The 72,089-nt window shown below is 32.8% G+C and overlaps 3 protein-coding genes across 4 annotated transcripts; 1 reads left to right on the top strand and 2 right to left on the bottom strand.

Moving 5' to 3' along the window:
* Positions 1–23,066: 23,066 nt before the first annotated feature.
* LOC136208519 (uncharacterized) lies at positions 23,067–29,356 on the top strand. 2 transcript variants are annotated; one of them, XM_065999446.1, is made up of 5 exons: positions 23,067–23,502; positions 24,644–25,606; positions 27,209–27,250; positions 27,795–27,842; positions 27,920–29,356. In XM_065999446.1, exons 1-5 carry the CDS (start codon positions 23,284–23,286, stop codon positions 28,343–28,345), a joined length of 1,698 nt encoding a protein of 565 aa, XP_065855518.1. In that variant the 5' UTR covers positions 23,067–23,283; the 3' UTR covers positions 28,346–29,356. The 2 variants fall into 2 exon arrangements, with proteins under 2 accessions (XP_065855518.1, XP_065855520.1); XM_065999448.1 differs by lacking the exon at positions 27,209–27,250 and having other exon boundaries at positions 23,068–23,502.
* Positions 29,357–40,122: 10,766 nt separating this feature from the next.
* On the bottom strand, positions 40,123–45,576 carry LOC136209610 (sulfite exporter TauE/SafE family protein 4). The gene is made up of 12 exons (XM_066001130.1): positions 45,216–45,576; positions 44,955–45,114; positions 44,533–44,733; positions 44,227–44,288; positions 44,092–44,140; positions 43,933–43,988; positions 43,140–43,226; positions 42,993–43,043; positions 41,914–42,153; positions 41,725–41,818; positions 41,485–41,625; positions 40,123–40,384 (listed from the first exon to the last, which is right to left on the bottom strand). Exons 1-12 carry the CDS (start codon positions 45,369–45,371, stop codon positions 40,302–40,304), a joined length of 1,380 nt encoding a protein of 459 aa, XP_065857202.1. The 5' UTR covers positions 45,372–45,576; the 3' UTR covers positions 40,123–40,301.
* A 14,333-nt stretch (positions 45,577–59,909) lies between these two features.
* LOC136209017 (late embryogenesis abundant protein ECP63-like) lies at positions 59,910–64,413 on the bottom strand. Its single transcript, XM_066000359.1, has 3 exons — positions 63,402–64,413; positions 63,235–63,326; positions 59,910–60,336 (listed from the first exon to the last, which is right to left on the bottom strand). The coding sequence occupies exons 1-3, from the start codon at positions 64,314–64,316 to the stop codon at positions 60,075–60,077; spliced, it is 1,269 nt and encodes a 422-aa protein (XP_065856431.1). The 5' UTR covers positions 64,317–64,413; the 3' UTR covers positions 59,910–60,074.
* Positions 64,414–72,089: the final 7,676 nt, after the last annotated feature.

The raw sequence follows: 72,089 nt of genomic DNA, 5'->3' as shown, positions 1-72,089 counted from the left end.
AAAGGAAATTCCTAACACTTCTATTGAGCTTATTAAATAATCCCATTAGCCACTTATAGATAAAGAATGAGTGAACCAGAGATCTAGTAATAGCAGACTTAATTAGAGTTAAACGCCCTACAAAGGAGAGAGAGAGCTACATTTCCACTTGCTAAATTGAGAGAGAAATTTGTCTGCAAGGCTGCTGAGATGACGAGCCCTTGGAGCTCCTTTAAATAGAGGGACTCCTAAGTAACTGAAAGAAAGAGACTCCAAACGGATGCCAAGACAGTGAGCAACACAAACCCTCCTTAGAGGACTCACCTGAGAACCAAAAAAGACAGCAGATTTGTCCCAACCAACCTACTGACCGGAGATCTGTCCGTAGAGCAGGAAGAAATCCTTAAGTGCATACAAGTTGCTCAAGGATGCCACTCCAAAAATGAGCATGTCATCAGCAAAAAGAAGATGAGAGGGAAAAGAATTTCCTCCAGAATAATACATAAGAGAATAAGTACCCTCCCTCACCATCTTAGTAAGTCAACGAGAGAAAAAATCCTCAACAATGTCAAACAAAAGAGGAGAGAGGGGGTCCCCTTATCTAACCCCTCTAGAACAAGAAAAGTAACCCTTTAGAGAACCATTAATCATCATAGAAATACGAACAGATGCCAGAATGTTTAGGATCCAATCCCTGAAAGTTTGAGAAAAACCAAAGGAATCCAACACAGCCAAAAGGAAGTTTCAGTCTAAAGTATCAAAAGCCTTACGAATATCAATTTTTAAGGTCATGTGTCCACCAAAATATTTTCTCTCAAGCATATTAACTCCCTCAGAAGCTAAAGCAATGCACTGATGAATGCTCCTACCTTTAAGGAAACCATACTGGTTGGGAGAGACGATCCTTGCTGCAATAACTGCAAGAATTTTTGAGATGATTTTGAAACCAAAGTTACTCATCACAATTGGACCAAAATTCTCTATTTTGTCAGCTTCAGCAACTTTAGGAATTATAACCATAATACTAGAGTTTAAACCAGGCAGGATGCAACCCTGATCAAAGAAAGCCTAAACCATATTGCAAACATCCTTCCCTACAATATCCCAAAAGAAACGATAAAAAAGTTCCCCCAAAACCATCAGGGAAAGGGGCACTGTCAGGATCCATGGAAAAGACTGTGTCTTTAATAGCTTCAATGGAAGGTTTAGAAATTAATTCCTCACTTTCCAAAGAAGTTACTAAGTTGAGAATTACCTCATTAATTGGAGAAAGATCAATATGCTCCCTAGAACTACAAAAGAGATTAGAGAAATACTCAATTACATGATCAGATAATCTTACAATGTCAGAAGTGGGACCCTCCATCGCCGATCCTCAAATGATGAATGTCGGCCCATGTCTTTCTAACTCTAGCAGACCTTTGGAAAAAACTAGTGTTCCTATCCCCCTCTATAAGCCACTTAACACGGCTTTGCTCTCTGTACATCATCTCCTGCCGAAGAAGTTATAAGTCAAGGTTGGAGCAGGCGGCAGAAGCAGCACTACTCAACTCTGGAGAATCTCCTTGCTCTGAAATTTGCTTTTGAATATCTCCAAGATGAACTTCTGCCAGGTGGATATTAGAATCAATTCTGCCAAACATGTTTTTATTCGAATACCTGAGAATAGGCCTAAGAGTGCGAAGTTTATGACATAATAGTTGTGCAGGAGGATGAGAGATGTGAGATGTTGTCTAATGATTAGAAATTATCGCCTTTAAAGAATCATTAGTGGTCCACATGGCATGGAATCTGAACCTAGCTATCCTTGGTTCCCCAATTCTGCATTGAAGGAGCATCGGGCAATGATCAGAACTATACCTTGCCAAAGTCATGCATGAGATGGAGTCCCAAGAATCTAAAAATCCCTTTGACACCAAAGCTCTATCCAGGTGACATTCAACATGAGTCGCCCCATGCCAACCATTGGACCAAGTAAACCTCTTACCCAAAGTATCAATATCAATAAGATCACAATCATCAATAAAGTTCCTAAATTCCCTGCAGGATCCAGCAGCATGAGGGGAACCAAGCTTTTCACGAGAGCCCGTAATAGCATTGAAATCCCCAAACACCAACCAATTATTATGTGGAAAGGCACAACTATAAAAAGAAGACCACAACTCCCTTTTTCTGAAGCCAGGTTACTACAATAGACAAAAGAAAGCAGAAAAGACTTACCACCCAACTGGTGTTGAACAATAACATGCTGGACATGAGAAGAATGAAGAGAAAGAGAAGAAGCATCCCTAGAAAGAAGCCAAAGAGTCGGCGAATCCTTATCATTCCAGGTAAAGAGAGAGAGACCCAGAGATCTCCAAAATCAATCGGAAGTGTCACTAAAACAAACAAGAGGTTCTGCAAGTCACAAAAAACCAGGATAATGTTGCTGGCACAAAAGCTTCAGGGCTTGTTGAGTGCGATCATTACCGATGCCCCTACAATTCCAAAATAATGCAATCATTGAAATCGCACAGGCGGCTTGCTATGCCGTTTACCACTGACCTGAAGGGGAATGTTGTTATCTTTGTGCTTCTTTCTTTTCTAGACTTTAAACCAAATCTTTTCCTTTGGATCATTAACCACTTGTAAACTGTCACTGTTTTCTCAATGCTCAATGATTTGCAATTTAGGAAATTCAGAAACCTGAGGATTGGGGTGAGAGGTTTGCCAACCCAAGATTCCCAGCTCTTTATCAAGTTGATAATATGGAAAGCCAAGAGAAGGAGAGGTTGGGGCTGTGCCAGAATCAGAATCAAGAACTGACTCACTAATCTTGACTGAACTATGAAGTACCATCTACAAGTCACAGTTATTAGGTTTGTCAGACTCTCCTTTGGCAGGAGCCCCTTTAGAGGATTCACCAGTATCAATATGAACTCTTGCCTTCTGTTTCCAAATCCGAGTAACAGACCTACCTTGGGGCTCGAGAGATCCCATCTTTTGCTTCCCATTTCATTGCTTTATGTCAATATGTTCTTCACGACGAAGGTTCCTCCTACAAGCTCCAGCAGAATGGCTAATGGAATGACAAATGGAGCATAAGTCAGGAAGCCTTTCATATTCAAGGGAAATCCAATGCATTAAGGTGTCAGTATCCACCCTTAGTTTGTATTGAATTTCCTTAGAAAGCTCCACATCAATCAAGATACGAGCATAATGACTCATTTCACCCTCCACAGTATTCTTGTCAAAACGAAGGGGCATCCCAATCGCCCTTGCAATGCTTGCCATGATCCGCATATCTCAGAATTCCCAAGGAAGATTGTAGAATCAGACTCATACTTAAGCAGATGTGGATTTATGAGAGTCTGGATTAAATCCCGAGCTCCAAAGAATGAAACGCATAATCCCAGGCCTAAGAGCAATGACACCACGACTCCAAACAGATTGGAGAGCCTCTGCGGATGAAAGAATGATGAGGTAAAAACCTCTACCCAGAGAAATCAATTTCCAATTAGGAGAACAACCCCAAATAGATGAAAGTTTGGCTTTTAAGTCCGGCTGCTTCTAAGGAGATTCCCCTTTAGCAAGAGTGATACGCCCGATAATAGAATGCTTACAAAGATTGAGCCTTTCATTATAAATATCCTGCTGAATTTTGACGGTTTTAAAGCCGCCTTCTTCAGATATAAGAGATCGATCCATGGGGGGAGGTGATACGAGTGAAATGAGCAAGTTTTAGAGGCTGAACAGTCATGGAAAAGAGCTTCAAAGTTATAGTTTTCAACCAGAAATGGGAGAAACAGGCAGAAATAACAGTTCAAGAAGGAATCCTCACGAACAGGCTACCAGAAGAACAGGATAGCATAAACAACGGCATTAATGGGTCAACTTGGAAGAAATGGATAAACGCGCGGGTCGAGCAAGCTAAATGAGAGAGAAAGAGAGCAAAAACGTGGAAAGCAAGATAGCTTCCATCTTGTGCCAAGTGTAGGAAGATTGTTCATTCGCCCTTTTCTTTGTATTTACCTTTAGTACTTTTTACCCTTGTGTTTTAGGGTTTGTTTTTGGAACATATAAATACGGTAATAGTCAGGGGCGGAACCAGGGGGGTGGCCGGGGCTCCATCCCCGGCCGGCCGCCCGAGAATTGAGATTTTTTTTTTTAGTAATGGTGTCTCGTAATATTTTGGAGAGAATTATATTGACTTTATATAGTATTATATCAATGTTTAAAGCTAGATGAGATGGTTAAGAATCCTTGCTTTTATTTGAGAGGTCCTATGTTCGATTCCCTTCAACCTCATTTTATTTTTAAATGAACTCTTTATTTTTATTTTCATAACACTTTTGGATTCATTTTTAATATATCTTTACCATTAAAAAAAATAAACATATTTAATATTCAATTAGTTCAATGCTAGTTTCTAAAAAAAATGATAACATTTTTACAGTTTTAATGCGTTGGAGGCTAAAAAAATTTTGCCCAGCCCTAACGGGCTGGACTTTGAAAATTTACCGTCAACCGCACAGTTAATTCCGATTTTTTTTAACGTTTTGAATTTTTTTTTATTGATGTGTCTTGAGCCCCGGGTCATTCGAGCTCCTGGTTCCGCCACTGGTAATAGTCTTATGTAGTAGGGCGCCTCGTTTTTCACCACCGTCATCTTTATTTTCTCTGTTTTTATGCTTATTGTCGGATGAATGATTTTGGGAAGAACAAGCTATTCGCTCATGTTAATGGGTGAGTAATTCCTTTTGCAGGCCTAACCAGCCATTAAACGGCGACGGTAAGTAACTCTTTTTTATTAAAGAATAAATTAGGATCCAATCTATATTCTAGTTACCGAAGATGGCATGACGGTGCTCCGACGTAATAGAAATAGCTACTTGTCATATATCGTAGTGGACAGACACGAAAACAACCATATATTGGGGTTTTATTTATAAATGCTTCTTGGTTCTGTTGGGGTTTAGTGTCCTATAGACAATTGTTGCAGGATACAAACTTATTGTAAATGAATTGTTCTTTATATCATTTGTTTTAATAAGATATATGTTTTATAACTATATAAAGGCAATCCCTTTTAAAGCACTAAATAAAGTCTAATAAAAGGAAATCCGTAAGTTTGTTTAAAGTGATTATAAAGTGTTCATACAAGCATGAAGTGAGACAAAACTTTATAATAAACTAATAAACTTAAAACCGCCCCAAGTCAAGTGATATGTTTAGGATTGATATATCACTGTTGAGACTTGTATGTAACAATGTCTTCTGTCCGACAGAAAGCTGATCTCACAAGCTTCATATATATAGATATCTGGACAGTTACATAGATCCAATGAAACGTCGTTCATTAGGATTGGGGATCCGATTTGAGATAACAGGATGGGTAGATTCGTCCTTGTCACCTGTTCATCTCATTGGTATTAATAGGTATAAATAATCCTCAGACTCAAAGGAATGTTAATTGGTCATCCTGAATTACTGAATGTGAGACTTTGATCGCGTGGTCCCACGATCCTTAACAGAGATGACTCTGGGGTGTGAACTGCAAAGGTTGGGTGTCACAGGAGGTAATGTCAGGGTAGTTATACATTGGATTGAGCATTTATCACTCCCGACGAATGGGAGATACGTCCAAGGATCGCTTGTGGAAGACTCGACTCTAAATCCTTGCAAGGTGATAGCTTAAGAGTAGAAATACAGATTTCACTTAACCTATCTATTTGAGTTGACTCGGCCTGTACAAGTAAAACGAACGTCTCGCTATATGTGACTTGACATCATCCATAGTCATAAGATTCAGTTCAAGGATGTAGTTGATAAAGGATCGAATTATACTGTAACTAATACAGAAGGGTTAACGGCAGAATCAACCTGTCTTCTTAACGGACTCTGGGGGAATGATTACGGACATGCCGATAACATGCTCTGTTCATCATTCCGTTATGCAAGGATTAAATATAATTCTTGAAGAAATTAATTTAATAGTTGCATACGGCCAGAAGTAGTAAGAACCTAATGGATCACACATAAGACTTGGAAACAAAAGAGAGATGGATATGATTAATAGATGGAAGCCCAATTGAGCCCAATAAGGCCCACATATAGGAGGGGGTCGAAATTTATGTATATTAGGGGAAGGAATTAATTTATTCCACTCTTCCTAATTTGATTAGGATTGTGAAATTAAATTAATTAAGAGATAATCAAGTTAGGAGTTTTAATTAGATTAATATACTCCTATTATTATCTAACTAGGTTATTTATTATTATCCTAATTATATTGGATATATAGTAAGATAATAATTAGAAATCCTATTCCGAATTGGATTCCTATTAAGTAACCTATTCCTATCTAACTAGGGTTTAGAGACAAGCTAATATATATACCCCATTCCCTTTGGAATTTCGACACACACAAACCCTCCCCCTACATGTGATTTTCGAAATTGCTTCTAGAGAGAGAAAGAAAGAATTCCATCCCCAAGTTCGTGGACAAGAATTCATACGGCTTTCGTCAATCGATTAATCTCTTCCATCTCTTTTCTCTTTGATCTTGTGTTGGTTTGTTAAAGGCAATCTATTTTGGTTGCATCTCATAAGGGTTGATTCTAACTTAATCTCACCGTGTTCACGAAAGAAGGAAAAACAAATAAAAGGGAGAATTCGTTTTTTCTTCGCCTACATCAGGTCAGTTCACTATTTCGATGATTCCCGAAGATCGAACCGTCGGATCGTCGCGATTTTTGGACAGTAGCTTCTAGACACATTCTTCCACGTTTCCACCGAAGGGATTGCCGTTCGGAGGTCTGGAAGGTCTGTTTCGAATAGGGGCAGATTGGTAAACAGTTTACATCTCCTTTGAAGTTGTGGGCACTTCGTTTGCAACGGTAGATTGATCATCGAAAGGTATTTCTTCTTATCCCTCTTTATATAAAATAACGATTAACGGATCCTATGGTTAAAAGGAAGTAGGCTAAAATTTTTATATTTCCGCTGCTATACCTTAGCCCTATTTCCAATAGGTTCTTAATGCTTGTTTGTATATTAACGCAATGACACTTGGTTGATTTTACTTACTTAGAATCTTTGGAAATGGGACACCAGACCTTAGTGATAAAAGAGGAAGATACCCAAATCAGGAATATGGTTTTACTTCATTAAGAGGGAATAGTCTAAATACAGTTGTTTGTAGGCGTAAGGCTAGGTCTGTGCCTGTTCATCTTGGTTTAGTAATTTTATCATTGCATTTATTTTTGTCTGTTTATGTTATTGTTAATCAAACCAAACCAACCAACCTTTTGAATTCTAACACTTAAGGTAACCATTCAACCAACTAGTTTCAATCCCTATGGAATACGACATTTGGCATTGCTAACACTACATCTACCCTAGTATACTTGCTATAGTCCATATCTAACATACCAGGACGAACATCAGGAGAAAGAGTCACAGAAGGAGCAGCACCAACAAGAGTAGCTGCACATAGGACCTAGGCCCAACAAAGGGTCCGGGTCTTGAAGGAGGACAAATCGCATCATCACGAGATCCAGGCAAGGCATGCTTTAAGAAAGAGGATTTAGAAAAAAGATGAGCAATTGAGCAATCCATCTCCATCAGATCTGCAAGAGAGAAGACAGATATGAGAGAGAGAAGACAGATCCGAGAAAGATAAAACAGATCTGAGATCGAATGAAGACAGATCTGAGATCTAATGAAGACAGATATGAGAGAGAGAAGATAGATTTGAGAGAGATAAGACAAATCTGAGAGAGAGAAGACAAATCTAATAGAGATAAAACAGATTCAAGATTGAATGAAGACAGATCTGAGAGAGAGAAGACAGATCTGAGATCGAATGAAGATAGATCTGAGAGAGAGAAGACATATCTGAGAGAGAAGACAGGTCTGAGAGAGAGAATAGATCCGAGATAGACAGATCTGAGAGAGAGAAGACAGATCTGAGAGAGAGAAAACAAACCTCAAAATAACCGAACCACAAGTCGTAGCTCCCACGAGAAGGAGAAAACCATAGCTCCCACGAGAAGGAGAAAACCATAGCTCCCACGAGAAGGAGAAAACTTCTCTAGGTATTTTTGCTCCTTACCACTTTAACTAATATGTATATAAGTGAACAAATATATATATATATATATTGGTAAATTCCAAAAAAAACCCCGTGGTTTGATGTTCTTCCAAAAAAACCCTTGTGGTTTGTTATTACAAAAAAAAGGACTGTGGTTTGCGTCGTTAACCAAAAAACGGAAAATGGCTTAACGGTGTTAAAATGCTGACGTGGCACAGGGGTAAGGTTGGAAATTCGAATTTTTTTTTATTTTTTTCCCTCTCTCTCTCCTCATTCTTCTTCCTTCTTCATCTTCCTCTTCCTTCTTCCCCATCTTCTTCTTCTTCTTCCTTCTTCTTCTTCTTCTTATAACTTGTGTTAGTGGATTTCTGGGAAAAATCCAGAAATCTGGAAATTTTCCAGATTTCTGGAAAATTTCTGGAAATCTGGAAATTTCCAGATTTTCGGAAACTAAAAAAAAAGAAAAAAAAAGAAGGAAAAATAAGGAGGAAGAAGAAGAAAAAGGAAAAAGAAAAAGAAGAAGAAGAAGAAGAAGGAGAATGAAGAAGAAGAAGGAGGAGAAGGAAGAAGAAGAAGAAGAAGAAGAAGGAGAAGAAGGAAGAGGAAGATGAAGAAGGAAGAAGAAGAAGGAGGAGAGAGAGAGAGGGAAAAAAATAAAAAAATAAAAAAAAATTCGAATTTCCAACCTTACCCCTGTGCCACGTCAGCATTTTAACACCGTTAAGCCATTTTCCGTTTTTTGGTTAACGACGCAAACCACAGTCCTCTTTTTTTGTAATAACAAACCACAAGAGTTTTTTTGGAAGAACATCAAATCACAGAGTTTTTTTTTTGGAATTTACCCTATATATATATATATATATATATATATATATATTATTAAGTTACTAACAAATTTAGGGTAAATTACAGCCATGGCCACTGAACTTTACCCATTTTAACATTGTGGCCACTGAATTTCAATTTTAACAGTATAGCCACTAAACTTTATACTTGTTAACACTGGTGGCCACTGTGGCTATTGACCAATATTTTTTACCATTGACTCTCCCTTTCCACCGGTTGTCTCTCTCCTCCTCTCTTTCTAAAACCTAGAATACCCATTTTACACTTCTATTTCACTATGTGACGCAACAGGAGTAAACAAACTTTGTTCTGAATCGTTGAATCGCGCACAAGATTCGATTGAAACCTTCAAAATTCAATAAAAACTGTGGGAATGTGAAAACTAACAATTTTATTAATCAAAATCTACTCATTCTTATAATTAAAATAAGCCTTTAAATATGCAAAAACTCAACACTCTAAAAGAACATTAAATTACAATTAATACTAAATGAACTATAATTAATATTAAATTAATTGTAATGTTTTCGTTGCAATTAATGCTAAATCTAGTCTAAAATATTCATAATTAATTGTAAACTTCAATTGCAATTAATACAATATTAATTGCAATTAATTGTAAGTTTCTGAATTTGACCGTAACATCTAAATTGATTGCATTGAAAACAAGCCTTTAAACAGGCAAAAACTTAAATATAGTAAATTACAATTAATACTAAATTAATTCCAATTAATTGTAAATTTGAATTGCAATTACTAAATTAATTCTGAATTGATTACAATTAATTGTAAATTCAATTGCAATTTAATACTAACTTAATTGAAATTAATATTAAGTTAATTATAATTAATACTAAATACTTGTTAGTAATATTTACTTTCCTATAGGAGTGTGTGCATTCTTCTTTTATATAAACCAAATCAATAGCTCCAAAAGACAGTGAATTACTCAATACATCAGCAAAGTAAATGGGAAGAAGAAAAACAAAGCGTGTTGTTAGGACGAATAAGAAGGGAATAAGAATGGACAAGCTAGATACCTGTTTCAGTTGTCCTTTTTGTGACCATACAAAGTCAGTTGAGTGTGTGTTCAATAAGAAATCTAGAACCGCACAAGTTTTTTGGTTCGTCTGTAAAGAAAGCTACACCACTTTCTGCAACTTTCTAACCGAGCCCATCGACATTTACAGTGAATGGATTGACGAGTGCCAACGAGCCAATCAAAAGACTATTAGTTGATTTCTCCATTTTCATCTTCTTCCTTCTCATTTAAGGTTTTTTTCTTTATTATTTTTAATTTGTATTGCTGATACGAGCAAAGGAGGTATGCTTTTCATGTAATAACAACTGTTTAATACCTAATGCAACACTCAAGTATTAGGTTCGAAACAGTTCTTAATTCTATCTTCTTATCTTTCTTTCTTATTTAGTAAGGTTGAAAAGAAAAATAAATATTTTGATGGACATGGATTATCCTAAAAAAACAAAGATTGCTTAGTTCTTGATTATTTAATTCTTCTTACTATATACTTAAATGTGTTTTGTAATTCTAAAATAACAGAAGACATTTCTTATTTACATGTTTCTAAAAAGTGAAAACACATAATTCAAAGAAGGGAACGTTTGGTTTATGGAACAAAAGAGCAATAGAATAACTATTCCTGAAAAATTCGTATTCCATCAATTGATTAATTTTTTTCATGGATTAACCATTGCATGGAATTTGTATTCCACAATTGGTGGAATATGGATCCCTTAATTGAAGCTAGGGATTGCTATTCCATTATTAATATTTTCTTTGATTATAAAATTACCCATCACATATATACTGATCATTTGTTACACATTTCATGTGAAAACGGTAAAAGTGTGAAAAACAAAACCTGAAAAACATGGAAATTGGGAAAACGAAAAAAATGCTTAGGACGGTCAAAATAGAAAAGTGCCAGAAACGTTAAAATGGTAAAAAGGTAAAAAACATAAAAAATGTTGAAACATAAAAAACACAAAAATGGTAAAAACTTGAAAAACAGTAAAAATACAAAAAAGGTAAATATAAACAATTGTTGGTAATAATTAAAATTCACATTTCGTGTTTTCACATTTGTAATTGTTTTTTGTATTTAATTATTTTTAGTGTTTTCGCATTTTAATTCTTTTCACATTTTTCTGAAATAATATTTATATTAAATATTTAAAAAATTGATTGTAATAATTAAACTTTTTTTAGGTAAATGATCTATTAATTAACTTAAATTCCTATGTATTGTAATATAATACAAGAATAACTTTCCTATGCAATGAACTACTTAATATGTATATATCATATATAATAGAGAAAAGTAGAAAAATAAACCTCATGGTTGCACTCGTTTTCAATCATAAACAATATGGTTTAAAATTTGCAAACATGTACCATGTGTTACCTTCCGTTATCAAACACAGTCTAAACTGACAGTCAGGCTATTATTCATATTGCTTCCAATCTAGTTTTTCACAAACACACCAAACACTTGGATATCGTCTGTCATATTGTTCGTGATCATATCCTCTCCGGGTTTCTTTCCACTCCTCATATTTCTACTAAACTTCAATTTATTGATATGCTCACCAAACCTTTATTAGCGGCTGCACTTCACTTTTTTCTTCCTAAATTGGGTCTTGTTTCCTCACAGCCTCCAGTTTGAGGAAGGGGTATTAGTATATTAAGTATTAATGTATTATAGAAATATGGAAGATATTCTGATTTGACATTTGTGTCTCATTCCTCAATTATCACAAACAAACCTCAAAACAAAAACAAAAAATCAAACTTGCCATCTCTCACCATTTGTTATCTCTCTCCTTAATTCTTCTTCGATTTCTATTTATCACGTTATCTCTCAACAAACAGTTAGACTTGGCTTTTTGGTGTAGAAAATCACCGCTTTCAAGTCCAAATCCTTATCACACTAAAAAAACACTTTCATAGAAGAAAAAATCATCCCCAATAACATAAAAAATTGTACCCTTCAAACCTCAAACCAATCTCTGCAATCTCTTCACAATGCATAGAGTTAGTAGAAGAATCCACAAATGGAAATACTGTTACTCTAGCAAACCATCCGAACCCAAAAATCACAAGCTTCTATCAAAAGGGTTTATTGCAGATCACAAAAAAAGCCATTGGAAAGGCATCACATGCTCTTTGTATTAAAACACAACTATTTTGTTCTTTATTCTGCACCAATTGCATAACCGTTGTTTAAAAAAAAAAGATTTCATATTTTTTTTGTGATTTTATAATAAAATTGGAGATCAATATTTTTAAATTCGGTGAAATATTTGAATTCTTTTTGTCCAACTCGTACAAAATACAATATCTTTTTTTATTTTTTTCACATCTAATCATATGTTTATAATAATTCACTAACTAGTGATAAAAAAAATGACAGGTATATGAGTGTAGATATCAAGATTCATAATCGCATACACAGTTTGGTGAATTATTTTTCAAATTAACCTAACTTATCAACGTTAGGGGTAAAATTGCTCTTGGCTGCCAACCGTAGGAATAAAATTACACGATTTTAGACATTAAAGGTAAAATTTCTCATTGATGTAAACATTAAGGGTATTTTTGCTCCTTATCACTTTAACTAATATATACATGAACAAGTAGGGGTGCCAACGAGCCGAACCGATACCGAACCTGACTTGGCTCGGCTCGGCTCGACTCGAGAATGAAAAAGGTTCGGTTCGGCTCGAGCTCAAAGCTCGTTGGGCTTGGATTTTCTAAGCTCGGCTCGAGCTCGTGATTCGGCTCGAGTTTATAGTTCAAATTTAGTATTATTATTATCCAACTTAACAAATAATTTTCAGAATAAAGAAAAAATAAAAAAAGTCATTCGATAAACAAAATAAAATGTCAAAACAATTCAAATTTAACACAGTCAACTTATAACATTTGAAATATGTTTATATATCTATATAATTAAGAATTGGTAAAATATATATTAAAAAATAACCGAGCTTGCTCGCGAGCTTTCGAGTCAAACCTAAGAAAGCTCGTGTTTTGACCCGTTAATCCTCGAGCCGAGCCTAATCAGGCCGAGCTTTGGTCGAACCGAACTCGAACTGTTTGCGAACTATATAGGCTCGTTGGCACCCCTATGAACAAGAATATATATATATATATATATATATATATATATATATAATCATAAGTTATAAGAAATATATATATATATATTATTTTTAGTTATTAAAAAATTTAGGGTAAATTACACTCATTCCCACTGAACTTTACCCGTTTAAACATTGTGGCCACTGAATTTTAGCCATTTGAACATTGTGGCTACTGAATTTCAATTTTAACGGTATAGCCACTAATCTTTATACTTTTTAACACTGGTGACCACTGTGGCTGTTGACCAGTATTTTTTACCATTGACTCTCCTTTCCACCGGTTGTCTCTCTCCTTCCCTCTTTCTAAAACCTAGAATACCTATTTTACCATTCCATTTCACTATGTGATGCAACAGGATTAAACAGACTTTGTTCTGAATCGCTAAATCGCGCACAATCTTCGATTGAAACCTTCAAAATTCAATAAAAAAACTTTGGGAATGTGAAAACTAACAATTTTATTAATCAAAATCTACTCATTCTTACAATTATAATAAGCCTTTAAATTTGCAAAAACTCAAAACTCTAAAAGAACATTAAATTACAATTAATACTATATGAATTATAATTAATATTAAATTAATTATAAATTAATATTAAATTAATTGTAAGCTCCAGCATCGATAAATGGGTCGAATCTTGAAGAGGAAGCCATGGTTGAGGTTTTCGTTGCAATTAATGCTAAATCTAGTCTAAAATATTTATAACTAATTGTAAACTTCAATTGCAATTAATACAAAATTAATTGCAATTAATTGTAAGTTTCTGAATTTGACCGTAACATCTGAATTGATTGCATTGAAAACAAGCCTTTAAATAGGCAAAAACTTAAATATAATAAATTACAATTAATACTAGATTAATTGCAATTAATTGTAAATTTTAATTGTAATTACTAGATTAATTCTGAATTGATTACAATTAAATGTAAATTCAATTGCGATTTAATACTAAATTAACTACAATTTAATAGGAGTTTGTGCATCCTTCTTTTATATAAACCAAATCAATAGCTCTAAAAGACAGTGAATTACTCAATTCATCAGCAAAGTAAATGGGAAGAAGAAAAACAAAGCGTGTTCTTAGGACGAAGAAGAAGGGAATTAGAATGGACAAGTTGGATACATGTTTCAGTTGTCCTTTTTATGACCATACAAAGTTAGTTGAGTGTGTGTTTAATAAGAAATCTAGAACCGTACAAGTTTTTTGTTGTGTCTGCAAAGAAAGCTACACCACTTCCTACAACTTTCTAACCGAACCTATCGATGTTTACAGTGAATGGATTGACGAGTGCCAACGAGCCAATCAAAAGGCTATTAGTTGATTTCTCCCTTTTCATCTTCTTCCTTCTCAGTTAAAGTTTTTTTCTTGATTATTTTTAATTTGTATTGCTGATATGAGCAAAGGAGCTATTCTTTTCATGTAATAACAACGGTTTATACGTAATGCAACACTCAAGTTTTAGGTTCGAAACAATTCTTAATCCTATCTTCTTATCTTTCTTTCTTATTTAGTAAGGTTGAAAAGAAAAATAAATATTTTGATGGACATGGATTATCCTAAAAAAACAAAGATTGCTTAGTTCTTGATTATTTAATTCTTCTTACTATATACTTAAATGTGTTTTGTAATTCTAAAATAACAGAAGACATTTCTTATTTACATGCTTCTAAAAAGTGAAAACACATAATTCAAAGAAGGGAACGTTTGGTTTATGGAACAAGAGAGCAATAGAATAACTAGAATAACTATTCCTGTAAATTTCTTATTCCATCGATTGATTCTTTTTTTTTCATGGATTAACCATTGCATGGAATTTGTATTCCACAATTAGTGGAATATAGATCCCATAATTTAAGTCAGGAATTGCTATTCCATTATTAATATTTTCTTTGATTATAAAATTACTCATCACATATCTACTGATCATTTGTTACACATTTCACGTGAAAACGGTAAAAGTGCAAAAAACAAAACGTAAAAAACACGGAAATTGGGAAAACGGAAAAATGCTTAAGACGGTCAAAATAGAAAAGTCCCATGAACGTTAAAACTGTTAAAAAGTGAAAAACATAAAATGTTCAAACATAAAAACACGAAAATGGTAAAAACTCTAAAAACAATAAAAATGCAAAAAGATAAACGTAAACAATTGTTGGTTCGTGTTTTCACATTTGTAATTTTTTTTGTATTTAAGTGTTTTCGCATTTTAATTGTTTTCGCATTTTTTTCATGTTCTTTCCGTTTTCACATTTTTCTTAAATAATATATATTAAATATTTGAATAATTGATTGTAATAATTAATCTTTTTTTTAGGTAAATGATCTATTAATTAACTTAATTCCCATGTATTGTAATACAATACAAGAATAACTTTCCTATGCAATGAACTACTGAATATGTATATATAATATATCATATATAATACGGAAAAGTACAAAAATAAACCCAATGGTTTCACTCGTTTTTAATTATAAACAATATGATTTAAAATTTGCAAACAGGCACCATGTGTTACCTTCCGTTAGCAAACACCGTCCAAATTGACAGTCAGGCTACTATTCATATTGCTTCCAATCTAGTTTTTCACGAACACACCAAACACTTGGATATCGACTGTCATATTGTTCGTGATCATATCCTCTCCGGGTTTCTTTCCATTCCTCATATTTCTACTAAACTTCAACTGGCTGATATGCTCACCAAACCTTTATCAGCAGCTGCACTTCACTTCTTTCTTCCTAAATTGGGTCTTGTTTCCTCACATCCTCCGGTTTGAGGAAGGGGTATTAGTATATTAAATATTAATATATTAATATAGAAATATGGAGGGTATTCTAATTTGACATTTGTGTCTCATTCCTCAATTATCACAAACAAACCCCAAAATAAAAACAAAAAATCAAACTCACCATCTCTCACCATTTGCTATCTCTCTCCTTTTCTTCTTCGATTTCTATTTATCACGTTATCTCTCAACAAACAATTAACTTGGCCTTTTGGTGTAGAAAATCACACTTTCAACTCCAAATCCTTATCACACTACAAAAAAAAAACACTTTTATGAAAGAAAAACATCGTCCCCAACAACATAAAAATTTGTCCCTTCAAACCTCAAACCAATCTCTGCAATCTCTTCACAATGCATAGAATTAGTAGAAGAATCCACAAATGGAGATACTGTTACTCTGGCAAACCACCCGAACCCAAAAATCTCATTCTTCTATCAAAAGGGTTTCTGGCAGATCACCAAAGAAGCCACTGTAAAAGCATTACATGCTCTTTGCATTAAAACACAACTATTCTGTTCTTTATTTTACACCAGTTGTATAACCGTTGTTTCTAAAAAAATCATATTTTTTTTGTGATTTTATAATAAAATTAGAGATCAATATTTTTAAATTTGGTGAAATATTTGAATTCGTTTTGTCCAACTCGTACAAAATACAATATCTTTTTTAATTTTCTTTCACGTCTAATCATATGTTTATGATATGTTACTAACTAGTGATAAAAAAAATGACAGATATAGGAAGTGTATATATCAAGATTGATGACCGCTAACACAGTTTAGTGAATTATTTTTCAAATTGATCAAACTTATCGAGGTTAGAGGTAAAATTGCTCGTGACTGCCAACCGCAAGAATAAAATTGCATCATTTTAGACGTTAAGGGTAAAATTTCTCATTGATATACATGAACAAAAATATATATTTAATCATAAATTGTAAGATATGTATATTATTTTATAGTAAATTACACCAATGACCACTGAACTTTACCCATTTAAACATTGTGGCCACTGAACTTTACCCATTTTAATATTGTGGCAACTGAATTTCAATTCTTAACGGTATAACCACTAAACTTTATACTTTTTAACACTAGTGACCACTGTTCATTTAGGAATTCAATTTGAGGATATATATATATATATATATATAATCACCATAATATTCTAAGATTTCATTAGCTTTTAATTTCAATCAAAATGGAATTTTATCGATGAAAGTCCTATTTTCATTCTCAGGGATTCTAAGAATATCAAATCTGATATTCTTTCCAGTAGAATATACTCTGAGGGTACTTAGGTTGAGGGTACTTAGGTAATCATCATAATCTTTTGAGATTTTCATAAGAAGTTATGATAATTCGTCAGTAATGGTCTCATCTACTATATCATTCCCATAACGAAGTAACAAACTTACAAGGTTCCAAAATATTCCTTGGAATCCGTGGGTAATTATCGCATATACTACGTTTTCCAGAACTATTTTCCAAAACTACTTCTTAAACACTTTTTGTAAATATTTTACAAATGGTTAAGAATATCATTTATTACATCCTCAAAGGAAAATTTTACACATTTTCCTCATTGTTCAAACTTTGAATATATTTCATTCATCGTACATTTTTCAAATCAATGTTATTCGTTCATGTATTGTTCCGTCATGATTGTGTAACTATGTGAACAAACCTAAGAATCGGAAAATCCCGATTTTCTCAAAATAAATAAAAATTATTCATTTACTGCATTAGCATTATAGTAATTATTTTGGGTAAATTTCACCTATGGTGTACAACCTTTGTCTTATTTCACACTTTGGTGTACAACCTTCATTTTGTCTCACTAATATGTACGAACTTAGGGTGACCTCCTACTGTGGTGTACAACCGGTTAAAATGACCGGTCAACGCCCGGTCAACTCGCCAGCTCACCAATTTCCATTCTATTCATTAATAAAAAAGAACCCACATAATGTAATTACTAAAATACCTTTAATTTGTCCTTTTCTAATTAAAAAAGATATACACTCTCTCATTATATTCTTTCTCTCTTCCATTTTTTCTTTCACCATATCTAATGGCTAAAGCTGAAAGTAGTTAAGTTCCAGATCTAATGGAAAAACAAAAATGGTTGGAGATGAAATTATAAGTATAAGAACAAAAGTGAAGTTTTATTTCCTCCTCCACCATTTCCTCCCGCTTCCTCTTCTCCATCAATTCACAACAGTAGGTTTCTAGAATGATGTTTTACCGCTTCTCCGTGTGCATCGTTTCGAGAGATAATCGAAGGCTATTTTTATGTATTTTTGTTTGATAATTACTTTTCAGAAGTCGATTCAGTTCAATTGATTGATAAGGTCGAGATCTTCAAGATCCACGGCAAAGACAAGCATGGCCGCACCATTCTTCGTATTACCGGAAAATATTTCCATGCTTGCTTGCTGAGTTTGGATGTGCTTAAGAGATATTTACAGGCCAGACTCTTTTTTGCCACCTTCAGACGTTTACTGTTCACCGGCGGACTGTTCCAGAATTTGTATACGATCACGATGAAGACATGGAGTACCGTCCGATGATGGATTGTGGATTGGAAAGTGATCATCCAAGGGTGTACTATTATTATATTAAATATAAATATAGTAGTTAAAAAATAATCAGTAGTATAAATATGAATAAAATACCCTTACCTAAATTTTACTACATCAACATAAATATAAATAAATAAGAAAAGTGTTTTTTTATTACTATTATTATTATTTCATTTATTTATATCTGATGAGGGAATGTTTGCAGTTTTATTATTGTAATATATATTTCCGTAAAAAAAAAATGAACCAATTGTTTGAAAGAAAAAAAATTAAAAATACTTATCACTGCAAGAATGGACACACTTGGATTTATTCATTTTATCTCCAATTGAAAAGCTGTGGTGGATTTATTCATTTTATCTCCAATTGAAATACTTATTTGAATTTTATCAGTTTGAATTTTAGAGAGAGAAAGGGACAGTTGGAGAGAGAGGTTGCAACTAGTTTTAGAGAGAGAAAAATGGCTACTGAATTGGAAAGAGTTAGAGAGAGAAAGGAGATAGAGAGGGAGAAGAGTTAGAGAGAGAAAGGAGTCATGGGAAATAGAGAGTTGAACCAAGGAGAGAGTGTATTTTTATTTATTTTTTTATAAAGGGTATTTTGGTAATTGCATATGGAGTGTGTTTAATTAAAGTTGAAAAATGCTGAGCTGGCGAGTTGACCGGGCGTTGACCGGTCATTTTAACCGGCTGTACACCACAGTAGGAGGTCACCCCTAAGTTCGTACATATTAGTGAGACAAATTGAAGGTTGTACACCAAAGTGTGAAATATGACAAAAGTTGTAGACCATAGGTGAAATTTACCCTAATTATTTTGGGTTGAAAGTGAAGTAGAATTCATGAAATGAAGTGATTAAGTGATATTTAAGATATTCTGAATTGCGGTAAAGTAGATAGAAAGTCCATATACCCTTTCTCTAAAGGGTATGGTAGTCCTATTGCGACGTTTGCTACACCAATTATTTCTCGATATATAATGGAAAAACTGAGTGGCGACTCTCATTACTCTTCAGGAACGGACGTTCATTCCATTCATAACGAAAACTTAAATTGCACGGTGTCGTAAGATCTCGTTCTTAAAAAATCACGAAGATCCTTTTCTAAACCACAAAGTAGGCAAAAGATTGAAGGTGACCATAAGAATAAAACAATGATGATAAAGTCAAAATCAAATCGAGTAAATAAAAATTCTCACGCGTGAATACTTGGGTATGTAGAAAGGTGTTGAAATCGTAAAAACCCTTTGGTTCATCTTGTTTCAGGTTCAAGGAGCTTTAACTATGGGTTTGGAGGACGGGAATCACCAAATAAGTATCATTAAAGCTCTAGAGACACGCTAAACTGTAACCAATAAAGATCTTGTGTACAAGGTTGAGTTTGGTTGATTATTCTTGATTTTTGTGTTTTTCAGAAACTAGGGCCGATCAACCTTGTTAGGACCAAGAACAAGGTCGATTGCCCTTATTTCGCGAGGAAGAAGGAGAGGATGTGTAAGCTAAGGTAGACTGCCCTTAGGCCTCGCTCCACTTAGAGGCCGTCAGCCCTAGTTTGCACACTTTTGTCCGTAATCTTATTTTTTTTTGTCATTTATATGGATAAAATAAAGCCAATATTCTAGAATCTTTGATCTAAGAGTAGATTAGTTTTATTTTTTCCCTTTGTTTTGAATCTCGTTGTTTCACATTAGATTTCCCTTTAAATGTGTTTTCTCTTGAATCCGTCGTTTAAAATAATTAGTTATATATAAATAGTCAATAGTGTTTGTTTTTACTCTCTTTTATATACGTATAACATTATGGGAGGTCCAGGTGTCAGGATCCTTAAGTCTCATATTTGTATTTTGCGAAAAGTGTAAGAAATGTCTAAAAAGAGTCGTGTCGAATCATTCGGTGGAAAAGGTTGTTACTTTTTCATCAAAAGAGTTGATACATATGTGAAAATTAAGTTTTGTCATGGAGCTTAGTATGAGAAATGACTTTCGAGGAAAGATCATATGAAGATTCGAGTTTTCATTGTTGGCTAAAAACCATGGCTAACCACCCTTATCGGGATATCTCCCAAGGGCGATCGACCATCATTTCCAAAAAAAAAGCAATTTTTAGCTTTTAATTGTGTTTTGGGGTTTTAATCTATCTTTAAATAATTTTTTTTTTGACAAAAAATCACTGAATTTTATTAATGAATAGCCATTACATCTTTTGACAAAAAGGGTCGAATAAACTCGGGTTCCTATTGCCAAAAACCAGGTGTGACCAAAGACAATGCTTCACTTGCTAGCAAGTGAGCAACTTGGTTGGTAGACCTTTTGGAAAAAATAATAGACACCTCTTGTAGGACAGATAAAAGCATCCTACAATAGCTAACTACCACCCCAAATTCTGACCTATCACCCGTCCTCTTATGAACAGCCGAAACCACCTCTTCCGCATCCATTTCGATCACCACCCGAGCCCGGCCCTCGTCTTTTATCTGTTCCAGCGCCTTTCTTAGGCCCAGAACTTCCGCAAGCCTGGGAGAGAAAAAACCAGCAAACGGGAGAGAGTAGCAGCCGATAAAGCCCCCCGAATGATCCCTAAGAACTCCGCCTAACCCGATTTTATTCCATCCCGGTCCGACGGCCGCATCAATATTCAATTTAACAAACCCAGGCAGTGGACACATCCAGTGATCGACTCGGGTTCGCATATTTGGCACGAGCATCTCTTTTGACGCCAAAGAATACTGATGTAGGAAGTCCTTACATAGGCGAGCCGCAACAGACGGTGTGACAAAATCCCCTCCCATAAGCATGAATTCCGCTGACACCACAGCTCCCATAACCCCATACATAACTCCTGGCATTCATGAAGGTTCCTGGTTTGAATGAAACTGTCAAACTATTATAGAAAATAATCAGTACCTTGTATTAGTAATTATATATGTATATTATTTAGGTGTGTATGTGTAGTTAGGTGAATAAAAATATAAAATCTATTAGAATAAGCTAGATTTTCCTATCAAAATACCAAAAAAAAAAATGTTTGTCCGTAAATAAAAGGAACCAATAGATTTTAATCGTTTAATGAATGCCTTGATGAAATGGTATTAAGTGGTATTATTTAATTGAGTGTTTACTTGTTTGTTGCTACAAAAAAAAAAAAAAAAAAAAAAAAAAAGGGTTAATAACGTTTGGATTCGTTATTTTAATCATCATTTGTTAAACAAGATTAATGATGTATCGTTGTGGATTTAAACTTTTCACGAAAAACATTTTATCTTTTAATGTTATTTCGATTTTTATAATACAATTACATAAAGAATAAAGTTATTACCCGTGTTATTCTCAATCAATTCTTCCAGACTTTTCTACGGGATTGACAGAAGGAGCTTTCACCCAAATGAGTTATAGCTCCTTTGAATCGTGTCATTCTTCTCGAAGTATGGCACAACACTCTGTAAAAAACACAAGGCGAGAGTGATGTCGAAGCATGAATTGACTTAGCGACGTGAAAGCTTGCTGCTGGTAATAAGGCAAGGCCTTTCCATATCACGACCGCTTCCTTTCTTCGACATTCATTCGTTTCAAAAAAAGAGTTAGCGAACCACATCAATTCAATTCCAATCCTCTTAGACAGAGCAGGATATCCGCCATCAAGCTGCCCTCTTTGTTGTGTTGTGAAAGTGTATTATTGTTTGTTTTTGCGAATTGGTTAAATAAATTAGTGTTTTTAATTTAATTATTTAGAGTATTTTTTAGGCAAAAAGCATATTTAAGCCTCTGAACTTTACATGTTTTAAGGATCAACCCCTTGATCAATTATTTTTCCACATTGAGCTCCTGATCATTAATTTTGTTATGGATTTGGCCCTTATTTAACTTTTCTGTCCAGTTTGGACTGGATACATCGTTAGGGCGATTCGGCTTGTTGACATGGACAAATAAAAAAAAGAATTCATTGACTAGGAGAGATAAAAATTAAAAATTAAAATGAAATTATAGTAATTAATTTTCAGTATATTCTTTCCAAACTCGATTTTCTTCTCTCATTTAGTGATTTTCAACATGAAAATCGCCAAATAGATTTTCTTATCTCCTACACTCGACAAAAAAGTGAAATAAGGGCCAAAACCATAACAAAATCAATATTCAGGGGCTCAATGTGGAAAAATAATTGATCAGGGGCTTGATCTTTAAAACAGGTAAAGTTCAGGGGCTTAAATATGCTTTTTGCCTATTTTTTAACTTTTGTATTATATTTTTTACATTTATAATTTATTTATTAACTTAAAACCCGCTCGTATTAAACATTTACATTTTAAGAACACGTTTCAGCACAATTTTATTAAACACTAATCTAATTAAAAATAAACAGATAATAACAATAATAAAAATTTATTATTTTACAAATTTGTAGAAACAATTTAAAATTTATTATTTTATTTTTATAAAAGTATGAGAAGCAATTAAATTAAAGAAAAAAAAGGCGCTGATTGATTATAATTTTTCAGATCAATAATTGATGACACCTTACTTCATCTGAAACTTCTTAAAAGTAAATTCAGACAACCCGAATCCGAAACCCGAACCCATGACCCGATTAAAAAACGGGCATAGGAAAGAAAGAAGAAAAAGCGAAAGCGAAAAAAAGGAGCTTAAAGCCCAAAAACCCACCGCGAAGAATTTTCTCATCTTTCCCGGTACAAATTTCAGTCCCAAAAGACTAACAAGATCCAATATCACAGTTCTTTTTCGTTTCTGTTAACCCTAATTTATTCTACTATCTGAATCCCCCGTCTCAAAATTGGCCGGAGAGGTGGAGACTGGGGGAAAATTAGTCGAGAAGAAGTGTTGAGCGTGCAATGGGGGATAAACATCAAGTGGTGGAAGAAGAGGATCGAAGCAGCGATAGTGGAGGAGAGTATACATCGGAGGACGAAGGGACCGAGGATTATCGCCGTGGAGGTTACCATGCGGTGCGAATCGGCGACGCTTTTAAGAACGGCCGTTATGTCGTCCAGAGTAAGCTTGGTTGGGGACATTTTTCCACCGTCTGGCTCGCTTGGGACACTCATAAGACTGTAAGCTTGTTTCTCTTAAGCTCACTACTGTTTTCTGTGTATATCTATCGATATCTCCCCGATTTTTGTTATTTCTGCAATTTGGTACTTTATTCTGAGTTAGTGGCTACGATTTTTTTTTTTGTTTTTTGTTTTTTGACAATTAGAAGCACAGGATTGAGATGATTTGATTATGTAATATTAGTGTAGTGTAGTGCAGTTCAAAATTCATTTTTATTATAGTAATTTTGTTAGTGTTATATGGTTGTTAGAAGCATATTAGATTGCATTGCAAATGAGTAAAGTAGATGCTCCTGTGTTCTGCCGATTAATTTTAGCCTAGACAGTGCTGATTGACAGTTGCTATTTTGCAGTAGAGACATGGTGGTGTTTTTCGTTTTAGTTCATGACTTGAGTTAGATAAGTTAGAAGCATATTAGATTGCATTGCAAATGACTAAAGTAGATGCTCCTGTGTTCTGTTGATTAATTTTAGCCTAGACAGTGCTGATTGACAGTTGCTATTTTGCAGTAGAGACATGGTGATGTTTTTCGTTTTAGTAGTTAGATAAGTTAGAAGCATATTAGATTGCATTGCAAATGACTAAAATAGATGCTCCTGTGTTCTGTTGATTAATTTTAACCTAGACAGTGTTGATTGACAGTTGCTATTTTGCAGTAGAAACATGGTGGTGTTTTTCGTTTTAGTTCATGACTTGAGTTCTACAATCATGTTTTCTTGACATTTTTGGTATTAGTTAGATTGTTTCATGGTTCATTCCTTCTTATTTTCATCAACCTGTGTAAAAAAAACCTTTACTTATAGTGTTTACCTTGGAAACTTGCTGCTGTTTGAGAGCTGTGGAATCTCCCTCAGGTTTCTACACATTTCTTTCTAGTGCGATTGTTGACCTTCAGGTTTTTAAATCTCTTAGAAGCACCTGAAGGAAGTGATGAAATATTGAAAATATATCTTTATCTCTGGATTATGAGCTTTCTCCAGCAATTGTATACGATTGAGTGCTTCACGTATCATATATAGTTCATTTAATTTTTTTTTTTTAAATACAGATGGTCCTTTTGCGTGGTCAGTCAGGCAATATCAAATAAGATGAGCTTTTCTAATATGAAATATGATTTTTATTTTCTTGATAAAAATGCAGCGTTATGTAGCTCTGAAGGTGCAAAAAAGTGCTCAACACTATACTGAAGCTGCCATGGATGAGATAACTATCTTGCAACAAATTGCAGAAGGAGACCTTGATGATAAAAAATGTGTGGTAAAGCTTTTGGATCATTTTAAACATTCAGGTCCAAATGGTCAGCATGTTTGTATGGTTTTTGAGTACTTAGGGGATAATCTCTTGACACTCATAAAGTATAGTGATTACCGTGGAATGCCCATTCATAAGGTCAAAGAAATCTGTTTCCACATTTTAGTGGGCTTGGATTATTTGCACAGACAACTTTCTATTATACACACTGATCTGAAGCCGGAGAATATATTGCTCTTATCAATGATAGACGCATCAAAAGATGCAAGAAAATCTGGCAGTCCTCTTGTCCTTCCAACTACTAAGGAAAAAACTGTTGTGGAATCTGCTATTGCAAAACTGAATGGAGATTTGACAAAGAATCAGAAGAAAAAGATAAGAAAAAAGGCTAAAAGAGCAGCTCAGGGGTGTGCAGAAAAGGAAGTTACTGCCGATGCTGATACAGATCATGAAACATCAGCTGCAGAGGAGTCATCTACTAATTCTAAAACAAATGTTGGTTCTGCTGAAGATCAGCCTACAAATTCTGACATAACTAGTGCACCATCTAATGTTGATGGAACAAAATGCGAAAATCAGGGTAGTAAGAGGGGAAGCCGCTCCACAAGGCAGAAATTATTGGCTTCAGCTGACTTGAAGTGCAAATTGGTGGACTTTGGAAATGCATGTTGGACATACAAACAGTTCACAAATGATATTCAGACAAGACAGTACCGGTGTCCAGAAGTCATCCTCGGATCCAAGTATTCTACATCAGCTGATCTTTGGTCCTTTGCTTGCATTTGTTTTGAGCTTGCAACTGGCGATGTGCTCTTTGATCCCCACAGTGGAGACAACTTTGACAGGGATGAGGTAAGATACTGTGTAGAACTGTTATGGCTTACTATTATTGCTTCATTTCTTGCTTTTAAATGCATGGTATAATTGGTTCTCATCTCTCCACACAAATACATGTATCCCATTTTAAGCCCGTCAACATATGATCTTAGATATATGACCAAGTGGGGACTATATTTCATATGTTATTTTCTGAAACATAAATACTTCAGAAAGAGTAAATGAGCAGTGCGTACAATAGTTGATTGCTTGCTCTCTACAAATTGTGTTTTTAGGGCCATACAAATGCATAATTCTTTGGGCTTGGTATTCTTGAGTTCATTTATGTTCTCATTCTACTTGTGAACCTTTAAATAGAATTGCTGAAAGCATTTCCTTTTAACTAAACGGTAATACCACATGGATTTGATGCTTGCTAAATGTTAATTTTTAATAAAAATACTTCATCACATCAACTTGTGATTGATCTTTTGACAAATAAAAGAAGGCAAATAAATCGAAATGGTGTCTTACTCAAGAGAAGGTAAAATAATTTGCAACATGTTGCTAACTGCAAAATAAAAAAATCAACTAATGCTGATCATATTTGTACATTTGAACTGAATTTAGCAATTTATCTCACCTGGACATCATTTTATGTTTATTCCATATTGTCCTAGTAGTTGAGGAAAATGTTCGCTGATTAAGGATGATTTTTGCACTTTTCATGCACATGTATGAATATACTACCGGTTCTTGCATAGATGTCCATCTTCTGAAGAAATGAATTGATTCTTGAACTTGTGAATGTATTTGAGATTTCTTCTCTCTTCGTCATTTTCTTCATGCTACCTCCTGTCATGCGTATGAGCAAAAACATATTGTAACATAATTCAAGTGATTTGTTGATTTCCTCCCATGAATGGAGGAAAGGTTGGTCTGCGTTCTTCTATTTTTGACATGTGCTAGCATCAATTATCTGCAGTTGATTGCATATTTGGGAGAACTTTTTCAGGTATAGGACCTTTCACTTGAAGGGAGATTTATTCTTGTGTTGTTGATCATATACGTAAAAGAGTATAATGTACTGGAAATTGCAGTACAAGTAGACATGTAGGTGCTTTAGTGTTTTTGTCCCTTCTTGATTCTGTAACTAGATCTCTCTCATTTTGATTAAATTAAAACACACACATTATTATTGTTGACTTGTTTCTCATGAGTTCCTCATTGCTGGCTCTGAGAAAGTTACTGCTTAGAGGATAGTTTTTCTTTGCACATGTGACCGTTGCTTACAAACCTTGTTCTTGATTCTATACCACATTTGGACATGGGGAATGGGAGGATGGGAACTTCACAATTTAATATGTAGAATTCACAAAGGCAGTTAACTTTTCTGGAGTAGGTTTGAGATTAGATCCCCTACTGAGATTGCATTCTTTATGTGCTCCATGATTTGATTTTAATTATAGACAAACTAATGAAGTGTGATTTTTATGTCCTTCATTGGTAAATTTCATGAAAAAAAAGGAAGGATAATGCCAATTTCATGTTCCATTTGATTGATTGGAGGAAAGAGAGCTTTTTGGGCATTAGTTTTTCTTGCATCGGGATTAATTAGTTCCTTTGTTGGCATTGAAGGACATGTCAGAAGGGTGGAGTCATGATGAAGCTACTAAAAAGGTGGTGAAATATTATGGGGATTTTTTCATTTGGTTTTTAGATTGTATGGAGGAATATATAATGTCAGGAACACCTTAAAGAGAGATCATTAAAGGTCATGAACACGGGAAGAGTATTTTAGAGTATCTAGGGGAAGATGATATGGATAGACTTGTTTGATGTGGCCGGGCATCAAATTTCACTTCGAATTACGGGATGGTACTCTGGAGTTTATTCATGAAGGTTGATCTTATTGCTATTAAATCTGTCTCTATCCTTCGGGTTTTTTTTCTCCTTATAGCTATATGCAATTGGAGAAGAGTAAATATTTGATTATTCTTTTTGTATTCCATTTTAGGTTTTCTTTGTTGTGCTTCATGGTTGGAATTTTCTTTTGGTGCCATAAACATGAGAGAGCTTGTGAGCCCTGAATTCTATGGAGGGGAGAGATGTTTTGAGAAGATTTTTTCCACCTGAAAAAAAGTTACTTTTTTTTTAGTTCTTCTCGAACATACGAACATATTGGATTATTTGAAGATTCTATTCTCTATTCTCTTTGTTTCAGGACCACCTAGCATTAATGATGGAGCTTCTTGGAATGATGCCTCGCAAGGTGAGATACAGTTCATTTCCAATGTCTGATAACTTCTCGCCACCTACATCTAACTTCAAATATTGGTAATTTCTCAGATTGCTTTGGGTGGCCGCTATTCACGGGATTTCTTTAACAGATATGGTGACTTGAGGCACATAAGGAGATTGCGATTCTGGCCCTTGAATAAGGTTCTCATGGAGAAGTATGAATTCAGTGAGAAGGATGCAAATGACATGACGGATTTCTTGGTACCTATACTTGATTTTGTTCCAGAGAAGCGGCCAACTGCAGCTCAGTGTCTTCTTCATCCATGGATCAGTTCGGGTCCTCTTACTTTACAGCCATCTTGCCAAAATGAAATCCTGGGAAGTCTAAACTCTGAAAAAAAGGAGAAGGATGAGAGGGAAGCAATGGAAAAAGGAATGGGGAATATTGCAATCAATGCAGATTCGAAAACCGTCAAAGATTCCCCATCTAGTAGTAAATTATCCAAGGCAGTCTCTACTAGCTCCTCTAAGTAGGATCCCGGCATATGTGACTAGCAATTTGTCCCTTCATATATTCCCTATGCAGTCTTCTGCAACAAAAGCTGGCAGTCTTGCAAGGCATGAGTACTTAGGGCTATGGCTTGATTTCCATATTTCTTTTTGACTCGGTGTGGAATGCAACAGATGTCATATTGCTCGAAAATGCCAGCACGGGTTTGGGTCGAGCATTAGCTTAAATGCAAAATGGATGCCATGAGATGATTCTTATTTTAAGCACAATTGTTGGATGATACAGATTCATCTGTGGACAATTGGTCGAAAATGCAACCTTTGTTACGGGCTATGTTTGTGAAGATTGATCATATTTATGTGGTTCATAACAACATCTTCGAACTCTAACTATAGAGAATTAGAGACGTTACTTAAAATACACATTTTTTTCTTTGAGCAAAGCTGGTGTTCTGTTCCTTTGATATTTGGTATCAAGAGTTGCCTGTAATTTGTATGTGTCTAAAGATCTTTTATGTAATCATGTGATGTTTTTTGCTCTTATCCCAGATGCTCTGGAGGCTGATAGATGAGCATTGTCCCTGTTTGATAAGAATCTGAGGATAAGAAGTTTGTCCGATGCGGCCGTTTTCACAAGGTTTGGTAGATTCGAGATGTCTCGTTTCGTTTGTGTTGTTAATGTCAATGTCTGTACTCTAGCAATCTTTTAGAGTTTTTATACATGTCCATTGTGGTATCTCTTGCTTGGAAGCATAAAGCATGCTATTGAATCCAGGCTGATTTTCTTTGATCAACTGTAATAACGGTTTGATTCCGCTTCTGCTTCGAGGCTGTGTTTGTTTTGGATGAAGGAAATGAAGTTGCAGTTGGTGTTAGTATAGACTACAGATATGAATACCTCCTACTCTGTAATTAGTCATGTTTGTTGAGAAATTTTAAATTGCTCTCTTTCAGTATCTGAAACAAACATAGCCTTAAAATTGAATCATATTTGTCGTCACTTGAGATTTTAACAAATATCATGCTTTGTGACAATTTTTATAGGTGTATTATGGTAGCTTTTTATGTGCTTCACTAATTGTTATTTAATGATGCGTGGAATTAATTGGAATTAGTCCTTTAATTTCTTGTAAATGGAACTTTGCACTATGTTTGGTAAGAAGGAAAATTGGAAGGATGGAAGAAGAAATTTTCCATTGTTTGGTTGGAAGCAAAAGATGAGAAAAAGGAAAACTTTTCTCATAGATTTACAAATGTTTTGCTTATTATACCAAAAGAAAAAAACCCTTAATATTATAGTTCTTAATATAACTAAGGGGTAAATTACACCCATGGCCATTGAACTTTATCCATTTTAACATTGTGGCCACTGAATTTCAATTCTTAACGGTATGATCACCGAACTTTACACGTTTTAACACCAATGGTTACTCAGCGACTCAAAACCACCGTTGATGGTCTGAAAATAAAAAATTCAAAGAGTTAATGATATTCTAAGGAATTTAATTTTTGAAAATTTCCGTTTTGAGGTCATTTAAATGTTGTTTAGTTAGGAGAGAAAGTGAATTTTTAGAGAGAGGAAGCTTTAAAAAAAAGGGATTTTAGAAAATAACCTTTATCTAACCGATTTGAATCGAGTCATCCCACAGAACGAATTTTTCAATTTTAGTAGGCTAATAAAGGTTGCCATCCGCCGCTCAGCGCACTTCTGATTAGAAAGTTTTGAGTTACCTGATCCAGAGATACGAGAAAAAGCAACGGATACAGTAACGATCGTAGCAATCTCCTTTGGTACCTACTGGTACGTCAGGATCCAATTGGTCGTCCCTTCATTTCCCCGCATCAGGCTTTCGGTTCCGTGCTTCGGAGAATGAGCTAGCGCTTCCCTTTTGTTTGCCTTTTTGCTCTGTAGCAAAGAAAGTAACTTCATAGAAGTCAAAATATGAACAAAAAAATATGCCCCAATGTTTCCAAATTAGTCCAACTTCGTACCTTTCCGGCATTTCGTGGTAAATGTTTTTCTAAACAACTTTAATTCTTGAATATTTTCATTTTGAGGTTGTTAACAAGAATTAGTTAAAGTTGAGTTACTACCGATATTAAAAAGTGTAAACTTCAGAAGTTATACTTTTACAAATCGAAGTTCAGTGGCCACAGTGTTAAAATAGGTAAAGTTCAGTGGCGATGAGTGTAATTTACCCTATAAAGCGATACGTGTAAATGAATTGTTTATGCAGTGTCCATTATCAAAATTAGTGTTCAATAATCAATCCTAATCCATGTTTATGTAGTGTCCATTATCAAATTAGTGTTCAATAGTCAATCCTAAGTGTTATTGTCAATCCGGTTTCAAAAAAAAAAAAGTGTTATTGCCAATCCAAATGTAATTCAAAGTCTTTATTAATAATCAAATTTAATCCTAATGTTTTCGTAAAGTGCAGATTTAATCTTAATGTATGAAATTGTTCACATTGAATCATAATGTTTTCAAGAAAGATTAATTTTAACCTCTTATTACTAAAAATTTGAAAAAGACCGATTTGATTATTACATCAGATCTTTTAAATACTAATTATATTTAAGATATTTAATTTTTCACTAACATGTTTATAAAAAAGCCTACTAAAATGCTAACATGTAAATATGTTATATACAAGTTAATAACTAATAAAAAATGTACGAAATTGTTTCGGTTTATCAACAAACTTTTTTGAAATGTCTGATGTAACAGTAAATAATAATCAAATCATATTTTTCAAATTTTTGATAACTTAGACGAAAATTGTCTTTACATCATTTTATATATTAACGCTAAATTTGCATTTCTTTAGTATCAAATTTTATCCTCACCTACTAAACTTCTAATTTCTTCTTGGCGTAGGTATCTTATTTGTAAGTCGGGTAAATTACACCAATGAGTATTGAACTTTGTTTGTTTTTTTTGACAGTATGACCATTAAATTGAAAAGGCATAATATCCATTTGGATTTCCAAACTAAAGTTTCAAAATCAATTAGGACCTTAAACTATCAAAATCATCAATTAGGTCCATGAATTAAGTAAAAATCATCAATTGAGTCATAAAAATCACCCGGTTGAATAATTTCAGATTCTATTCCACAAATCCATTTTGAGCCAACACATAAATGGTTACAGTCCATATCAAATAGTCACATTTTTTTTATTTTAGAATAGAATAAAGACTCAATTGATGATTTTTTCATAGTTCAGAGATTTAATTAATGATTTTGATAGTTTAAAATTCTAATTGACTTTGAAGCTTTAATTTAGAGGTCAAAATTAGTGTTATGCCGATTGAAAATGTAACAAAAAAAAAAAAAATCTTACTGGGCTATAAACAAGGGTGAAAGTAACATATTCTTTATGAGCAACAATTTGCAAATCACATCCACAAATTGGGATATTGTCTACTTGATCCAAATTTAATACTTTTAGCATTACGATTTTAAAATGTGTCAGTATGCGTTGGATTTACACCTTACTTACTAATAAATTTTAGTTACTTTCTCTCCATTTTCAATATTGGATTTAGTTTATTTCAATCTTTATTGTCATCCCTTTAGAACCGCTTTTTACTCAGACTTTCTATCCCGGTACCATCCACTTTAGACTGGATCGTTATATAACTGGTTTTATCACTATTGATAAACCATCAACAAATACATCACAATCTTTATCTAATGCAAAGAGAGAAACTGAGTTAATTTCAGAAATTGTTAAGAGTTTTAATTTTTTTAATGCACGTAAGTAACCGGTTAGTTCATAAATAAATTTTATAATTTCTTGTGATTCCAAAATAGGTTTAGAATGAAATATTTTACGCTCTGTAAAATATTTAGGTGCCGTTTGGTAAAATGTAATGACCTTCGTAATGGAATGACCATTACATTGAAGGCTCATTACCATGTTTGGTTGCATGTTACAATTTCATTGTAATGGAATGAGAAAACCTTAGTTAAATTTTATTGAAGAAATCTTGTAATCCCCATTACATAGAAAAATGACTTGAATTCTCATTACATTGTCATCTCACCTCTCATTCCTGTCAAAAACGCAAAAAGTAGAAAAACATCAAAACTGAAAACGAGAAAAATGAAAGAAAAAACGAAAAACCAAAAAAATGTGAAAAATGAAAAGTCGGAAAAGGGAGAAACTAGAAAAACGGTGAAAAATGTTGCAAAATGGAAATTAAAAAAAAAGTTGAAAAATGTTGAAAATGGAAATTTAAAGAAACGAGAAAAATGTAAAAAATTATGAAAAAACGAAAAACTATATACTAATTTATTGATTTCAGTTAATCTAATTTTGTATTTGATTTCGATTCGATTTTTCACATTTTTCATGCTTTTCACGTTTTTCATGTTTTTGGTTGATTTTAATTATGTAAATAAAATTGTATGATTGCATTTAATTAGGAAAAATATAAGTATTGCAATGGTTATTACATTTCATCATAATTGTCAATCAAACATGGTAATGGAATTACTATTCCATTCCATTACATTACAACTTTGATTACATTACGACCTTGATTACATTGCATTGCATTACGGCATACCAAACGGACCTTTAGTTTTTTTTTTTTAATTTAAGTGAAATAACTATTTGTAAATAATAATAAAAAAAAGGATTAATGATGTCTGAAGTTATTTTAGTTTAGTGACTTTAGATCTTTCTACCAAAAAAAGAAAGTGACTTTAGATCTTTAACTGTACTACTAATCATCTTTTAATTTTAAAAATTAAGTGAATTGAACTGCTAACGAAATGATTTATTAAAAACTTTAAAAATAGTAATAATTAAAATAATAATAATAGTTTTAATAATAATATTAAATAATTATAATTATGAATTACTGAATCGAACTGAAAATTACCGAATGCTACTGAAATTATTAATATTGAAATTAAGTGATAAAGAACAAAGTCTTAGAGTGAATGCATTATAGACCTCTGAACTTATAACGTGACTTGTTAGTGCAGTGAATTTATTTAAATTGATCTATTGATCACCTGAATTTGTTTAAAGTAATTTATTAGCTCATAAATTTACTTATATTGATTTATCAATCCACTAAACTTGCTTAAAGTGATATATATTTCACTTTGTAAGCAAATTCAAAGACTAACGAGACACTGTGAGCTAGACACTGTAAGCTCAGGAGTAATCGATCTTTGGATCAAGTTAGACCTGAAAATTATCATGTTCAAGTCGTGTTCGCGTCGTATCATTTTCGGGTTCGTGTTAAACCCAAACCCAAACCTAAAATTTTTCGTGTCACAATCGTGCTAACCTATTTGGATTAGTGTTGATTTCGTGTCATGTTTTCAGGTTATATGTAATTTTGTTATGTATATATATTAATGGTAACTTTTAAAAATATAAGAAGATACGATATTATTTTTAAATAGTTTATATTAATATCAAAAAGTTGTTAATACCATGTTAAATGATCATGTAATGTGATAACAATTTAGAAGGTTCAATTATATTCGTAAGTAATAATTATAATTTTATTATCTTTATTAATAAAATGATATATAAAAACACAAGAGAATATAACAATAATTATAAATAACATATTACCTATTAGACTAAATTCAAATACTAAAATTACATATCGATTTCATATCATATAGCCGAATTGTGTGCTTAAAACTCTAGATCAAGTTAGAGGGCTTCCATGCATATATTACGCCTAGCATTTATTACGTTGACTAATTTGTATATTATTATCTCAAATGGAAATAATGACCCTATTAGTGTAAATTTTTGGCTTAATATACACTCCTTAAACTTAGTACGTTTTGGTACTGTTTGGGAATTAGCTGTTAACTGTTAGCTGTTAGCTGATTACATTAGCTGTTAGCTGATTACATTAGCTGATTTGACTAGCTGATTTGACTAACTGTTTGTGTAGACCTGTTTGGTAAAAATTAGCTGATTGATAATAGCGGTTTGTACAAAAAGACGAATAAGTGCATTAATTTTGGCGCAGGAGAAGAGGGAGTCTATCTATTAGGGTTAAAGAAGTCTATTAATTTTAATATTGCAAAACGCTAATTGAAAAAGCTCCTTTTAAGAGCTTTTTTTTAAATTAGCGTTTTCATCCCAAAACTCTCTCCCAAACCTCTCTCCACCAAACACTCCAATTAGCGATTTCAGTGGTCAAACCTCTAAAGTTGGTCAAAACCGCTCTTTTTATCCCAAAACGCTCTTTACCAAACAGAGCCTTTGTCTATTAACATTTCGAACTTTTAAAATAAGCTATCACGCATCTATAGTTGGTTTTAAAAATCTATCACATACCTATAGTTGGTTCATTCGGATCTCATGCACACAAAATCATTAATCTGTCATCTTTGATAGTTGAGATGGTATGCGTGCTATAAGAAAAAAGAAAAGCGTGTGAGTTCGTTCCGTATATCGCTTCATTTGTCAAAAATGACAGATCAACGATTTTGTGTGCACGAGATCCGAATGAAACAATTACAGATGCGCGATAGGTTTTCAAAGCCAACTATAAGATTCTGATAGGTTATTTTAAAAGTTGAAGATGACAATAGATAAAAGGGTAAATAATTTATTAGTCCCATAGTTTTTACCTAACACACTGTTTAGTCCCCTTATTTTGAAAAACACATTTTAAGGTCCATATGTTTTACCAATATTAATCCTATGGTCCTTTTATCTTTTTTTTTTTTATATATTTTTAACTGAACATATCTTAGCTTTTAGGACAACCACAATATAATACAAGTTGACCATGTTACTCTGTTATTTTATATATGTCTATTTATATTAAAATATAACGGTTACAAGTCTAAAAAAACTAGACAAAATCACCAAAGGGTTAATATTGGCAAAAGCTAGGGATATTGTAATGTATTTTTTAAAATAGGAAAACTAAACAGTGTATTAAGTAAAAACTAGGGGACTAATAAATTATTTACCCTAGATAAAATATGTTAAATTTGAGGATGTAAACCTAAATTTTGAGTTGTTCATTTATAGCATTTAAAGCTTTTATTTATTACAGAAATATGGAGCTTCCGTTTTGACAAAGGAAAAACATTTAGATAAACATCACCCCCTCCTCCATATCACAAATATTTAATTTATTTTTCCGAAAAAGAATAATGGTCCAACCATATGCTTTAAATGCATGCTCTATCATCAAATAAATATAAATAAATAAATAAATACAAAGGAATATGTCAGCACCCAGGAATTTTCATATGCACTTTAATGAACAAGTGAATTTGCTCCTTCACCGTTAGATATAGGTTTATTAAATCTAAGTCTCAGGATGCTTTGAATCTCCACCTTAGAATTCTAATAAGCCTAAATCTAACAGTGAATGAGCAAATTCTACATACTCATTAAGGTGCATATGATCAAGACTGTTCCTGCACCTTTACAAATCAAATCATTACAATTTTCCAAATTCAATATCTACTGAATCCAAATTAGACATGAATTAAATTCACCAATATCAACAACTCAATTTTATATTATTAGGCAAAAAGTATCCGATCTTTCTTTATTTTTAATGCATTCGGTGATTTTTTTTCTGAATAAATTAAGCCCATAACTTTTTATATTTCATCGCATAAAACACTTTATCTTTAAACATAAAATTCGGTTAATAGAGTGTTATTCATTTCATATGTGTTCGAAATTTTTATTTTTAACGGTCCAAAACGGTTTTTAATATGTTTAATGTAGGTATCGAGTAATTGTAAAATTTTTATTTCGAGCTATAAAAAATATAATTTCAAACACATATAATATAAATAACGTCTTTTTAACTGAATTAGATATTCTCAACTAAAATTATAATATATATATATATATATATATATATATATATATATATATATATATTCTCAACTAACTAATTTGACAAGCAATGACTTAATAATGTTACAAAAGATAAATAATAATGGGTTTAATATGTGCAAATAAAAGATCAATAGCTTAATGCACTAAAAAGTGAAAGATCAAAGGTCTCGGGATGTTTTTCTTTTTTACTTTATATTATATGTCAATTGTTTTGTGTTGGTATAAAATGTTTAGGACGAAGGGTAAGTCCAGTGCACGGACGTAGAAGAGAAAACTTCAAAGTCACAAAAAGATTTACGGGAGAACTTACATATCGTTATATTTATAAAGATTTCAACTTATTTACTTTATCATATAATTCAGTTTTAATATTTATTTTTAATCATTATTATATTCAATCTAAAACATGATTTTTATGCATTTTATTTGATTAATATTATTTCAGTTTACCATCCTTTGATTTTAATAGTTATAATAAACGATTCCTATAATTATATGTGATTTATTTATTAATGAAGAATACGGATAGTTATAAAAATTATTGTTATCTAAAATTGTAATTGATTATCTTCTTTGAACCAAACAGTTAAAAAGGATTTAAAGTATATCATTTATTTATAGAACCAAAATAAACAGATATGAAAATTCAGGATCATTCCGTTCCTTTTTTATTATTTTCTTTTCTAGATTCATTTTCGTTACCTAAACGCGAATATCAAACACCACCAAAGGTTTTTTTGTAATGAATTAATTTCAAATATATACATCAATTCAATTTCAATTATTTTCATGGATCATTTTATGCCAAATAAAATAAAAATTAATTAATAAATCCGATATGAGGTAGAAAGCATCACACACCATTCTATATTATCTACAAAAAGAAATTATTCAGCAGTTTTAAAATAAAAAATTGGTCCTTTCAATTTAGTGAAAATTCCAAAATTTAATGATGACAATGTGTTGTTTTATTGATGTATGACAAAACAGAAAGAGGAAGTAATTAATGGAATTGGAATTTCTCTTGAAAAATAAATAAATTGGAATTGGGAATTCAATCCCATTTTCCTCACCATGTGCCCTCTGCAAGTAAAGATCAATAAAATGCAGCTTGGACTGAAAAAGGCAAAAGCATCATTAGTTCCGTGACCTTTATTTTTTTTGATTCATTAAACCTTTATCTTTTATTTGGACACATTAAACTTCTGATTATTTATTTTTATCTCATTAAACCTTTGATAATTAAAAAATTAATTTTAAATATAAAATTCAGTTAATAGACGGTTGTTCATTGCATCTGCGTTAAAATTTATATTTTTTCACTGTTTAAAAGCAGTTTTGGATGTGTAATATTACTATAAGAAAACTGTAAAAACCTTAATTCCAAACTGTAATTTTTTTTTAATAATTTCAAATATAGATAAAGTTAATAACGTATTTTTAAAGAATTAAATATTCATAACTTACTAATTTGGTCATAAATGGTTTAACGAGACAAAAAATAAATGACCAGAGGCATAATGTATCCAAATAAAAGTTCAAGGGATTAATGAACAAAAAAAATTAAAGATAAGGGTCCCAATGATATTTTTAGCCACTGAAAAATGCCAAAATCATCATAAAATCAGGTAAATTACACCCATGGTCACTGAAGTTTACCCATTTTAACATTGTGACCGCTGAATTTCACCTTTTAACACCGGTGGTCACTCAACTTTAACTAACTCTTCAAAATGACCGTTAACGATGTCAAAATAAAAATATTCAAGAATTAAATTTGTTCAGAACGACATTTACCATGAAACCATATTTTTTTATTTTCCAAAATCATATTTTATGGAACTTTCTTTCTCTAAAAATTCACCCCCACTCCTAACCAAACAGCACCTAAATAACTTCAAAATAAAAAAATTCAAGAATTAAAGTTTATTAGAATATCATTAACTCTTCGCATTTTTTATTTGAGGCCGTCAACGGCCATTTGAAGGCGTTGAGTGACTACCAGTGTTAAAAAGTGTAAAGTTTAGTAGCCATACTGTTAAAAATTGAAGTTCAATAGCCACAATGTTAAAATAGGTAAAGGTCAATGGCCATAGGCGTAATTTACCCTTATAAAATCATAAACTATAATTTTGGTTCAAACAAAAAGTCCTAGTTTTGAAAATAAATTTTGTTATAGGTGAAGAGAAAAGTAATGTTAATTTAAAAATAAATTTCTTAAGATTGAAAATTATTTTTCTTTATTTTTTTGGATTAATATTTTTTAAAAATCCAATAAAGGTGTACTTCCAAAAAAAAAAAAAAAAAATCTCTGTTTTTTATGAAGCTAATAAGAATCTGAAAAGTATACTGAAAATGACTAATAAATAATTAATAAAGGTTGTTTATAGATTTGATAAGCATATGGTAGTTATCTTAAAGTGAATAATAAACTATTTTTATTAAATAAATCATAAGCTGTCAATGACATGATCTCACAATATGTGAATATATAATAGTTTCCTCCTAGGATCCCATCTTATATCATAGATCTTCTATTAAAAAAAATAGGTAAGTCTTCTTATCTTTCATTTCTTTTAAGTTCATTAAGTAATTAATTTTGTTGGAAAGATTATAAAAATAAACCTTGTGTTTTGGTCGATCTATAAAGACAGTTTTGTGGTTTAAAAATTCGTAAAAATGAGTTTTGTGTTTTGTGCAGTTTACAAACTCAGTTATTCTGTCAAAAATTATTATCGTGACTGTATTTGGAGCAATTAAAGAGACTAATTTTGCAAATTACTTGATCTGACTTTGCAAATTAACTAAACCACAATTATTCTTTGATTGAAAAATTGACTTACATATTCTTTAACTATAAATTTTACGATGCACAAACCTCATGATTGCAAACTTTTAAACCACGTGAACTATCTTTGCAAATCGGCTAAATAACAAGATTTATTTTTATACTTTTTTTCTAATTTTTTATTTGAACATATTAAGACTCTCGTTATTTAATTTTAATCACGTTAAAACATTTTTGGACAAATTAGTTAGTTGTGAACATTTAAAACAACTAAAAAAGCGTTATTCAGTTGTTATTCATTTCATATGTACACTTTGAAACAAGGTTTTTACAATTTTTCTATAACTAGATTACAATATCAAAAACTGATTTCAAACTATAAAAATATTAATCTCCAATTAAAACTAACCGATATATAACTGGTACAAAATAAGCAGCAAACCATTTATATTTTATATATTTTAGTTGTTAGAGATAAAATTGCTGCTATTGTCAACATTAGTTACCCCTCGTGTTTGTACCTTAAGGTAAAAAAAAGGCTTAATGCTTCCCCAGCCCCCTTAACTTGTCCAAATTGGTTACTTTACCCCCTCAACTCATCGAATGTCTTATTTACCCCCTTAACTCCATAAAAGTGGTATTTTTCACCCCTTACAATTCGTTATCGAAGCCTAAATTGCTAACTTTTTTTAAACGTTAAACCTATATTTATGATATTTTGTAAGTGGAACCTAAATTGATACTTCCCCAAAAATCATAGGCTTATTTTGGTACATTAACTTGTTTATATTAATGTTCTTGTTATTTGTATTTTTTATTCGTTCTTTCTCTTTTCAACTTTTTTGACTACTATAAATGGATAAGAAATACCATTTTTATGGAGTTAAGAGGACAAATAGGATCATAAGTGGTGAAAAATACCACTTTTATGGAGTTAAGGAGGTAAATAGGATATTCGATGAGTTGAGAAGGGGTAAAATGATAAATTTGGACAAGTTAAGGGGGTGAGACATACCATTTTTATGGAGTTAAGGGGGTAAATAGGATATTCGATGAGTTGGAGGGGTAAAATGACCAATTTGGACAAGTTAAAGGGGCTGGAGAAGCATTAAGCCTAAAAAAAAAAGAAATTAAATTGGTGCAAATGTAGTAAATCAATCTAGAATAATTAATAAATTAATGGAGTCAACCAGGAGCTGACTTTCAGCAACATTTTTTAAAACAGATTTTGCAAAATTTAGAGAATTTATAATGGAATTCTAGCATTTGGTGATGTTGGTCAACTATGTATTGACCAAATCTTGCAAAATAAGAATCACTATTTCTCTATTGACTACTACAGAACCCTAAGAATCCCATAAACTCATTATTTCTTATCATTCTTATACTCTTCTCAGTGCCCACCACCCCTGCAAAAAAATAAACATAAATCAATCAGTTAACTATCCGTTTTTTAAATGAAAAAACCATAATCTAATCTATCCCGATAAGAATGCCCACGGACAGAGATGAGTAAAGATATCCCCACCCGTTAACTCTTAATGGGGATCTCTAACGGATACCCGATCATTCCCTGTGATAATTGAATTTATAAATTTTAGGGTTTACATATAGATGCCCTGTGATTTCGCCGATTTGCAGATAGATGCCTGCGGATTTTTTTTTTTTGCAAACGCAACTCTGTGGTTTGTAAAATTTTGCATTTGGGTTCACTTTGTCAGAATTTGGCCGATAACGACCTCGAAATGAAAATTTTCAAGAGTTAAATGACATTTTAAGCAACTTTAATTCTTCAACTTTTTAGGTTTGAGATCATTTAGGTGTTTTTTTTTTTTGTAAAATCAAAAGTTAATGTTTAGAGGGAGAAAACTCCAAAAAAGATGATTTTGAAAAATTAAAAATACGGTTCCATAGTAAATATCATACTAAACAACTTTAATTCTTGGAAAATTTTCATTTTGAGGTCGTTATCGGCTAAATTTGGCAAAGTGAAAAAAAAAATGCAAAATTTTGCAACCACAGGGTTGCATTTGTAAAGAAAAATACTAGAGGTATCCATCTGCAAATCCGAATAACCACAGGTCATCTAGTTATAATTAACCCTAATGCTTATTATGTTTATAATGGAAGCCTTATAAACTAAATGGATTATACTTATATGTTTATAAAACCAAACGGGCTTATAACATAAATAGTAATTCGGCATGGGGATAAGGTTTTCTGGAACATCTGTAAAAAGGAGAATGGGAAACCTGCAAGGATGGGGATCAAGACAAATTTGTCCCATCTAATTCACGGGGACGAGGACGGGGAACGCCCGCCCTGTTTACATCCCTAGTTGCTGGACTGGGGGCAGCTAGGGATTTGGTCAGAGCCAAAACTCTTCACTCACTATATTAAAATGTATTTTTAGACCGACTCCAAGCCATAGTGTCGGTCCATCCCGGACATTGAAGTTATTATATTAGTAAAGATATATGAAAAGTAGAGAGGAATATAAAAAAGTTACCCATAGTGATAGCACTAGCAAAAATAACACCAGAGAGGATGAAGACGATAAGAGAAGCTCTTCTGAGTACAGCAACTAACTTCCTCACAAAAAACTGACCCCAAAAACCAGCCAGCACAGATATTGATGTAAGGTAGATAGCTGTAACACATTATATTTCTATTAATCACATGGCTTCATATATAAACAACTGACATTAATATACATAGAAAAGATGTAGAAAGAGAGAGAGAGACATACCATATGGAATTGGGAATCTTTTAAGGAGGTAAAATTCCACTACAGACAAAGATGATGAGAACATCATCACAAATGTTGCTGTTGCACTTGCAACCTAATAGTACCAAATCACATGTTATATATCAGTTATAACATATCACATGTTTAGCTTTCAACATGTGTATTTGGTAATTGGAAAGATGATCAAACCTGAGGGATGACACCAATCTCTAAAAGAAGAGGACCTAAAATGAAACCACCACCAGAACCAAGAAGACCACCAACTGTTCCTCCTAAGATTCCACAAAGTGCACAAAACACAAGATTTATTGGACTCCATTCAATACAAGCTTCACATACTGTTTCTGTGTTGCCTGTGCTCATCCTCTTCTTGTGTTCTTTGTATAGTTTTACTGCTTCATACCCAAACACCACTGCTCCTATAGGTAACTGCAATAATAACAAGGGTAAAATAGGTATTCCACTGTTAATTTACCCTGACATAAATAAAAAAATCAATGATGTGGACAACGCTGTAAATGAGCAGAGCCACTCATAAGCAGCTTAGCGTTCAGCATGTTCAGCTCGATTTATAAAGTTGAGCTTGCGCTCGGCGAAACTCAGCTCATGAACAAGCTCAATTATATTGTTCATGGACATGTTAGCAAGCAAGCTTGGTTCGATTATTTTTAATAATAGTATTAGGGAAAATGTAAAACAACGTATTTTGTGTAAACTTTAGTTTTGTAGGTTTTAAAACTAAAAATATATAGTTATGTGTTAAAAAATGTCAAATAAACATAATAAATGAATTGTTCGCGAGCGAAGTTCATGAACAAAATTAACGAGCTGCTCACAAAAAAAGCTCGTGAGAAGCTCGCGAACAAGATATTAAGCTCGAGCTCAAACTCATCCATTTTCTAACAAATCGAGCATGAATACACCAAAGCTCGGCTCAGCCACATCCTTGGATGTAGTCAAATTTGTCCAGCTCACTATTTTGTTAAAGTTTTGATTGATTTGGACTGTAGTTATATTAATACTATTTTGTTAATGTTTTGATTGATTTTTATTGATTTGGACTTTAATTATATTAATATAAAGTTGAGGGATTTTAATTTCAAGAAATAAACTTTTGGGGACTAAAATATCAGTAGTGGTATAGTTTAGGGGGCTAATCCATAGTTGTTATTTGTTCCACAGATGGCAACAAAAAGCATATATAAGAAAAGATTCTAGGGCCCAATTAGAATATAAGAAGGAATTTGTTTGATAGTGTATTATATTACCTGTATAAGGAAAAGTGCCCAATACCATATGCTGCAAACTGCCACATCATTCTGAAAAAATAAATAAAAATAAATACATAGATTTATGCAATCCAATCATTCTAGAGAGAGAAAAAGATAGGGGATGTTTTGTGGATGTGAAGTTACCTTGATAACCTGGAGGAGGAGAAAGGCAACCCAAACAAGTAAGAGGACCAAAAGCCTTTTCCACCTAAGATTGAAACATAATATTTCCTAGAAGAATAAAAGAATTTGGATTCTATTAGCCTAACATGGCCAAATATATATATTAAACATAATTTATATATAAATAGTAAATTTAATATGATGATCCGTTTGATTCAATTATCATCATTTTTGTTATATTTATATATCAGACAAATTACTTTATCCTTACTTTTTTATTATGATTTATCCTTACTTTTATTATGACTGACAACAAAATGATTACTCTAATAATTAGATAATTCTTCATTTTAAAATGGATGAAAATGATATTATAATCAACTTAAATCGTTGAAGTTTTTGGTTTCGAAATCATTTAGGTGTGTTGTTTGGTTAGGAGAGAGAAAATGGTTGTTTAGAGAGAAAATAATAGAAAGGGTGGTTTTAAGGGCAATGTGGTTTTAAACAACTTTAGTTCTTGAACTACTCTATTTAGATGTTGTCATCGGTCATTTGACTTTTTCAACAGTAAAAGAGACTATTATGTTATTATGTTAGTAAAATACAAAGTCTAGGGGTTTTAATGTCAAGTTTTGAAATTCAGTGGAGCATAACGAAAGCAAGTGCGAAGTTGAGGATCATATGTGTAATTTATCCATATATACACGATCGTATCATAATCTGCTTAGACTACGTAAAACACAATTATGACATGATAATCCATTTTGACGCTCAAAGAAAATTGATAGAGATAGACAAAGACATATTCACTTACCATTCTTGATTTATGTTCTCTAGGGATCAATGGTTCATATGGTGTATCAATCAAAACTGCATATCCAGAAAAAATGGATAAATAAACCGAATACGCAAATTCCAATATTTAAACAACCCAAATCAAAAAAAGAAAACATCTTTTCAAAGTAATTCTTACGTTCTCCACGAGAATTCACTGTATTTCTACGCTGTTCATCCATCGCTTTCTGCAATTTCAACATTAAAGCTCAGTCACAACCAAAAAAACATTCAAACTTTCAATACACTTAAAACAAAAACTCCGAAACTTTACATTCATAGTTGTCTCATCCTTCCACATCTCATACCCCTTGAAAGCAGACCTTGAAGATGTACCTATTACAAATTGAAAACACATCAGAAACCCAGCAGATAGACTAAACTTCAAAATCGGACATAAAAAACGTCTCCCTAAATGACCTCAAAATGAAAACCCCTAAGAATTAGAGTTGTTTAGAGCACCTCAAAATGAAAACCCCTAAGAATTAGAGTTGTTTAGAGCTACATTTACTACGGAATCACAGTTTTTATGTCCGATTTTGAAGTTTAGGGGATAAAGAAAAGGGGGAGAAAGAGTTACCTATAAAGAGAATGATAATAAGAACAGTAATAAGCCAATAAGGGAAGACAACACTCAAAGAAACACCAATGGTGATACCAAGCATAAGCATAGGCTGAAAAAGAAGAGCTAAATCATAGTCAATTATAGGCACTTCTTTAGTTGGATGCCGCACTCTTATATTGTAATAAACTGAAGATGTTGATGCCCCCATTATCATACCTGTAATTCAAACAAAACTTCAACGTTTTAGACCCCAAAAAAAGCAAGAAAAGGCAAAAAGAAGCAAAAAGGAAATCTACTTTTTTTCTCTCTCACAAGCAAAAACACAAACACAGAGTGTTCAATCATAAATTCATAATCCAACTTTCTTAGATCCCTTTTTCACATCTCAATCATATCTACATTATTGAAAGAGGTACACACAATTAAGGAATTTATACATTTTGAAAGAGCAGCAGCAGACTTAGTATCAAATCCCAGAATCAAAGTAAGCATAGGAACGAAGATTCCTCCGCCACCAACGCCGCCGACAGTTCCACATGCCGAACCTAAAAATCCGATTACCGTAGCCAACACTAAATTCCAACTGAACTCCAATTCCTACAACAACAACAACACAACAAAAAAAACCCCAATTCAAAAAACCATAGAAATCCAAACTTTGACACACATTAATTAATGATAAGAATAGAAACCCATACAGGCCAAACGGTATCTGTGCTTGACGAAACATTCGGAGACGACATAAAATTGGAACTCGGCGAGGATTTGAAATACGGGCCGGTGAGGAAAATCGCGGAAAGAACAGCCACCGTGAAAGACGATAGCAAATAGAAAACAAATCCTCTTGTTGCCATCGCCGGCGGCTGTGTTCTTATTATATATACAAATAAATAAATAAATAAAATACTGTAAATTCAGAGGAATTGACGAGAAGAAAGATGGGAGAAAAGAGTATGGAATTAAGTGTGATACTAAAAATTCCGAAATTCAAGGAAGGAGAAAGTGATTAAGGATTATAAATATAGGAGAGAAAGATGGGAAGGAAGAAGGAAGAAGAAAGAAGTGGCCTCTCTTTCTCTCTGGGTCACATGCAGTCGTTTTTCCTATATAAGAGATTACACGTGGCTTTATTCTATTGGTCAAAATTTGTCAAAATTTTATTATTTTGTTGTAGATTTTTTTTATATGGTAAATTAATGAATAATAAATTAATAATGTTATTCCATATACCAAATTTAATTTGTTTACAAAAATAACTGTTAAATTGCATCATTGGTCAAACTTTTTAAAAAGGTCATTAAATTTTAATCAAGTAACCGAATAATTGAAATAGTAACGTGTTGGAGTATTTTTAAGAGACTTTTGGTCCTTGTTTGGAGGGTAAATTATACATATGGCTACTGAACTTTACTAGTTTAATATTGTGGCCATTGAATTTCAATTCTTAACAGTATGACCACCGAACTTTATACTTTTAATACATTTGGTCATTCAACACCTCAAAATGACTGTTGATGGCCTAAAAATAAAAAATTCGAATAGTTAATGATATTTTAAGGAACTTTTATTCTTAAAAAATTTTGTTTTGAGGTCATTTAGGTGTTATTTGGTTAGGAGAGAGAAAATAAATTTTTAGAGAGAGAAAGCTCCAAAAAATGTGATTTTGGAAAATAAAAAATGTGGTTTCATGGTAAATGTCGTTCTGAACAACTTTAATTCTTAAATATTTTCATTTTGAGGTCGTTAATGGTCATTTTGAGGAGTTAGTTAGAATTGAGTGGCCTTCGGACCGCCGATGTTAAAAAGTGTAAAGTTCAGTGGTCATACCATTAAGAATTGAAGTTCAGTGGTCATAATGTTAAAATGGGTAAAGTTCAGTGGCCATGGATGTAACTTACCCCTTGTTTGAGAGTTTAAAGGTTAACTAGAGTGAGAGTTAAATGAGGTAATGAAATGGAATGGAAAGTGATGGAAACGAAAGTTAAAAATTAACCTTGTTTGGGGGGTTTTTAGAATGTAAACGAGAATTAAAAGTTTAACTTCGTTTGAGAGTTAAAATATATAGGCGAATGAAGGTTAAATTTACTCTGCAAAGATAATTTTTTTTAATAAACTTTACGTTACTTCCATTAATTCCCAAATTTGGAGGTTAAAGGAAGTAAACATTTAACTTCCATTGTCCTTCATTTACTCTCCAAAAACAACTCCCAAACAAGGTTAATGTGATATTACCTTCTATTACTTCGATTTACCTCCATTAACTCTCTCCCAAACAAGGGCTTAGGAATTGTTTGATTCGTGAAATAGAGAGAGAATATAATAACTGTTCCTAAATAATGACATTTTCCACGTTTGATTGATTTTTTTTTTTAGACTAACTATTCCATAAAATCTCTATTCCTTGTTTTTATGGATAGTCATTCTTTATTTTAACTCAGGAATAGCTATTCCTAATACTATATTTTTGTAATTTATAAAAGGGTAATGATATATACATCCCTTAGGGCTGTATATTAGCATTTAATAGGATAGTATATTTATGTGTATTTCTAATATTTATATATATTATTGTATTGAACTTTTGAATAAATTAAATACAATTGTATATTTCCAATATTTACATTAATAAGTTTTGTTGTATTTAAAATTTCAATGTAATAATAAATGTAAATAATACACTAATAAATATAAATATACTACCTTATTAAATGCTAATATACAGCCCTAAGGGTTGTATATATCATTACCCTTTATAAAATTACCCTCAATTAAATCTCTAATCTTCTATCTAGCTAATTTCTCAAATCCTATAAAGTTTAGCAAATCCATAATTTATATCTTAAAAAATGTGAAAAATGGAAAAAATGAGGAAAACGTAAAAAAATGTAAAAATGCGAAAAATATAAAACATGAAAAACGTGAATAGCGCGAAAACGTTACGAAACACGAAAATATGAAAAAAAGCGAAAAACATGAAAACAAGAAAACACGGAAAAATGCAAACACGTGAAAAACACACAAAACAGGAATAACACGAAAAAATGATAAAACACGAAAAATACGTGAAAAATACAAAAATACGAAAAGGTGAAAAAATACGAAAAACACAAAAAATGCTAAACACACAAAAACGTGAAAAGCACGATAAACATGAAAATGCGAAAAATGCAAACAAAACATGAAAAAAGTGAGTAACACGAAAAAGTAACAAAATGCGAAAAACACAAACACAAAAAAAACGCCAAAAAAGTAAAAAAAAAACCGAAAAACAAAAACATGAAAAAACGTAAAAAAACATAATAACGTGAATAACACGAAAACGTGATAGAACGGGAAAAATGTGAAAATGTGAACAAATGTGAAAACAATAAAACTTGAAAAACATAAAAAAAAAGTACCAAAAAAACGAAAATATGAAAAAACGTTATAAACGCATTTTTTTCATATTTTCTTGTTTTTCAACTTTTTTGTTTTTAACGTTTTTTCATGTTTTTCTGTATTTAACATTTTTTTACTTTTTTGTGATTTTCGTATTTTTCTACTTTTTGTGTTTTCACGTTTTCATATTTTTAACGTTTTGTGTTTTCCCGTATTTACACGTGTTTGTGTTATTAACAATTTCACGTTTTTCTATTTACCATTTTAAGGTTTTTGCATTTTTAACGTTTTCAGGTTTTCCACATTTTTTCACATTTTTTTTTTGTATTTTTTTGCATTTTCTTGTTTTGATAGGTTATTTCTACATTTTTTCTATTTTTACGTTTTCACGCCTTTCTGTGTCTCTAAGTTTTTTTTACGTTTTACCGTTTATACTTTTTTTTGTGCTGTTTCATGTTTTGCGTGTGTGTTTTTTTTGTGTGTTAACTCATTTATATGTTTTTCATGTTTTCACCCTTTTCCACTTTTATTTTATTTTGTTTTCTTTGCGTTTTTAATGTTTTTTTACGTTTTGTGTTTCTACTGTTTTCCACATCTTTTTCCATTTTTTCGTATTTTTAAAAAAATTTCGTTTTTCATGTTTTTATTGTTTTTCCGTTTTTAATGTTTTTTCTATTTGTTTTTTCCGTCTTTCATGTTTCTTATTCTCTTTTTTTTTTTATATTTTTCTTAAAATAATATAATATTAAATATTTGAATAATTTATAGTAATAATTAAAATTAAAAAAAATAAAAAAAATTATATTTGAGGACAATGTTGTCTTTTAAATAAAAAAAATTATCTATTTAATTTTATCTTATTATACCAACCAAACATTGGAATAATTATTCCTAAAGAATATCTATTCCATTATTTGCTATTCTGTTCCTTTATAATACCCATTATATTCAATTCCATTGCATTCCGCGAACCAAACGACATCTTAGTTTGAACCCTAAAAATTATATAAACAATTGATTTTTAGTGATTTTAGGAGTGATTAAGACATATCATCTCTAATTTTTTTTTTTTTGGTAGGATAGGAAAAGAAAAACAAACAAAAAAAAAAACCGCTCAACCCGGGATCAGCCTCGGAAAACTGACCCCCACCACATCCTCCAAGATCAAAGAAGAGATGAAGCCCAGAGGAGAAGAAAAATTAGATAGACCCAACATTCTAGAATGCCCTTCCATCGCAAGACGGTCCGCTACGCGATTTTGCTCCCTATAAATATGAGCAAAGCTAATAGAATCAAAAGAGGCACCAATCCTTTTAATGCCTTTAATTATGTTAATGCTATTTAGGCAAAAAGTATTGCCCTCAGAAATCATTTTAACCGCTTCAAGGTTATCTGACTCAACATGAAGCTTCTTCATCCCCAGATTCTTCGCTAACTTCAGGCCAGAGAAAATCCCCCAAAGTTCTGCAGAAAAGGACGAACCAATACCCAAATTCTGAGCGAAGCCAGAAACCCACCTGCCACCATCATCTCTAAGGACCCCTCATGCGGCAATTCTCCCATCTCTAAGGCAAAAACCATCAGTGTTGAGCTTAACCACACCTTCACTCGGCCTATACCAGCCTAAAAGATGGACCTCCTTCCTCTGAACAGCCCTAGCCAATGGATCTTCAACAAAGCTCTCAACCAAGATCCTAATCTTTTTGGAAAAGAAGTCTAAGACATTTGGCTGAGAAACCAATCCTCCTTCAAAAATCTCCTCATTCCTCCATCTCCAAATCTGATGGCAAACCACCACAAATAAAAGAACACCCTGATTCAGATCAGGTAGAAGAATCCCTTTAATCCCATCTATAAACCAATCATTCTCTGAATGGGCTAAAAAAAGAAGAGAGCACATCCCTAGGGAGAATTCTCCTCCAAACCTCTTTACTTTTCTCACAATCCCTGAGCGCATGGCACAACGTCTCTTCATTCCCTTTGCATCTGCCACAGGCTCCAAAATCCACTAGATGCCTCCTTTTCTTTCCGAATTAGTAAGCAACCTATTCCTAGCCCCAAGCCACAGGAAACTTCTAATACGGTACGACACTTTTAAGGCCCAAATCGTCTTCCACACCCTAGGGGACGAGGTATCCAACTCCTGATAGAACGCTTGAAAAGCAGATTTACAGGAATAGGCCCCGTTGTTTGTCAGTGCCCAACAGTAACTATCCTTGTCTTCAGACTGACTACTAATCTGAACACCTCTAATTGTAAGGAGTGATTCCAGACTGAGGTAGGAATCAAATTTTTCCCAAATCCACTCACCCTCAGAATCCACCACATCAGCAATCCTCCAGTTCTGAATGTCCAACGGAGGAAAAGAAGTACAAACCTCCAATAAAGGCTTCTTACCTATCCAAATATCTTTCCAGAAGCTGATGGACCTACCATTACCCACATTCTACCCAATCCCTGAACAAAATTCAGCAAAAACCGCACTAATGCCTTTCCAAAGAAAGGAACAATTAACCACTCTATCATTCGGACCCCCAAACACCTTATCCTTCCGATATTTACCACATAAAAGCTGGACCCACAGAGCTGAAGGACACTGCCACATTCGCCACATGAGTTTCATTAATAAAACTTTATTATTATCTTTGGCTTTCCTAATGCCCAGACCTCCCATATCTTTATGCTGACAAACCTCATTCCAAGGAACAAGGTGGATCTTCCTCCCCTCCTCAGCTTCCCCCCACAGGAACCTACGATTAATTTTATCAAGATCCTTAAGCATAGGATTAGGAAGATGACAAGCCTGCATAATGTGATTGGGAGTCGCACAATTGACAGACTGAATTAACGTAAGACGGCCAGCGAGAGAGAGAGAGTCTTAGCTTTCCATGTGGCACACTTCATATTAGCTTTATCCAAAGTATCTTTAAAAGACACTTTAGACACTCTCTCACTATGGAGGGGGATACCCAGATACTTCCCGAGAGAGCAAGTTAGAGGAATTCCCGACAGATCACTCATCCTTTTACAGACTCTCTGATTCATATTCTTAGAGCACATCATTCTGGACTTTTGGACATTAAGTTTCTGACCAGAGACCGAACAGAAACAATCAAGAATATCCATAATAATACTTAACTGCTCCTCATTACCTTCCATAAAGATCAGAACATCATCCGCAAAGAACAAGTGAGTAACCTGGGGACAAAAACTATTGATAGTCACCGGGTGGAATTTCCCATTATCAACAACATCTTGGATCAGGTGAGACAACCTCTCCATTGCAATAACAAATAAGAAGGGGCTCATAGGGTCTCCTTGACGGATACCCCGGCCCGGAGAGAATTCCTCCGACATATCCCCATTAATTAACACTTGAAAAACAGGAGAAGAGATACAAACCTTTATTAACCTTCTCCAACTGTCTGGGATCCTAGCTCTCTCCAGACTCTCCATCAGAAAACTCCAGTTGATGCGATCATAGGCTTTCTCCAGATCCAACTTAAGAGCCACAATACCTTTCTTCCCCTTCTTGATCTTCATAGTGTGGACCATCTCTTGGGCAATCACCACATTATCCATCATTTGTCTACCAGGCACAAAACTTTCCTGATTCTGACAAATGATCTCAGGAAGAATACAACGGATTCTATTTGCCACCATCTTTGTAATGGTCTTATAGAGAACATTACAAAGGCTGATAGGCCTCATATGCAAGAAAGAAGAAGGCTTCTCAATTTTAGGAATCAGAACCAGAAGGGTTTTGTTTACCAGCCCGATATCCTGAGAACCATTAAAAATACCCATGATGAAGTTATAAATGCCTTCCTTCACAACCTCCCAGTGCTTATGGTAAAAACCAGCAGGCAGGCCATCAATCCCAGAAGCTTTAGTAGCCCCAATACTAAAAATGGCTTGGTCAATTTCCTTTAGGGAAATAGGGTGGAAGGCATCCAGAATACTATCCTCTCCAACCATGGGAAAAGTAGCAACAGAATGAGCCTTCTCCAGATGAACATGCTCCTCTTTAAACAGGTCCTTATAGAACTCCAGGGCCAAGCTCCGAATATCATCGTCCTCATAAACCCAATCACCATTAGAGTTCTTAATAGCATCAATCCTATTCCTTTGCCTTCTAATGATGGTAGAGAGGTGAAAATACCTGGTATTCCGATCCCCATCTCTGATCCAGGATTTCCTAGACTTTTGAAACCAAAGAAGCTCCTCCTGCCTAAGCACAGCTTCCAGCTCCTTCTGAAGGGTTCTGAGAAAGCCATAAAAACTGTGATCGAACCGAACCTCCAACCTACGCTGAATGCCCTCAATTCTATTCAATAATTTATTCTTCCTCCTAATAATATGCCCAAATACATTTTTATTCTACCCCATCACATTTTTTCTGAAACCTTCAGCAGCTTGAAGGGCATTCGAGTGAGGCTTCCAATTATCATGAACGAATTCCTTAAACTTAGGATGAGACTCCCAAGCCAACTGATAACGGAAAGGTCTCTCTCCCCTAGGACGATTACCTTTCATCAGCCTGAATAAGATAGGACAGTGATCCGAATGACGGAACGGGAGATTTAACACAGATACTTCAGGGAAAGTAGTCTGAGGTGAAACATTAGCATAAACCTTATCCAAACGAACAAAGGTACTGTTGCGCTTCCAAGTGAACATATCATCTCTAATAATACTCCTCATATTCACTCATTATTTATTATTTTCTGATTAAAATTATTAAGTACTGTTATATTTACCAATAGTGAAAGGAGATGGACTACTCAATAATAAATTATTTAAAAAATTAATAAGGAGACCATAGGAGCTCATCAATAATAGAGAAGATAAAGAGACATTTGGTGATTAGAGGAGTCACTAAGAGATTGTTGGAGTTTATTCTTAACTCTCTCTTCTAGAATTTTAATTTAAGAGCCCAACTAAAATGTTATTGGAGATGCTCTTAAAGAATTAACTTTTACGTATTATATAACAATCATGTGATAGAAAAAAAGAGAATGACCAAATTTAACCCTAACGTTTTAAGCAAAGTGCATTTAACTCTAACGTATGAAATAGTGTAAATTTAAGCCTAACGTTTCAAAGCAAGAACAATTTTGGCCATGCCCTATGAAAATTCAAAACATTGGTTTGACTGTTATTGAACTGTTATATTGGACATTCCAAACAAATTTATCGATAAATTGAAGCAGTTTTGTACATTTCTTGTTGTAGTCTTGATCACACGCACCTTAATGAGCATGTATAATTTGCTCATTCACCGCTAGATCTAGGCTTATTAGAATCCTAAGATGGAGATTCAAAGCATCCCGATGCTTAGATTTAATAAGTCTATATCTAACGGTGAATAAACAAATTCACTTGCTCATTAAGGTGCATGTGAAAATTTCTGTTCTTGTTGATTTTTTTAATTATATTAAATAATACAGTAAATATTTTAGACAGTTTGACCAAAAAATTTGTTATTAACTTGTATGTAGGCGATTTAGTTTTTAGTATTGTAACAGAATTTTTGTAATTTTTTTTAGTAATACACTGTCTGTTTGTTTTACATACTCCTTGTTGTTCATGTTTACTGTTTGCTGTTACAGTTTACTATTGGAAAAAACTACTTGGAAAAAACTGTTTTTCCAAAAAACATAGATTTTTTGCTTTTGTAAAAGACTACTTTTTAGGGGTAAAACGCAAACAGGAGGTCAGTAACCAAACACTTAAAACCAATGTTATCAGGTTCGGACCGGGCCAGTTGGACAGCCGGTCCGAGCCTCTCCGGTTTGTTGAATGCTCAACAAACCGGAGTGACCCGGGGTTGGACCGGAACACGACGGTTCAACCGGGAACCAGTGTGACCCCGGGTCAATAATTTTTTTTAGGCGGACCTCATACAATTCAAATAAATAAAAAATAGCATATCGGTGCAGCATTCGCATCCACGTCGTGCGGGTGCGCCCCTAACCCGATGGTCAAGCGATTGCACCCCCTCCGCATGAGAGAGCCTTTCTCTTAGTAATTGATTATAGGCTTGTAAAGGCCATTTACTTTTAAACTAATTATTATTCTCATTTCTTTCCTATGTGGGATGGAGAAGGTTAATTTTTTTTCCTCTTCAAAACCATTTTAAAGTGGTTCACTTTGAGCATCAATTTCTCGTTAATCACGTATCCATTTTGAGTTTATAATATAGCGTTAAAAAGATCTAATGGTATAGAATACGCTGATACATTTCAAGTTATTTTAAACTTCATTTATCCATCATATATTTAAGCCTCAAGTTATAAAAAATAACAAACCAAAAGTTATTTATAATTTATTTTGGATATATATAATTTATCAAAACAATTTTAAATTAATTATATATATTTAATATATATATATATTATTTATTTATTTATTACATCATCTGGTTTGACCAATCCGAACGATCCGGTCCGACCAAGTGACCCGTGATCCAACTATCAATCCGATTTAATATTCGGTTCGGTTTTGATAACATTGCTTAAAAGTCATTCTTTTGAAGTAAAAAGGGAAAAAAGAGCATGAAAATGAGCTACCAAATACCTCAAAATATCTTAAATATAATTGATATTTGAAAGGTTTAAAGTGATAATTAAATACTAGTCAATCCAATCTTTTTTAATTTTTTATAATATAGGGTTAAAATTGATATTAACTTGTTAATATATAATTAAATTGGTAGCATTTCATATGTTAAGTTAAATTTATACATTTTATTACGGTAGGGTTAAATTTGATTTTTTATCTCTAGAAAAAACATTCATTCTAGTAAATAAATTGTTTGATAACCATAAACAGACGTGACACACACAGTGGTATCATATGTAAAAGAAAGTTTTAGAAAATGAAGTTTAGTGATACTTTTATAAAAGACGCTAAACTTGAGTGACCATTGGTTAAATTTACCAAAAAAGGAAAACAAAACATATATTGTTGTGTTTATGGTTATCACGAACTTCGAGCATTATAATTTATAGATGGTTACTTTGTTTTTGACAAAGTACCATTATTTGGTGTGTTTTCACCATTGGATGATGGATTAGAAAATTAATCCAATGGTTAAAACACACAAAGTAAGGTCTTATTTCATAAACCACTTAATTGCTTAAATTAAAATGTTAAGCACTTATTTAATTTAAGTGCGTTTGATAACGGTTGTTTTTCCACCACTTAAATTAGTTAATTAAGTTAAAAACCACTTATTTTGATAAGTCAAAATATTTAACTTGTCATTTTAAGTTAAACATTATTAACTAATATTTTTTTAAAAATTAAATCATTCAATATTTTCAGCACTTATAATATTCAGCATTTAAAATTCAGTACTTCTTTTTTCAGCACTTAATTTTCAGTTTTATCAAACAGCACCTAAGGTGCTGTTTGATAAAACTGAAAATTAAGTGCTGAAAAAGTAAGTACTGAATTTTAAGTGCTGAATATTATAAGTGTTGAAAATATCGAGTGATATAATTATTATAAAAATATTAGTTGATAATGTTTAACTTACAATGTTAAGTTAAAATTTTTGACTTACCAAAATAAGTGTTTTTTAGCTTAATTTATTAATTTAAGTGGTGGGAACATAATTGTTATCAAACGCACTTAAATTAAATAAGTGCTTAATATTTTAATTTAAGTCATTAAGTTGTCTATCAAACAATGCCTTACTTTGTTAAAACATAGCCTCTACCTAATTTATAATATATATGTTTTTTTAGAAAAATCACTTTCAGTCAAATATTGTATGCAACTTGTATTCTGTCGTTTAAAATAATTTATTTTAATTTGATAGTAATGTCAGAATATCCTTAGAATATATGTCTTATAGATTGTGTGAGATAAAGATAAAAAAAAAAATTCAAATAATATCTAAGTTAACAAAATATTTAGAGGCAATTGTCATTTTTTACTCATTTTCCCCAATTTGAGTCATTTTTCCCAATTTGAATATGTAATCTTGCAAAATATTTTATAACGGTTAGTTTAGATTTTTATTTTCTACGTAAAGATCTTGAATTTATCATTTTAAGGTATTAGGGTTTGATTGGATGAAGAGTAGAGAAGGGTAAATAAAGAAAGAGTAGGGAAAGGTAGAGAAGGGGAAAAAAGGGTAATTTCTAACCATTCAAAACCCACGGAATTGGTGGATTGAAAATTGATGGAATTTCTTTGAAAAAAACCTTTCAAAACCCCTCCATTACCCTTACCCTTTTAAATTTTTTTGTTTTCCAAACATGGATTTGTAAAAATCCTTACTAACCCTTTCCTCTCCCAAACAAGGGTTTCTATCAACCCTTACTAATCATTCCCTTGTTAATCCCTCTAAACCCCTCATCCAATCAAGCCCTTGATTGTTTTTGTTTTTGTATCTTTCCTCTTGATTCCATTTACAAAGCTTCCACCTTCCATTGGTTCACAAAAAGTCAAGGTTCATCCTCCCGTTCAGATGACGATTGCTTTGAGTTAATAAAGCTTCAAAGGTGAATTTCTCTTTGGCGTTAGTTAATTTGTAAGATCTTTCTGGAGTTGATTTAATTTCATTCATCTTTTATGCTTTTGATAATTGTGCCTGTTTGGATTATTGATAGAGTATTTCATAAGTCTGAATATAATCCTGAATTCATATAAGTGAGTATTAACAGTATTCATACCGAAAATTATGGTAGGTATTGACAAAACCACAATAAACGGACCTTAGTTTCGGAGCCAATTGAATTAGCTATAGTCCAATTAGAGAACCACATCATAGAATAAGTTGGTTTGAGCTCTAATCCATTTATGCATTAACAATATTTTCATAATTAACTTGGAATATTATTCCAAGTTTCTTATTATCGTATCTTATTATTGTATGGATTAAAATTAGCAATTAGATTATAAAATTAGATTAAAATTAGCAATTAGATTATAAAATTATTCATGCCGTTTCAGAATTTTCCAAAGATTGAAATGACATCAAATCATACATTAAAAAACATCAATTAAAGAAAAAGAAGTACGATGAATTGACATATGTCAGAAATTCAAAACATTAGTCGTCAGTTTTGAAAGGTCACATCCTCAATCACGTGATCTGCCACCATTCAATGCTACTATCTCACGCCTTCACCAGATTAACCTTCTACCTTAATTGGTGCATGTACAACAAGTGCCAAAAAGACTCATGCACATACCTTATGGAAATGGACCACGATTAAACTGAAGGTGACCTTCATTGAGCAAGAGACAAAACTTCATTTGAGATATCCACTATTTGGTAACCTTTTGCAATGACGTCTTAAAATGTAATGAAGTAGAAGTCAAGCTAAGATAGACGAAGGTCTCACACAACGTGTAACATCGACCACACCCCATATGAGCAGGGTGCTGAATGAAGGAGGACATAAAAATTCATCCACACATCGTGTCAGAGGACCACACGACGTGTGTATGTTTTCCTGAACTTCCTGAAACTTTATCATCACAACCAAAAACTAATCGTTTTTCAGTGAATCCACACCCTATAAATTCTTTAAAGTCTCATTGTTGTTCTATAGGTATATGTCTTAGAATTATAGGTGTTTTTTAGTTACTACTTCTAAACTGGAGTCTATCATTTATTCTTCTGGATAATTATCTGCATCTTCGTTTACTATATTTACTTTTTCAAGGATTTTAGGTTTTATTTCACACGCATGTGACCTGTTTGAAGAGGCTATAAAAAACGACCACTGCGATCGTTCGAACCGCCGAATTTTTCAGCTTACTTTGACTGTTCGAACCGCCAAGTTTTTCAGCCACACGACGTGTTAGACAAATCACCCGCCGTGTGAGATTACTTTTTCGTCAAAGAGACAAACCTGCCATAATATTATTTCTCTGATTACTATTTTACAGTTGAGGTTATTGTTTTGCCATTTACCCTTTCTATCTCACTCTACCCCTACTTAATTAGTTATGAATTTAAACCATAGTAGGAGCGTTATTATCTTTGATCTTTACTTAAATATTTAAACCCCAAATTTTATAAGAATGGTTAACTTTTTTTTTTTTTTTGAAGAATAATAACCACTTTATTAATGAATAGTCGAGCCATCTTGAAGTAAGATATCTCGGATAAATACAAGACTAAATCTATGCAAAAAAGAATTAACATAGGAATGCGTATTACGTGCCAAGACATGAACTGCACGGTTCGCTAACCTTGAAACAAATTTCACCTGATACTTAGGATGATTTGAAATTAACTCCCTAATATTACTTAGCACTTGACCATATTCTATTAGATCCGTTCGATTGGTAGTTACTGAGTCAACAGATTTCACCCGATACCTAGAAGGTTAACTTTTTAATCAAAAAGATTAAAGTTTTATATCTCACTCTCACTCTCACTCTCACTCTCACTCACTCATTCTAGTTTTAGAATTTAAGATTAAAATCAACATCTTCAAAATTCAGGAGACAATCTAATATCATATTGCATATGGTCCACTGAAGAATTCACTTCTCAAATAGTAACAAAATGGCCCACCGGCCCAAATAGTTACTGCTAGATGCCACAAGAAAAACTAATAAAAAATCAAAACAGATCTGGAAAAACTAACAAAAAATCAAAACAGATCCTCGATTCCAAAAACATCAACAGTAGATGAGTTTTGATTAAGAGATGAGTTTTTGGGTCAAAGAATGGTTTATGTGTTGACCCTTGTGGCAAGAAGGGGGGTCAACGCATTGTTTTGGAAAGATGAGGTTGACTTACGCATTTTTTAGTATTCCACTGGCTTTGTGGATGCTGTGATTGAGAGTCACGATCCGGCTAAGCGTTGGCGTTTAACTAGATTTTATGGACATCCCAAAGCCTCGCAGAGAAAACATTCTTGGCAACTCCTCAGAAGACTAAGCAATCAGAACAAATCTCTTCAAACAGAAAAACAAATGAACAACTAAAAAAATAAAAGGGTTAATTACAAAAAACTACCTTGTGGTTTCGCCGATTTGCGATGTAGTATCTGTGGTATTTTTTGTTACAAACAGATACTCGTGGTTGTCACCGTTAGCAAAATCAAGAAGACGAGGGAAAATTTGGGAAAGAAAAATTTTGACTTTTTTTTTTCTTAATTTTTAAGTTGACTTCATTTTCTTCTTCTCTTCTCTTCTTCGTGTTCTTCGTTCCTCTTCTTCTTCTTCCTGCATTTCCTCTTCCATTTTATGTTCTTCACGTCTGGAAATTCCAGAATTAAAAAAAATAGAAAAAAAAAGAAAAAAATAGGAAGAAGAAGAGAAGAGAGAAGGAAGAAAAAGAAAAGAGAGGAAGAGGAAGAAGAAGATTCTAGGTGAAGAAGAAGAAAACGTAGAAGCAGAAGAGAATCAACCATGAAGGAAAGAGGAGGAGAGAGAAAAAAATTAAAAAAAATTAAAAAATCGAATTTTCTAAATTATCCCTGTACCATGTCAGATTTTTAACGGATTTTTTACCGTCTCCTTGATTTTGCTAACAGTGACAACCACGAGTACCTATTTGTAACAAAAAATACCACAGGTACCACATCACAAATCGGCAAAACCATAAGGTAGTTTTTTATAATTAACCCAAAATAAAATTATAAATTACTAAATACCACATTCTTTTTTTTACTAATTACCGTTTCCATTTGAAAATTTTTACCTGCATTTATAATTTTAATTAAAAACTAAAAATATAATTTTAATTAAAAACTAAAAATAATTAATATATGACAATCTAAACCTCAAAATTTACATTTTTTAATTAAAAAAAACCATAAAACTAATATATATATTTTTTTATGACAATTTTATATTTTTAATCACGAAAAGTTTGAATTTTTTTATATTTTCATCACTAAAAATATGAAAATGGACTGAATAGATCTAACACCCACCCTACCCATGGGTTGAATGGATCCAGCTATAATAAAAACAATTGCTCATCAACCATAATTTTTACATAAGATAATTATTAAGCAAGTGAATATCTTAAATTATTTAAAGCAGTTATTCATATTCATAAGCAGATGAAGAGAGCAGTGTACAAAGCAGCCTTTTTCAAGTTCTTATTCCCACACAATTATAACCATAAACATACCCATAACACATTAAACATTGTTAGCCAAACACTCCCTCCCTCTCTTCCTATTTTTTGATCTTTACCGATTAGCACGATCATCATCTAGCCGTCCAACATCATTGAAAGTTTGACCAGACATTTGATCCGACGCTTTGAGAGCGTTTGCAACAGCACCGGGTTTGGTTTCTTCAAATACCAAGACCGTCTTTCTTCCAGTCCCTCCATGCTCACGTGCTGCACGTGTTTCTTCTACAACATCATGTGGTTGGGTAAGCTTAGCTTTAATAGTGTCCTTTATGTTTCCTATATTGCCGAAGATGGTGTCCTTGGCTGCACTTCCCCTGTTTCAAAACCCATCATCAAAATCTAAACTTGGACCCCGGCAGAGCCGGTAACTGATATATGGGCTAATAGGCTAATTTTAGTAGTAATTGAGCTGATTTTAATCTTGGGTCAATTACCTGAATATCATAATTAATAATTAAATATAAAATGTCTAGTCCTAGAGAAGTGGGACTGAAACTCATTTTGAGTACGAGTCGAGTCTTATATCGGTCAAGAGTGAGTCTTATATCGGTCAAGTCTTATGTCGATCATAGAGAACACCAACACAAACACAGAGAAAAATGGCAAAAGAAACCAATCCATGACTCAACATCGGTAGAATGCTACCTCCAATTTTAATCTTGAATCAATTACATGAATATTATAATTAATAATTAAATATAAAATTATAAATAAATCATATCACCGAACCAAACTTAATTTTTAATATTTAATTTTTAATATGTCATTCTTCTTTTTATTTATATATATATATATATATATATATATATATTTATGATTATATATATGATTCTATATATAATGATTTTAGATTATAATTTAAGTTCGCTGTTAAATTAGGTATTTGCAGTGCTGTGCTTGCAGAGCTATAGGATCTGTACTTTGGATTAAAGTTAGCTTGGGATAGACATTTGAAATTGACCCGCTTGTGGTTGTAGATTTGGTAAAGAAAGATAAAGATCATATGCATAAGTTCTTTTGACTATTAATAAGTGCCAAAAATTGTTAAATCAAGATTGGAAAAAGGAGATAGGATTGAAAAAAGGTTAGATTGATTCATATTCTCCGCGAAAGTAACCGTCCCGTGAACTGAATGGCGAATTATGTAGGAAGTTTACACCTAAATCTTCACGGATGTAATGCGCCCCTGCAGACATCATTGATGTCTTATTTTCTGATATTTGTGATACTTGTCTTCCTAGAATAAAGAGTATCACTTAGCTTGTTCTTTGTTGTGCTCCGGGATTTCGTCTCCTCCATTAAAATAAAAAATAATAATTTAAAATTTCTAAATTCCAATTCACATATACTTTTAATTTATAAATTCTAATCCTTAAAATAAAAGAAAATAATATCACCAAATTTAATTTTGAATAATATTATAATTTTAGACCATAATTTAAAATTTCTAAACTCCAATTCATATATAATAAACCCTAAAAAATATATCCTCAATTTCTAATTTATAAATTCTAATTTTTAATAATATTATTAAAAGTACTGATTTTACTTGTAAAATTTTCTTTTACTTGTGAAATTTTCCTTGCGGATTTAGATTTATGGAGTTCTCTAAAAGAGTTCTCCTCTAAAAAGATCTCCAACGGCCTCTTAAATTAGCTCTTAAATTAAAATTTGAAGAAGGAGAATGAAAATTCATCTCCAACAGTCTCTTAGTAGCTACTCAAATCACTAAGAGCCTCTTCATCCTCTCTTTCACTAAAAAATCTCTTCTGCTCTAAAGAGAGGTGTTCAGACTTTCAAAAGATTAACACCTAGGGGGCTGATAGGATATAGAAGGCCTGTGGCCCACTGTCTCCAAAAATGATTGATGATGCTACTAAATTAACATCCAAAAATTAGTCGGGTCCTATTAAAGACTCTAAATCCAAAGTGTTTTTTTTTTTTTTTTCTAAATACAAAATTCTAATTATTATTTTTTTAACCTGTCTAAACTCTTCTTAATCCAAATTTTTCTAATTTTTTTTTACCTATTCAAGTTTGTTATTTTTTTAATTGTCAAACTCTTCTTAAATCCAAATTAAGATCCAAATTTCTAAATTTTTGTTAGATATCGAACCCTCCTTCCTAAATCCAATTTTTTTCTATTAAAACCTTTTTCTATTAGACATTTTTTTAAAATTGTAAGAATTTTAAATATGATAGCTTAATTTTATAGGATTTGCATCCTAAAAAATAGTGTGTTAGCTAACCAACCTGACACTACAAAAAAAAAACAAAAAATCGCTAGCATTAGAATAGACATGCCTAGCTACCAAATGAGCAACCCTATTCACTAAAAACGACTAACAAACGATACTGAGAAAGTAGGATTTGATTCAAGAATAACTCCTAAATTAATATTTAACTATTCAGATTATCTAAATCTGAAATTCTTTTTTCTTTTATTTATTTTACCTATTAAACCGTATGAATCCAAAATTCATAATTTTTTTAAGATATTAATCCCTTCTTAATTCTAATTTCTTCTTAAATCCAGAATTCTACGAATTCTTAAATCCAAATTAATTTATAATTTTTTTAGAAAATTATTCTTAAATCCAAATTTCTTAATTTTCTTTTACCTATTAAACCCTCTAAATCCAAATTTCTCCAAATTAAATTCTAATTTTTTTAGAAAGTCATTCTTAAATCCAATTTTTTAATTTTCTTTTTACCTCTTAAACCCTCTAAATCCAAAATTCTTAATTTTTTTTGCCTATTAATAATACATATATATTATATAAATTTAATATAAATATGTTGATTAAATTTGAAAAATAAAAGACAAGTTTTCTATTTACTTTATATAACTAAGGGTATTTTTGAACTCTAATGTAGAAAAATAAAAGGAGGGACTAAACAATTGATTAATATAAAACTTAAGGACCTTAAAATATATGTGTGAGCTGACTAGTATTTTAGGTAAAAAAACATGGACTGATTAATTATTTATATTGACATTTAAAAATTGATTTTTAAGTATTCAAATTATAACAAGTGACAAAAAAATTGTTTTTACAAAGGCAAGTGTTAACTCGGCCCCAACCGACCAATAATACAACCACCTACTATAAGGAAATTATCACCCCTATCAAACACCCATTGTAGAACTGGAAAAAGTTGGAAATTATATGAAAATGGATTGGTGAATTGAATTTTGAAGTGTTGATTACCTTTCAGCTGCAGTGTCCTTATTAGCTTCATTTTCCATCTTCATCTCTTCCATTTTCCGCCTCGTTTCCTCTTCCGCCTCGCTCAATTTCGCCTAAACACGATCAACGAGAACAAAATAATTAATAACGCAATCAAGACTTTTAGACAATAAAACTCATGAACTTACCTTGGTGAACTCAGCAGTTTCAGCTGTTTCCTCTTTAACTTCCTCTTTCTTCCCAGATAATACGTCCATCGCTCTTCTAGCCGCACCTTTAGCGGATTCGGTCAATCCACCAATCATACTACCACCACTCTCTTTCCCCTCCTCAGCTTTCTCCGCCGCATAATCCTTCGTCTCCTTCGCCTTCTCCCCCGCTTCACGAGCTTTCACGTCCATATAATCCGCCGTCTCCCCCGCCTTCCCCATCGCAGAATCCTTAGTCTCCTTCGCCTTTTCCACAGCAGAATCTTTATATTCCCCCGCCTTGTTTTTCGCCTCACCCGCCTTTTCCACTGCAGAATCCTTCGTCTCCTTCGCCTTTTCTACCGCAGAATCCTTCGTCCCCACAGCCTTGTCTTTCGCCTCATTTGCCTTTTCTACTGCATAATCCTTATACTCCCCCGCTTTCCCCACAGCAGAATCCTTAGTCTCCTTCGCCTTCTCCACCGCAGAATCCTTAGTCTCCCCCGCATTGTTTTTCACCTCATCCGCCTTCTCTATAGTCTTGTCTTTCGCCTCATTCGCCTTTTCTACCGCATAATCTTTATACTCTCCCGCCTTCTCCACCGCAGAATCCTTCGTCTCCTTCGCTTTCTCAGCAGCAGAATCCGTCGTCTCCCCCGCCTTCTGAACAGTGGAATCCTTACAGTCTCCGGCTTTCTCACCCGCATCTCGGCTTTTCCCCACGACAGCATCTTTAGCGTGCCCATAAGTATCGGCAACTTTCTTCAACACAGACCCAAAAACGCCAGGCCTATCCTCTCCTTCCCGAGGCAGAGTCTGCTCATAATACGTCGTCGTTTTAGCATCTGCGATATCAGACGCAGCTTGCTTGGCTTCTGCCTCTGCTCTATCTAGTTTTTCTTGTCCTGACGCCATTTTTTATTACAGTAACACAGGTTTTTTTAATCAAAGCTAGTTTGGTTTTTCTGTAGGAAATTTTTTTTTTTCGTGACGGATTAAAAAATGGAGTCTGGTTTTTGGTATATAAAGTGGCGGTGGAAGGTGAAACGTGGAGAAAAGGATGTGCCACGTGGCCAACATGCTGATGAAGAGTGACACGGATGTTGTTCTTGGTGTGAGAGAGATAAGGCTTGTAGATGAGCTGCATTCAACCTGGCGATGTATTCGGTGAATTTTGTTTTGTTATGGGGTTTCCACGTGTCTTGCCACCTGCTATAATCTAAGTTTTGGTCGGTGAATTTTTTTTTTTGGTTACATGTGGGAATGAGATGGTAAAAAGTGCATTTATAAAAAAAATCACTTTCCAAACACTTAAAACATTACTTGTTCCGGTCTATAATACAAATCTTTTAAGATTAATAGACACTAATTAAAAAATATAATTAATTTTAAGTAAAAGATTTTGTTACCCTTGTAATAATTGCATTCACTAGTAACTTTATCTATTTCCAAGATAAAAAAGTCAATTTAAATAGGGATATATTTAGTAAAAGTAAATTAATATGCATAGATTTAAGCAAAATGTCATCTATTGTGGAACAAAAAAAACTCTCTAAAAAGACTTCTATTGTGGACCGGAGGGAATATCTTTTAAAGTAAAAAGACAAATACTGTATAAGGTGAAAAATAAGTAAACAAACACCCCATAAATAGCACGAAATCAATATAATTAAAGTGTTTATCCATTAGTTCAGTCTGACAATCAAAATCGAATGATCTAAAAATAAAAGTTGAATCTAATTGAATAATAATAAATAACCGAATCAAATAATTTGATCGGTTCAGTCGATTAGTCGATTATTCGGTTTTCAAGCAATTTTTATATTTTTGATTCAAAAAGAAACAATTTATATATATATATATATATATATATATATATATATATATATATATATATATTTTGGATTTAGCTTAAATTAAAATCGAACTATGATTAGAAAATTAAATTATTAGTTTCTCAAGAATTAGTTAATGGTTATTTCTATTTGAGTCTCAGGTTTGATTAAATCTTTTATGAATTTGATCTGAGTAATCTGATATACTCTTAGTTAGATTCTAATTAATATAAATTGTTTCGTGTCATTATTTGTTGGAATCGAAATATTTGCAAGATCTGGATCACAGTTTGTTCGATTCTTTTTTTTGTTCTCGAACCGAGAGATCCATGAATTAGGATCCTAATGTTACCTACTAAATCTGAACTAAAGAATTTGTGTTTAGCTTGATTGATCATTATTTAGTGTTCAATTTATATGTTATACTAATGTAAGTAAGTTTTCTTTAATGGTAATATAAGATAAGATGAGTAACGTAAAGTACGAGAATTTCCAAAATTTATAAATCTAATTATTCAATAGTGTCGAATTAATGAAAAAAGTTTCTCAAAAAAATAATTTAAACAAAGTTATTATGATTTATTATTTTCTTAGAGTATTTCTAAAAGATTGTTAGTACACTCTTTAAAAATAATATAAAGGCTTAATACATCATTTGCCTCCTGAACTTGTTTAAAAAGCTTGATTGGTTCCCTGAACTTTCAAAGTGTTCCGATAGCCCCCTGAACTTGTATAAAATGTTCAGTTAGCCTCATGAACTTGCGTAAAATGTAATCAATTGATCACTCGGTCGTAAAAAAATAAGTTAAACGCGGAAGATGTATTTCACGCATCTTCATGTTATTACATAATTAAAAAAAATAGATTTAAAAGGAAGTTATTGTTTGCTCAACTATACAACTTGTCTTCTCTAATATTAGAATCGTATACTCCGATTTTGGTCGTTTTACTTTTTTTAAGACTCGTGGAATACATCTTCCGTATTTAACTTACTTTTTTACGGCTGAGTGATCAATTGATTACATTTTACGCAGGTTCAGGGGGCTAACTGAACATTTTATGCAAGTTCAGGAGGCTATCGGAACACTTTGAAAGTTCAGGGAGCCAATCAAGCTTTTTGGACAAGTTCAGGGGGCAAATGATGTATTAAGAGCATCTCCAAGAGACTCTTAGTGAGCTCTCTAAAAATAATATAAATAATTGACTCTTAGTGATTTAAGAGTGGCTAAAATATATCATCTCCAACAATACTCCTTATATTCACTCCTTATTTATTATTTTATTATTAAGATTATTCTTTATTGTTACATTATCAATAGTGTGAGGAGAGAGACACATCAATAATAAATTATTAATAAAAAATGAAGTCAGGAGGCACTAAGAGGTGGAGAGAGACTCTCTATTAATAGAGATGATGGAGAGGCTCTTAGTAATTTGAGGAGCCACTAAGAGGCTGTTGGAGATGAATTTTCATTATCCTTCCTCAAATTTTAATTTAAGAGCCAACTTAAGAGGCTGTTGGAGATGCTCTAAGCCTAATATAAATAATTGGCTTTTAGTGATTTAAGTGTGACTAAGACATATCATCTCCAACAATACTCATCATATTCCATCTTTATTTATTATTTTATTATTAAAATTATTAATTATTATTATATGTACCAATAGTGAAAGGAGAGAGGCTCTTTAATAATAAATTATTAATAAAAAAATGGATTAAGGAGGCACTAAGAGGTGGAGAGGGGTTCTCTATTAATAGAGAGGATGAAGAAGCTCTTAATGATTTGAAGAGTCACTAAAAGACTGTTGGAGTTAATTTTTAACTTTCTCTCCTCAAGTTTTAACTTAAAAGCCAAATTAAGAGACTGTTGAAGATGCTCTTATATCTTAGAAATCTAAGAGTTATCAACTAGTTGTTTCCGATCTATTATTTATTAATGAAACTTCTTTATTTCATCAATTATTGAACTTTAATTGTTTGTATTTCCTTAATTTATATTATTTCGATCGGTTCGGTTAATTCGATATACCGAACGAAATATTAGAAAAAGTAAAATCAAACCCAAACCTAATAGATCGAAAAACTAAACCGAAAAACCGAAATTCATCGGTTATTTTGATACGGTTCGGTTATACGGTTCGGTTTTTAAATACACCTACATGTAATTTTAATGCTAGGGGTTTAACTTCGTAGGTGATACTAGGTAAATATATATTCATCATTTGGTACTCAAGATATTCGAATCAACTTTCGAAGAAAGAGAACATATGACACATCCTCAGTGAAATAGAGGAGTATGACTGACTGCTATTAGAAACTTTGATTTGGAAAGTCTAACTAGACCCAATTAAAGATCCCGTCGTTATTATAATTACGTCTTGATCTTGAGAATCACGAATAGTGAGCTTGAGGAATATCATGTCCCGATATCTGGACACACGTTCATCTATCAACAAGTGATATGTAGCACACCTGGCTCCTCAACTCATAATCTTCTTTTACAGTTCGATCACAGTATAAATAGAGTAAGCCCAACTCAAGGTACATAAGTTCATTCATTCTATTAAACTTACATTAATCTTTTGTTTACCCACTATGATCATCATCCAGTAGTCATCAGAGCGAGTTAGTCGAACAACGATCCCCTTTGACCATATTTCTGTACAATCGCATGTTGACAAGCGGACTCTCGGTCGCATCAATAAGTAATGTGTCATTTTTTAATTAATACGAACTTGACACGCAAAATTTTAGGTTGGTTAGCGCTAACATGCTAACCAAAAAATGACATGAATATTTAAAACTACTATTGTATTTTCTCGTATTTTCACATCTTTATTAAAAAGGTAATTAAATTACAACTATTACTTGAAAACACAATTTAAACCTCCTATATTATTATAAACACATTACATGACCCTCCAACATGATATTAACAGACTTTTGGATTAGGAATTCTTTGGGTTCAATACAACTGACTGGCACTTCCATCCCGAATTAGGAACCTTTGATTTTCTTTCTTTTTCTCCCTATAAAAATATCTGTAGTGGGGGTATATTTATATTCTTTTAATTTGCTTTTATAATAGTGGTATCAGTACAACTTATTGGCACTTCCATCCCGAAAATGTAGTATACTCATACTACACTTCCATCCCAAAAATTCAATTGGATTTATTTTCCCATAAGAATGCGTGTAGTAGGCAGGGTCGGCTTGCCTTTAAGGTAGCCAAGGCCACCGCCTAGGGCCCCAAAAAAATTGGGGCCTCATATGTGTTTTTAGTTTAATATAATAGGTTATAAATTTCCAAAATAAATTATATCATATATTATGAATTAGGTCTATACTGGAACTTAAATTTATAATATATAGGATAAAGGTTACAAATATGTAAAAGAAGTATATATATAACAGATCTGAACAAGATATGCGTGTTTATTGAAGAAATCTAACCAAAGGTTAGAGAAATTACAAGAATTGAAAGATTGAATTACAGAGAATGAAGGAATTAAGAAATGAAATCTTGAGAATATAAAAAGGACAATAATCGATACCTTATACCTAGCAGCTAGTCTGATATTTATACAGCCTAAAAACTAAAAACTAACCGTTGAGTAAAACGGTAGAAGCTACTGCGTTTTGTCTAATACCCCCCTTCAAGCTGTAGTGTATACAGATAAAACACTAAGCTTGCTGAGATTGAGTTGGAACAACTTTGGTGAAAGTGGTTTGGTGAATATATCAGCAACTTGGTTGATTGAAGAAACTGGGATTGGCTTAATAACTCCTTGCACTAGCTTTTCCCGAACAAAGTGACAATCTAATTCGATGTGCTTTGTTCGATCGTGGAATGTTGAATTATTTGTAAGATAGATGGCAGATAAATTATCACAGTAGAGAGGCACTGGTACTCTAGTTGACAATCTTAAGCTTTGAAAGACATATAGCAGCCATTGTACTTCTGCTGCAGCAGATGACATTGATCTGTATTCGGCCTCTGTTGAAGAGCGTGAAACATTGCTTTTTGCTCTTCCAAGAAATGAGAGATTGACCCAAAAACACACAGTATCCTATGACACTCCTTCTTGTATCTACACATGTGGCCCAGTCAGCATCTGAGAAGGCCTGTAAGTGCCGAGACTGCGTTTTGGCTGGATAAAACAATCCCTGACCAGGATTGCCTTTGATGTAATGCAGAACACGTTGAGCAGCTTTAAGGTGGATAGCAGTTGGTGCTGAAAGAAACTGGCTAAGGGTATTGACAGCAAAGGTGATGTCTGGTCTGGTATTGGTTAAGTAAACCAATCTACCAATGAGCCTTCTATACACAGTAGGATCAGGCAACAGAATTCCTTGATCTTTAGAAAACCTTGCAGTAGGATCCATGGGAGTAGAAACTGGTTTTGCCCCTAACAGACCTGCATCTTCCAACAGTTCTAAAGCATACTTTCTTTGAGATATGTTAATGCCCTTTGATGTTCGAGCTATCTCAAAGCCAAGAAAAAATTTTAAAGTTCCCAAATCCTTAATACGAAATTCATTATCCAAAGATGTCTTAATAGAATCTATTTCCTTAATATCAGTACCAGTTAATATAATATCATCTACGTATACAAGTAGAACAGTAACAAGATTTAATCTATGTTTTATGAACAAAGAATGATCTGAAACACACTGTTCATAACCATGTAAAACCAGAAAATTGGATAGTCTAGCAAACCATTGCCTACTAGCTTGTTTTAGACCATACAAAGATCTTTGAAGTTTACATACCATATCAGCATGAGGTAAAGAAATTCCAGGAGGAGGTTTCATATAAATTTCTTCATGCAATTCTCCATGAAGAAAAGCATTATTAACATCACATTGATATAAACCCCAACCTTGTAAAGCTGTTATTGCTAAAATTAATCTAACAGTAGTTAATTTAACTACTGGTGAAAAAGTATCAAGGTAATCTATACCTTCCACTTGAGTATATCCCTTAGCAACATGCCTAGCTTTGTATCGTTCTAAAGTACCATCACTTTTAAGTTTGACTTTAAAAACAAAACCACAATTAATTGGTATCTTACCTGGAGGTAAATCAACTAGTGTCCATGTTTGATTGGCTTCTAAAGCCTCTAATTCTTTTGTCATTGCTTCCCTCCAACATTGATGTTTCACTGCTTCTTTGTAACTCTTAGGTTCAGGAATGATAGTTAAATTGAGAACATAAGACTTATGAACATGAGCTAAGTGTGAATAACTAATGACTGCTGACAAAGGATGTTGTACAGATTTCTGTATCATAGGTTCAACACTAACCTGATGACAATGATAGTCTACTAAATAAGAATGTGTCACTCTCACTCTAGTAGACTTTCTTATACTTGGTTCAGGTGTGGCTTGGCTTTCTACAGTTGTCATTCTTAGGTCAGATTGACTATTCTCAATAGACTCATCAGTATTCGCAAAATCTGTAGATTGAATAGTAGTTATTGGTTCACTGTTTATCACTTCATTACTATGAAGTTGATCACTGATTTCAGATTCCCTAGTAATCCCTTCAACACTAGGTATAGACTGTTCATGAACTAAGTCAAGTGGTTGGTCATAATCTAATTCTATAGATTCATTAGGAAAAGTTCCATTTTCTCCTGTAAAATCATTATAAAGAGATAACGACGCTAAACATTCTTGACTTAAAGTTTGAAAGTCTATTAAAGGAGGATGAACATTAGTGGATGCATAAGGGAAAATATGTTCAGCAAACTTCACATCTCTAGAGACCGTGTAAGTATGTGTTATAAGATTGTATACCCTATAACCTTTAACTTGAGATTTAAAACCCACAAAGATACAAGGTATTCCTCTAGGATCCATTTTATTCCTACCCTGTTTAAAATTGACTACATACACTAAACTACCAAAAACTTTCCAAGTTCATATAGTCAACAGGTTTATTATACAAAACAGAAAAAGGAGTCTTATTGCTTAAAACTGGAGTAGGCATTATGTTAATCAAATATGCAGCATGTAACACACAATCCCCCCAGAAGGTTAAAGGTAAAGATGCTTGAAATCTTAAAGACCTAGCAACAGATAACAAGTCCTGATGTTTCCTTTCCACTATACTATTTTGTTGAGGAGTATATGGACAAGAAAGTTGATGTAAAATACCTTTTGTATGACACAGTGTTCCTAATGCTAACTCGGGTGCATTATCACTTCTAATGGTCCTGATTTTCACAAAAAAAATGTGTTTCTACAAAATTATAAAAACCTTCAAAGCATTTAGGTGCCTGTGCCTTATTTTTTAACAAGTATATCCATGTAAAACGACTAAAATCATCAATGATAGTCAAAAAATACTTATAACCCTGCTCAGTTTCAGTGGAGAAAGGTCCCCAAACATCAAGATGAACAAGTTCAAAAACTGAAGTAGTATGTGTTATACTAACAGGAAAAGAAAGCCTCTTCAGCTTAGCTAGAGGGCAGATATTACAATCAAAATGTGAATGAGATGTCTCCTTCACAGTTATTGGTAAATCATGCAACAAACTAAATTTGGAAATAGGAAAATGCCCTAATCTACAATGCCACAACTGTTCATTAGTAAAATGATGTGACTTAGGCTTAATGGATGTAGAAATTGCTCCCATAGTTGACTGCTTAGGAGATGCTTTATTCTGCTTTTCATGTGGAATGATGTATAATCCTTTGTAATATCTAGTTGAACCAATCGTCAGCTGTTGATTGGTGTCCTGAATATTACAAATATCAGAATCAAATAAGCATTTTACATGTGAATGTGATGCTAATTTGCTTACTGACATAATATTGAAAGTAAAAGAAGGTAGATAGAAAACA

The sequence above is a fragment of the Euphorbia lathyris genome, chromosome 10, assembly GCF_963576675.1.
Source record: "Euphorbia lathyris chromosome 10, ddEupLath1.1, whole genome shotgun sequence".
NCBI classification, from domain to species: Eukaryota; Viridiplantae; Streptophyta; class Magnoliopsida; order Malpighiales; family Euphorbiaceae; genus Euphorbia; species Euphorbia lathyris.
The sequence above is the reverse complement of the archived record's forward strand: the minus strand, read 5'-3'. Positions and strand labels throughout refer to the sequence as shown.

Bases quoted from the DNA above. Each gene is read 5' to 3' on its own strand.
- LOC136208519 (XM_065999446.1), top strand. From the start codon at position 23,284: ATGGGGGATAAACATCAAGTGGTGGAAGAAGAGGATCGAAGCAGCGAT. The intron at 25,607-27,208 runs GTAAGATACTGT...TTGGCATTGAAG, and splicing joins ACAACTTTGACAGGGATGAG to GACATGTCAGAAGGGTGGAG. The intron at 27,251-27,794 runs GTGGTGAAATAT...TCTTTGTTTCAG, and splicing joins ATGATGAAGCTACTAAAAAG to GACCACCTAGCATTAATGAT.
- LOC136209610 (XM_066001130.1), bottom strand. From the start codon at position 45,371: ATGGCAACAAGAGGATTTGTTTTCTATTTGCTATCGTCTTTCACGGTG. The intron at 44,289-44,532 runs GTAACTCTTTCT...AATTTGTAATAG, and splicing joins TATTATCATTCTCTTTATAG to GTACATCTTCAAGGTCTGCT. The intron at 42,154-42,992 runs GTAATATAATAC...TTATTATTGCAG, and splicing joins GGGCACTTTTCCTTATACAG to TTACCTATAGGAGCAGTGGT.
- LOC136209017 (XM_066000359.1), bottom strand. From the start codon at position 64,316: ATGGCGTCAGGACAAGAAAAACTAGATAGAGCAGAGGCAGAAGCCAAG. The intron at 63,327-63,401 runs GTAAGTTCATGA...GATCGTGTTTAG, and splicing joins AAACTGCTGAGTTCACCAAG to GCGAAATTGAGCGAGGCGGA. The intron at 60,337-63,234 runs GTAATCAACACT...GTTTTGAAACAG, and splicing joins AAGGACACTGCAGCTGAAAG to GGGAAGTGCAGCCAAGGACA.